Raw genomic sequence first — 72,089 nt, 5'->3', positions numbered from 1 at the left:
AGTTACCTACAATGTCTTGCCCCAAATGAGCACGTATGCAGGACTCGGTCAAGGCCACCCATGCAAATTCCAGCTCCAAATCTCTACACCACTCTTCGCTCAGTCGAATTCCAAAGCCGTTCTTACAAAAGTCAGGTTATCCTTTTCTCAATCAAACTCACAAGCCAAGCCTCACTCCAATAAACCACTAATCTACTTCAGCAGTGTGGCAAACACAAACTTATAATCTTATTACATTTTAAATTTTACTCTGCATTGAGGAGTTCCTAACTTTACTCTGCATTGAGTCTTTATTACATTTTAAATCTTACTCTGCGTTGAGGAGTTCCCAACTTTACTCTGCATTGAGTCTTTATTACATTTTAAATTTCACTCTGCATTGAGGAGTTCCTAACTTTACTCTGCATTGAGTTTTCATTACAACTTCAATTTCACTCTACACTGAGGAGTTCTTAAATTTAGTTCTTATTACAAGTTTAACTTCACTTTACACTTCACAATGAGTCATACACCCGCTTCACCCACGCCTCATTCATTTCAGATACACAAGCAAAAACAATCAAATGCCAAACACAACTGAAATTTTATTTATTCACAACTGTGTACATAAGTTTATTACAGCAATTCAAAAAAAAAAAAAAAACAACAACAACAACAAAAACAACCACACAATGTCTGTGCAACGTCTTCTTCTTCTTCTTCTTCAATCACTCCTCTTCGCTGGACATAAGGTCTTCTTCTTCAATACCCTCATCCAGGGGGGTCTGGGCCACATCATCTTCACCAATTGTTACACTACTGAGGTCTAAGTCTGGGAACAGTTCTTCAACCCTGCGTTTGAACATCTTCCAGCCACTGTCCCAGAACTCAGCCATTTCATGTTTATAGAAATCCGACTACTGGACGCTCTTCATAACTTCTGCTTCGGTTCTGCCTCCCGCAGTCTTTCTTGATGGGCCCGCCCGTCCAGATTCTTGCCTAGCCAAGCTACTGGCGACCGCGGCATCAACTGCCATCTGAAATTCAGCAGACCCTTTGAATTGCTCCACCGCTGCGACGCACAGGTCGGGGTAGGCCGCCCTCTCAGAGGCTGCCTTCGCCCTCTCTTCGTCCAGCTCCTTCTGCAGGGTTGCCCTTTCAGACGCAGCCTTAGCCCTCTCCTTCTCTAACTCCTTTTTCAGGCTCTCCCTTTCCGCCGTCGCCTTGGCTCTCTCTGCTTCCAACTCCTTTTGAAGGCTCCTCATCTCCTCCACTGCCTTAGCCCACTCGCCCTCCAACTCTTTCTGTAGATCGCCAATCCTCACATCTGCCTCATCTTTCTGCCTAACCAGCTCTTCATTACTGCTCATTGCCTCTTCATGGCGTTCGACCGCGACTGCACAAGCTTTTTGGGCCTCATCCAACTTCTTCTGCTCGCCAGCCAGTTGGAACTCGAGCGACACAACCTGGTGGCGTGTGTTCTCCAGCTCCACCCTAACCGCTTGCAGATCAGTGTGGGCACTCTCCCAACTTGCACTCTTCTTCTTCAACTTGGCAGGCTGAGCCTTGGCCTCATCTGCCTTGAGTTTGGCAGCCCCCGCCTTCATCAGCAGAGCCCCTGCTAAAGTGGTTACCTCCATTTGAGTGGAGCATAACCCCCTTAGCAGTTCAGCCTCGTTGAATCTGGATGTCGAGTGCAAGGCGGCCTCTTCTACAATCCCTACCAGGCGGTCTGCCCCTGCCCTGGCTTGGCCTTCTTCTCCCTCCAGCCGCCCCGCCACCGCACGCGCATGATAGATCGCTGTGGTTAGACTGACTCCCCCTCCTTGAGGCGCAGGCCCCCCCTGGGGTTGTTCTTCCCTCCTTGGCCCAGGGCCAGTTGCCCTATCTTCTACTTGCCCTTTAAAGGCGGCCCTTGCGACCCCTGCGGCGATCGCCGCCACCACTGGTACCACCTCCATGCCTTCTGAGGCGATGTCCACCACTTCTGAGGCAATCACTCTCCCTGGGGTCCCCCCCACTTCCCCCCATCAGCCTCCTTGGCCACACTGGTCTCCTTTACCCTCGTCTCCCTCTTCCTCTTCTGGGCAGGCTCCTCTTCACTCCGCCTCACCCTCTTTTTCTTCTTCACCACGCCCAACGCCTCCATCTCCTTCAAAGATCTCTCTTTCAAAGGGTCTATTGGGGGTGGTCGTGGCACAAATTCGCCTAAGTATTTCTCTTCCAAGGGTTTGGTGCGAGGTCGAATCTGCTCCCTTGTAACCGGTTTTGCTGGTCGGTCGGCCTGGGACTCTTTGAATTTTTTGGCTTTCGCAAGGATGGTCTGATCCTCCGCTTCTTGAGCCCTCCTCCTCGCTTCCAACTCCGCTCAGTCGAGGTCCCCACCGCTCGGCTATGGACCCAACCCTACCTCAAACAATGCAGATGGCTGAACGAGCTCGTCCCATTTGGCCCCTTCTTTCTCTCTCCAGTCCTTTACCCTCTTTACCCTCTCCTCTACTGCTGCCCCCAACTTTGGCTCCATCGACTTGGTGGGCACCTTCCAAATGGTACGCACTCCAACTCCTCCACTGGCAGACACATAGAACCACCGTGGTCTCCACCCCTTGATCAACGACGGCAACCCTGTCACCAGCCATTTCCCTACTGCTGCCTGTAGAGTGACCCAAGTCTCTTGCTGTCCTGAGGCCTTGTAGCACGCAAAGAATTCGTCCACTGTCATGGCCACCCCTTCGTTCGCCTTCGGCCAGGCACTTGCACAGGACAGCAAGATCTTCCACGCGTTGGGCATTAGTTGGCCCGACGCCACCTCCAAACGATTTAGGACATCTACTACCACTTGCGGCAGGGGCAGCCTCAGTCCTCCTTTCAATGCCTCCGCATAAAGGGCAAATTGCCCTAGCCTGGCATCGGATGGCCTCTCTGTCGACGTCGGCAACGACAACTCTATTTCGGCAGGCACCTGGTATTTTTCATGAATAGCCTCCAAATCCACTGCAGTGACCGTTGATTTATCTGCCTTTGTGTGCCAGTGATTAGGTTCTGCCTGGTTGATTGGCTTTGGAGCTGCTATCATAGTGGAACCGTGGGATCGTACAATCGACTCCCCCACCCTCTCCATCCTGTATTGCTGCGCTAACTCCACTGCATCATCATCTCTAAGTGGGTCCACCATGACAATCGCAGTTCCTTCTTGGGCCATTTCTATGGTATGTCAGCGAATCGCTTCGGAGGCAGGAACAAGGAAATCGAAAAAGTGTTGCAGAGGTGTATCGTGAACAACAAAGGAATTCACACTTGGAATATTTTGATTTTTCCTAAAGAAGTAGGTGAATCGAATAATGCCAAAAGCCCACGGTTTGCCCGTATTCCAAGGATCCCAATTAATTTTCACCAGTTTGAAAACTTTTTCCCAATTAATTTTCGCCAGTTAGAAAACTTTTCAAAATCATCCGCCAAAACTGTCTCTTCAACACCTATAATGACCTAACGTTTCATTTCTGATCCAACGCCTAATCTTCCCCCCTACGGGATGTTGCCACGTGTACGACCACGATCCACTATCTCCTCCCCTTACCCTATCTTTTCCACTTCAAATCACTACGTGACACGCCGCCTCTTGAGCCCCATGCCCCTCCACCTCACCCTTCGCAGTCGGCCCTCCCGCCCGGCCAACATTCGCGGTCGGCCCTCTTCGCGATTGCCCTCTTCACGGTCGGCCCTCCCGCTCGACCAACCTACATGGTCGCCCCCCTCGTGGTTGACCTTCCCACGCGGCCAACCTTCACGGTCGACCACCTTCGCGGTCGGCCCTCCCACTCGGTCGCCTTGCACGGTCGGACCACCTCCCGGCCGGTTCACCCGCTCGGTCACCCCCCGCCGGTCGATCTCCATACTACCACTCCCTAACACCCTCACCTTCTTCATTACTATTCCCTTCGCTGGACTAAAGCTGCACTCGGGAATGGGGGACTACTGACGTGTACAAGTCTACAAAGGCCATGAATCATTATAAACAACCCAAGCCCATCACTTTGAGCCCAATGCATAACCCAGCTGGTGAGGTCCAGGACAGTTGGAGTCCAACATGGCATAAAGAGCCAATGACATTCAGATACACGGCAAGAGAAGGACGAGCCACATCAGCAGACAAAGATCTGCAAAGTTATTGCCACTGCACATCACCATTAATGCAGCCCATCACAGCATTTATTACGACAACACCTCTCCGTCGGAACAGGACCCCCTTACCTAAGGTACAGCATAGGCTTTCGGCGAGGAGGGCAGGTCGGAAGGGACAGCGAAATGATTACCAAAGGATATAAGCAAACGCTGAAGACAAGAAGGAGGTTAAGCTTTCTATCTCTAATCTCTCCCTCTATACTCTACTTCTCTTCCTAACTTGCTCGTCGGAGGGTTCCCTGGGGGACTACCCCGTTCCCCGTGGAACTTGTTTGCAGGTTATCCTGTGGGCTTGATCATTTGGACTTGGGCTTGAGGGGCTTGGATCAGTTCGCTCCACTCACTTGGATAAACTGTATCATCAGTTGGCGCCGTCTATGCAACCATATTCATGTTTCTATTTTGACATGAATATAGTACATGCGCACAAGTTCATTTACATCACAAATAAACTAGTTGCCTTAAGGCATTACACAAATTAATGACAGCATTCCCTCCATCAAATAAGTTGCTCGAAATATTTACTATTTAATTACATTAATGGACCTAGGCTTTTTCACGCAAAATGTGACGACCTTGTTCTGTGTTATACTGTTAATCTTTAATTATATCTGTGATTATGTGCTTAATGTGATTTTGGATGCTAATCATGTGATTATATGTGTTTTTTAATTCATATCTGCATATGTTCTGTATTCCATTATAATGCGAAATTGAGGGTCGTAAAGGCGACAGAAACCGAAATTGACTGTTCCATTGTGATTAGCATAATTTTTAGAGCATACGATGAAATTTAATTAAAAATTGATTCAAATCAAACTAATTAGATTAAATTGATTAAGCTTAAGTGGGATTAATTAACTCAATCCTACGTTAAGTCCTTAAGCTAATCAACTTGTATATATATATGCTAATTAGTGTAATTAGCCCATCCTTGAGCTCAATTGTTGGAAAATACCATTTGGAGAGAGAGGAGAGTAATTCTAGAGAGAGGGAGATTCAATTTGGAAGATTTGCTCAAGAAATTGAAAGATTGTGAAGATTAACACAAGTTTTTGCTAGAATTGGGAGAATTGAAGGCTCTAGGTGAGTTTTAGAACCATGATTTATGAGTTTAAGTCATTATAATTGTGAATTCAAGAAGATAATGAAATGAGTTGCATGAATTGAACTTAGAATGAAGAATTTGATGTTAAATCATACATGCATGCATGATTTTGTTGAGTTTCATGACTTTGAGCATCAATCATGTCATTTAAGATGAAGCTAGAAGCTATATTACACATGCATGCATAAATTACACAGTTTTGAAGCTCAATTGCATGAGTTTGAACTCATGGAAAGGAATTTGAATTAAATTGAGACATGCATGGTGAATTCATGATGTTTTGAGCTTCAATTTTATGAATTGGCTATTGAGCTCGTGTTTATGGTTGTATAGCTGAAATCTAATGCTTAATATGCAAGCCTACACCCTTTGAATATGTGTTTTGAAACTCAAATAGCATTCTGGAAATTCCAAAATTCGACCGCATTGCTTGAGCGGTGAAGTTACCGTTCAAGCGCACTTAGCGAGCATACAGTATTTTTGTAGTCTGTAAGCATTAGCTCGAGTGGCAATAGGTGGCTCAAGCGAAGGCCCGCTCGAGTGATGGAGTGCTGGCTCGAACGTAGAATTGAACCATCTAATACTTTTGTAGACCAAGGGGTTCGCTCGAGCGACCAATGTTGTACTCGAGCAAAGTGCCCTGTTTCAGAAAATGATGAAAAACTATATTTTGTTCTAATTTCCATTCTCTTTCATTTCTGAGCATTCTTAGGCATACATTGAGCATTCTAAATGAAGTGAAGAGTTAAAATGAAGCCTAAGAGAATTGAATAAATTAGAGAACGTTATGAACAGATTAAGTAAACAATGTGATCCAATTTGTGTACATTTGTGAATTGTGTAGGATCATCTACAAGGACAAGTTAGCAACTTCAATCTTGTGAGTAATATTTTAGTAAAGATATTTTCATGTATATTATTTTCTAAATAATACCTATGTGGTAAGTTTTTTGAACTTATGAATTTATATTATGAATGAGTATTCTATCTGTTTAATTTGTAAAAGATTTGGAAAAGTGATTGATAAGCGCAGAACTATATGATTGGATCGAAGGTCGTTCTGAATGAATACAGAATGGGCCCAAGGTCGTTTAGTATATTTGACATGATGGACCCAAGGTCATTCTATATATGAATTGGACCTAAGGTCAATTTGTATATTTGTTAAATGGACCAGAGGTCATTTTGAATAAGAAATTGGTTAGATCAGTGGTAATTTTGAATACGAATACGAATATGAGCATGATCATGACTGTAAATATGTGCATGAATATGAATACGAAAATGTTAGGCCTGAGGTCATTTGGTACATATGTTACGAAGAACCAGTAGTCATTTGTGTATGGATTCATTAAACTTGAGGTCAGTTTATGAATGAATGTTTTGGACCCAAGGTCATTTTGCCCATTTTGATATGCCTTGAGCATGATGGCTTGGACCCAAGATCGTTTTGTTTGTTAATAATCTATATGTGTACATATGAGTATGATGTACTTATTGAAGGGTCTCATTGATATAACCTCTTTACTTTGGTAATATTCACTGGGCTTTAACTCACTCCGTATTTGTATGTATGTAGGTAAGCAGCGGGATGTCTAACCCCAGCCCTAGTGATCTTGTGAGAGAACCAAGTTTTGTGGAGTCAGCTCAGATCGCCTCATGCAAGAGGCTTTGCTTTTGATTTTCTTTATTTTCTTTTGTGGTCTTATATGACCAAGTCTGTATATATAATCTTGGTTTTTGACATAACAGTATATGATAGATCCTGGACAAGTGTTATTACTATTATGTATGTATGGTGTGAGTTATTACATACATGGGAAAAGTTTTTGTTATGCTATATATGCACAACTCATTGGACAAAAATTAAATTAATCTGCTTCCGCTGGCCCTCTATTATTAAATATTATCAGATTTCTATTTAAGGCCATAGGTAATCTTATGATTACTAGCCAGTTATGATCCTAACCTATAGGGTTAGGTTCGAGTCCTGACACAAAATCAGCAACAGGAGCATTATAGCTTCTCAAAATTTGCCAAGTTAACCACGTGGTGGCAACACACCATCTGAACCTGAAAAATTGTTATCCACGTGGGGTGAACCGAAGTCCAGTAGGAATCTCTATACTAAAGCAATATGAATAAACAAGGAACATGATCTTGATGTGAGTCATACATCTAATAGTTCGGTGAGGTTTAATATACTCAACATAATTTGATATATTTATAACTCATCCATATACACAACTCAATTTGCAACACTTATGCTCCATAAGTCAATAAGTTGTGTTTAATTTCATTACTTTTGTCATTGAGATCCTTTGGTTGGTGTATCTTTGTGTCGATTGAGTGAAATCCGATCTAGACTTTGATAGGAATGTTTGTTTGCTATTGGACTGGATATTCAAAATTCCAGGTTGTGATGATCTGCCTTATCCTAGCTGAAGTAAGGGTGGAGATCTTGTTGGGGGTACTGAAGCTCCTTTTGGATGGTTATATGCTTACGACTACCGAGCTTGTCCGAGAAATGATTTTATTTTGTTTGCAATCAAGGCCCTTAGGGCACTTTTGTTTATTCCCTTCTCATTATACGTTTTGTAAGTTGTAAGATTATTAAATTAATATGTTATAATCACATGAATGAGAAAAGTTTTATGTAATCTATGGAATTATTGTATTTGATTTATTTATTCTCACCTTATACTATGAAATTGATCAATAATTAAGGATTGGTAAATTATAAAATGGGTTATAATAGCGAGGTGTTACATAAAACTTTGTAATGGACGTTCTAAGCGCATTCTAGAGCTTAAACAACACTTTAGGGTCCTGAAGGAAGAATTGTCACTCAATCCATTCATTCTCCTATCCACGTTCATGACAAGTGGAAGGAAGTGCCTGTATTAAAGACAGTTAAAGTGACTCAAGCCTTTTTCAATTTCTTCATTGACGGACTCTTCTATCTAAACTAGTAACCAACTATTTGTCGTTTTGTTCTTTCCTTAATTATGTGATTTCTAGTTTCTCTGTAGGAGTTCGATGAATTTCAGGTTGTAGTCTTGGAGATTCTTTGTCTAGGCTTGGACTATAGTTTGCCTAGGATGAAGTACTTGGTGTTGTGCATTCTTTTGCCTTATTGGTCATTTTAGTCATTGCGTTCTTTCCCTTATTTGTTATGTTTTTGAATGTGGAAACTCTATGATTATTAATGCAATTTTATATTTTCGTGAGGAAAAAAAACACTTAACTTCTTTTTCATTAGAAAATTGTTAGTCATTTGGATCCAAAAAGATGTTGTCATCTCTTTCACATTGAATTAAATATTGGACATTATTTATCTTTCACATTGAATTAAATATTGGACATTATTTATCTTTATATGTGTACACTATTTGCATTAGTTGCAATCTCTCTAGACTTCTTAATAAAAAGATTAGTAAAATTATGTCAAAATTATAAGATTTGTTATATATTTTTTAAATCTCAAGAAATATTAATGTAATTCACCCTAAAATTTTTCACTAATTTGTAATTTTTATTAGAATTTCCAATTTGAAATTGCCCCCACTATCTATTCTATTATATATGTCGAGGGCCATGTTGGTTGTAACACCTCGGGTCTTCATCTAACCCAATTACCTGTATTCATTTGATGTTTAGGCACAAACCATTTGTTTCATTGAGTAGATGTATCTGTTTGTCATCACACGCAGTTGATGTTGTAATATCGTTTTTCACTCTTGTGATTAAGACTTGGGATTTGATTGTGGTTGTATTGAATTAGAGATTGGAAACTAGGATTGTCTAGGTGGGGCGATTGATCATCACACTTGTATTTTGTCTAGTGTAGTTTTTAAAACCTAGTGATCGATCGCTTAGAGATTGCTTTATTTATCATTTTTTGTTCAAAGTTTTAGTTAAACATCAATCGCTCTTTAGGTGCGATCAATCACTTGTTCGATCAGAGTTGTTTATTCAGCTCTCTCTCGCTCTCTATTTTCTTCAGTCAACTACTTTTCTACACAAATCCTTTAGATTAGGTGCCTTAGAGCTTGACTCAATCAAAAGCTCAAGTATTAACATCGTAGAGCAAGGCGAGGGCTTCACTTTCATTGAGCATCGAGCCGATCTTTGTTTTGCCAACTTTAGAGTTTTCTTCCTTCTCCTCTTCTCTCTTTGAAGTAGGTTTTTTTTTCTTCATCCACTTAATATGGGTTTATGTGGGTATGTGTGGCTATTTTGATAGACTACATTGAGGTATTGATAGAGATTTTGATAAATGAATGATAGAAGGTTAGGGTTTGGAATTAGTTAGATGTTTCTCTATAATTTTTTTTTATCAAACTTATTTCCGTTCTATACAATAACATAAGGGCGTAAAAATTTGAGAAAGCCTAAAATTTATTAAAACCCTAATTTATGGAAATTGCATAGAATTTGAAAATTGCTATCTCTAGCTTGAAATTGAGAGTAATAGCAAGTGTTTTACAGGAATTGAAATTGATTGAAATTGTATTGTTAGTCATTGGTGGAGAATAATATTGTTGTAGAATTTATTATCATAGGATGAACTAAAACTCATTTTGTTGCTTAAGTTGAAAAACCTATTGTTGAATGGAGGCGTTGTTGAACACGTTTTAGAAAAGAGTTGAGAAATTGCATGTGTTGCACTTCAATTTAATATCATGGTTTTAAATTGATTGGTTTTTTTTATCGGCGAAAGTTAGTTGTTAGTAATTAGATTAGCACTTATAGGAGTTAGCCTCCTCACTCTTGCAAAGTACGAAGTGCTTGCCTCCTAATTTAACTCTCCCTTAGGGATAGTTGAATCCATGACCTCTCCCTTGGGACTAAGCCCTTATAGGAGAGTCATGGTGGCCAATTAGGCTGGGCCTAATTGGTTTTAAATTGATTGGTTATAATGAATTCGGGCAATGCATAGATAAATGAGGTTGAGTCGGTAAGAGAGTCCACAATGAAAGACTACAAACCTATATGGGATAGGTACCCATTTGTCCTTTCGGTTAGTCCTGGCAAAGTGGAGGTTGGGTAGTTATTAGCGATGGCTACTAGCAAATACATGTACCTTGATAGTGTTGGGTATACCTCCTTATTGGAGTGTGGGGCCCAATTGGTTTGTTAAAGAGTTTCAATTTGACTTGGTTTAGGTATAATATATTTTTATATATTATATTTGTGGAGATCCAATTCAATTTGGATACAATTAGGGCTTGATTACAAAACCCTAGATTAACAATATATATATTGTGTAGTGTGTGCTGTGCCGTGTGATACAAAGAACAACATTGAAAACAAAATAAGGGTGAGTGGCGGCTCACTGTTATTTTTCGGTAACAGTGCCGAAGATTGGAATATTTGGTTTAATTTCGGTTTTTGTGAAGCTCAATTTTGGGGCATCTTCGGTTGGTGTTTGGTTCGTTATTTTGGGTCTTCTTCAACTCTGGTTCAGAAGATTTGGTTCATCTATTTGGTGAGGTCTTTCCTCTTGTTTATTTGTGATTATTTGGAATTCACCTAAGGGTGTTTTGTGAGACCATTAGTGTCTCGTTTGTAATCGTTTGAAACTTATTTGGTTGATAGTGAAATCGGATTTCGATCCCGTGGACGTACCTCACATTGAGGGAACCACGTAAAAATTCTTGTGTTACTTTTGATTTAATTTTTCCGCATTAGTTTTTATTCCCATTGATTGATTTACTTGTGGGGAATCACGGATTTTCCCTAACAACTGGTATCAGAGCTTACGGTTTATTTGGATTTATTTCTTTGTGCAAATCAATGGAGAGGAATGTGGGTCGTATGTCTAGCTTCAATGGAAGCAATTGGGTAACTTGGAAAACTAAAATGGAGGACCTATTATTTTGTAAAGATTTGTATGGACCCATTGAGGGTGATAGTGGCAAACCCGAGGGTATGAAAGATGATGAATGGAATAGGCTTAATCGAAAAGCCGTTGGTGTTATCCGTCAATGGATTGATGACAGTGTGTTTCATCATGTTGCTACTGAAACTTCAGCACATGATTTATGGAAAAAATTAGAGGGCCTTTATGATAGGAAATCAGCCACAAATAAAGCCTTTCTGTTTCGTAAGTTGGTTAATTTAAAATATAAAGAGGGCAGCCCTATTCCGGAACATCTGAATGAAATAAAGAGTATTGTTAACCAACTTGCTTCTATGAAAATTATTTTTGATGATGAGTTGCAGGCTTTGATGCTACTTAGTTCTTTGCCCGAAAGTTGGGAGACTTTGGTTGTGACAGTCAGTAATTCAGCGCCCGATGGAGTTGTCACAATGGGCCAAGTCACTAGTAGCCTGTTGAATGAAGAAACTAGAAGAAAATCAGCAGGTTCCTCTCATTCGGAAGCATTCGTTGTGAGAGGCCGAAGCAAAACAAGGGGGAGGAGTAAGACTCCTCATGGTCGTGATCAAAGCCGTGACAAATCAAAAGATGGTTCTGTTTCAAAGAAAGACATTGAGTGCTATTATTGCCATGAGAAAGGGCACATGAAGCGAGAATGCCGAAAACTCAAGAACAAAGAGAAAAGGCGTGATAAAAGTGTGGATAAGAAGCAAGAAGACACAACAGCAGTTACTACCAATGGTGATCTCATGGTCGTTTGTGAAGATGATTGTATCAATTTCGTGGGCCAAGAGAGCAATTGGGTGATTGATTCCGGTGCTTCTTGTCATGTGACTTCTCGAGTTGATTTCTTCACTACCTACACCGAAGGAGATTATAGTTTTGTTCGAATGGGTAATGAAGGTTTGTCCAAGATTATTGGCATGGGTGATGTTTGCTTGGAAACAAATCTGGGCTGCAAGTTGTTGCTTAAAGATGTAAGGCATGTTCCCGACATTCGCCTCAATTTGATCTCTACCGGGAAGCTAGATGATGAAGGCTACAACAACAAATTTGGTGATGGAATATGGAAGCTCACAAAGGGTTCCTTGGTGGTGGCTAAGTGTAAGATGACTCATACACTTTATTCGATGCAAGGAAAAATTTGTAAAGGTGTTGTCAATGCACTTGAAGAAGATACTTCTACTGAATTATGGCACAAGCGGCTTGGCCATATGAGTGAAAAGGGGCTGCAAGTATTGTTCAAGAAAGAGCTTCTACCCGGTTTGAAAGGTACACATCTTAAAACTTGTGTTCATTGTTTGGCCGGTAAACAACATAGAGTTTCTTTTCATAAAAATGTTGCTTCTAGAAAAGAAAATGTTTTGGAGTTGATTCATTCGGATGTTTGTGGTCCTTTAAAAGTTAGAACACATAGTGGTGCACTTTATTTTGTTACTTTCATTGATGATTATTCAAGGAAAGTTTGGGCTTTTCTACTAAAATCTAAAGATCAAGTTCTAGAAGTATTTAAGCATTTTCAGGCCATGGTTGAAAGAGAAACAGGGCAGAAATTGAAGTGCATCCGATCAGACAATGGTGGTGAATACATTGGGCCATTTGATGAGTATTGTCGTAGCCAAGGTATTCGGCATCAAAAGACAGTTAAGAAGACTCCTCAACAAAATGGAGTTGCCGAGAGGATGAACCGCACCATTGTGGAAAGAACAAGATGTTTGCTTTCACAAGCTAAATTGCCAAGATCCTTTTGGGGTGAGGCATTGAAGACAGCGGTTGACGTGATCAATTTGTCACCCTCCTATCCTTTGAATGGTGATGTTCCAAAAAGAGTTTGGACCGGTAAAGATGTATCTTATGAGCACTTGAGAGTGTTTGGTTGCCGAGCCTTTGTTCACATTCCAAAAGATGAAAGGTCCAAACTTGATAGTAAGTCAAGACAATGTATTTTTCTTGGCTATGGGCGTGATGAATTTGGGTATAGATTGTGGGATCCGGTCGACAAGAAAGTTATTCGAAGCCGTGATGTTGTGTTTCTTGAAGACCAAACAATTGAAGACTTTGGCAAAGGTGATCAACTGGAGCCAAAAACTAGTGATCTCATTGATATGGATCCATCTCCTTCATCTTCAGTTGATGATGAAAATGGGGGAGATATGCAGCCACCTATTGAAGATATAGAGGATGATGCTATTCAAAATGAAGTTGAGTCAGAAATTGAGGAAGAACATCCAACTCAAGAATCGCCACCACAACTTGAGTTAAGAAAATCTACAAGGGACCGACAACCTTCAAGAAAGTATCCTCCCAATGAATTTGTGTTGATTTCTGATCAAGGGGAGCCTGAGAGCTACCAAGAAGCAATTGAGCATGCAAAGAAAGGCGATTGGAAAAAGGCCATGGAAGAGGAGATGAATTCCTTAGTTGAAAATCACACTTATGATTTAGTGAAGTTGCCTAAGGGGAGGAAAATTCTGAAAAATAAGTGGGTCTTCAAATTGAAGAATGATGGCAAGAATCTGAGGTACAAAGCACGTCTTGTTGTGAAAGGCTTTGGGCAAAAGAAAGGTATTGATTTTGATGAGATTTTCTCGCCAGTTGTGAAGATGTCTTCTATTCGGGTTGTACTTGGCATGGCTGCAAGTATGAACCTTGAAGTTGAGCAACTTGATGTGAAGACCGCATTTCTTCATGGTGACCTTGAAGAAGAAATTTACATGGAGCAACCGGAAGGATTTGTGGAAAAAGGGAAAGAGAAATTTGTTTGCAAATTGAAGAAAAGTTTGTATGGCCTCAAGCAAGTCCCGCGGCAATGGTACAAAAAATTTGACTCTTTCATGATGAATAATGGTTTTTCTAAAACCACTTCGGACCATTGTGTATTTGTGAAAAATTTTCCAGATGGTAAATTTATTATTCTTTTGCTTTATGTTGATGACATGTTAATTGTGGGTCAAGATTCTACCATGATAAACAGGTTGAAATTGGAGTTGAGCAAGTCTTTTGCTATGAAAGATTTGGGACCGGCAAAGCAAATTCTTGGTATGAAAATTGTTCGTGATCGCAAAGAGGGGCTGATTTGGTTGTCTCAAGAAAGCTACATTGAGAAAGTTCTTGAGAGGTTCAACATGAATAAAGCAAAGCCGGTTGGTTGTCCACTTGCGGGTCATTTCAAGCTTAGTTCGAATCAATGTCCTACAAGTGAGAAAGACAAGGAAGAGATGCAGAAAGTTCCTTATGCTTCAGCAGTTGGTTCTTTGATGTACGCCATGGTTTGTACAAGGCCGGATATTGCTCACGCCGTTGGTGTGGTGAGTCGTTTTCTCTCTAATCCGGGTAAAGAACATTGGGCAGCGGTAAAATGGATTCTAAGATATCTTCGAGGGACTTCGAAGGTATGTTTGTGTTTTGGGGATGGTAAGCCGATGCTTGATGGGTTCACAGATTCTGACATGGCTGGTGATGTTGATTCTCGGAAATCTACTACGGGGTATTTGATGACTTTTGCAGGGGGAGCTGTGGCATGGCAATCTAAATTACAAAAATGTGTTGCTCTCTCAACTACCGAAGCTGAATTTATTGCTATTACAGAAGCTTGCAAAGAAGAGTTATGGTTGAAGAAATTTTTGCAAGAATTGGGTTTGAAGCAAGAAAAGTATGTGCTTTATTGTGATAGTCAAAGTGCTATTCACTTGAGTAAAAATTCTACCTTTCATTCGAGATCGAAACACATTGATGTGAGATACCATTGGATTCGTGATGTGTTAGATTCGAAATTGTTGCAACTCGAAAAGGTTCACACAGATGATAATATTTCAGATATATTGACAAAGACTTTGTCGAGGGACAAACATTTGAAGTGTCGAACTTTGGCGGGTATGGTTGATCTCTCCACCTAAGTCGGTAAGGGGAGAATTGTTGGGTATACCTCCTTATTGGAGTGTGGGACCCAATTGGTTTGTTAAAGAGTTTCAATTTGACTTGGTTTAGGTATAATATATTTTTATATATTATATTTGTGGAGATCCAATTCAATTTGGATACAATTAGGGCTTGATTACAAAACCCTAGATTAACAATATATATATATTGTGTAGTGTGTGCTGTGCCGTGTGATACAAAGAACAACATTGAAAACAAAATAAGGGTGAGTGGCGGCTCACTGTTATTTTTCGGTAACAGTGCCGAAGATTGGAATATTTGGTTTAATTTCGGTTTTTGTGAAGCTCAGTTTTGGGGCATCTTCGGTTGGTGTTTGGTTCGTTATTTTGGGTCTTCTTCAACTCTGGTTCAGAAGATTTGGTTCATCTATTTGGTGAGGTCTTTCCTCTTGTTTATTTGTGATTATTTGGAATTCACCTAAGGGTGTTTTGTGAGACCATTAGTGTCTCGTTTGTAATCGTTTGAAACTTATTTGGTTGATAGTGAAATCGGATTTCGATCCCGTGGACGTACCTCACATTGAGGGAACCACGTAAAAATTCTTGTGTTACTTTTGATTTAATTTTTCCGCATTAGTTTTTATTCCCATTGATTGATTTACTTGTGAGGAATCACGGATTTTCCCTAACAGATAGGATTCACCAGAATGAAATAACATGGTTTATGAAATGATGGTTTTTATTAAACTTCTGATAAGTTGATTTTGGGAATGACAAAACCTTGCATTAATTTGGAAAAAATTGCATATTACAATAAAGGAATATGTGAGTCTCCATGGATACGCAAAACCATATATGCCTGAGCAAATACTTATATGAAAAGTAGAAAAGAAGAAGAAAAAGAAACCTCACATTACAATAAAGAGACTTGCAAGTCTTCATGAATAATAAAAACCATATATCCATGCAAATAATTTATAAAAGATCTATATACTTTGTTTGTGTGGTGAGAGAATCGAATAACATGCTAAGAGTGTGAAGAGAGTCTGTTTGCGAGAAAAGTGTAGTTGTGTTTGTGTTTGCTTTGAGGATGTGTGGAGATAAATTAAGGCAATCATTATACAAAATGGGCCAATACATTTGTAATTTATTTTCTTAAATTAAAAAGTCAAGAAGATTGTATATGTGTTCCCTTACAAATAATTGATCCTTCTTTATTTGATTATACGGAATGATTTCAGGTAGGGGTGGGCAACGGTTTATCCGAACCGCTCAAACCGCCCAATCCGCCCAACCCGCATATAAATGGGCGGTTTCGTAAACATAATGCGGGCGGATGCGGTTTGAAATATGACAAATTTGCGGGTTGCGGGCGGGTCGCGGTTTAAACCCGCAACCCGCAAAAACCGCCCGCACTTTAATTATTATTATTATTATTTTTTTATATACCAACTTTGTAACTTTTACAAGAGCACCATTATATTCTCTATGACACTAGGATGCTTATTTTTAAGTATTTCTCAACTTTCTTAATGCCGTAGAATTATCAAGTCCTAAACTTGATTTCTTAAATGATTTTCATTAGTGATTTATCCGCTTTTTCCTAATAAAATTTTCCTTCTAATGGTCGATAGAACTTATAGTTTGTTTATTGATTACTGAACTGGCAATTCTAATTGAGTACAACCTTTAATGCATTGATATTCATTTTTTTCATGACAAAAATGCTAGTGTAGGGTCTCTTTATTTTGGGTACTTTCATTTAATGCATTGATATTCAATTTTTATTTGTAAACTCATCAAAAAATTGTTATCACAAATATATAAAATGAATCTGATGCCTAAATTCGCTGGGAAAAAAAAACTCGAAAATTAATTTTTAAAGAAAAAAGTGTAAACCGCAAACCGCCCGCAACCGCCCGCACATTTGCAAACCCTATCCGCACAAACCGCAAACCGCATTGCGGGCGGTTGCGGGTTGACTTTTTCCCAAACCGCATAGATGCGGGCGGGTCAAAACCGAACCGCAAACCGCACAAAACCGATCCGCGAACACCCCTAATTTCAGGAGATGGGCTAATAGATTTGTAAGTTTACTTTTTTAAATTAGAAAGTAAAGAAAATCGTAGATGTGTTGCATCACAAATAATTGATTTTTATTTATTTGATTGTAAGGAAGAAATGATTTGAGGGAATGAATTTAGGAGATGAGCTACTAGATTTGTAATTTGTAATTAATTATTTAAAATTGCACAATATAAATGTAAATTACTCAATTATAATATATGGAAATCTCTCTCTATATATATGTAGATAGAAATAACGTTTAATGTGTATGAAAGTGAAAACATTGGATATGTATATTGAGTAAAAAAAATATGTTACAAAATTTTAATTATATAAATCATTTTATGTTTTGTTGTGAAGAATTTAAAATATTTTACAGCAAAATATTTTTGAGTGTATAATCTATTAATTTTTTTAAAATTGGAAAACTCATAATTTGTTTGATTATAATGAAGGAATGAATTTGGAGAACGATTTTAGGAATGAAAAATGTCTTGTTCATTTAATTTGTTCAGTTGAAAAAAGAGCAAAATCATAAATGTGCTTGAGTGTATGATATATTAATTATTTTTTTAAATTGAAAAATTAAATAATTTAAGTTGAGCATCTAGAGTTCTGATAACTCTTATTAGAAACCCATTTGCTTTATAGATAGATTACCATTTAATTTGTATTATTGAAATATATAATTGTTAAATTACTAAAATTTTGATACATTTATTCTTTAATTTGTATTATGCCTTATCGTTTGTGTTGGGAGTGTTTAAGCACGAGTCATTCGGTAGTATATATGTAGGAAAACTTATGGTGTACATTCCATATATGCTCTATCATAAATTAACATAATTTTATCATAAATTGACATAACTTTACCCTAAAATTGTTTAATATTAATCACAAAATGAGTAATCTCACACAAATTGACGTAACAAAAAATATCGTAATAAAGTCATAAACTTTTGTAACATGAATCACAAAATTTTAGACATTTTCTTACGCTAATTTGTGACGATATTACACATTTTGTAATTAATGAGTATGAAATTTTATGATAAAATTACGCCAATTTGTAGTTGGTGCATACAGTGTAGGCTTTCTCATATGGGATAGGTTTATCTCATGTTCACATGAGAGAACTTGAGAGGCCCATAAAGCCTACCACATGTTCGATTTTGATGATCTGAACCGTTCATATTTTAGTACTCATTGAATAAAATATTTATACAAAAAATCAAAATGATTATATATCAATAATTATATGTTTAAATCAAATTTATATTATAAAAAATGAATAATTATTTTTAAAATTATATTTATTATCTATTTTTTTAAAATAAATATAATTCAAGCATATAACTATCAATAATTAATTATTTTAATTTTTTATTTATATAAATAAGTCACATTACTGGTGGAATTAGTCTCTCACGTTGAGATGACAAATTGCGAGAAGACGGACCTTCCTATATATCTATACTATATATATGTGTAAAACTTTATTTCTTTTCATGCCAAGTGTATAGTGATCTATCAAAAAAATAAAAAATAAAAAAATTAGAGAAGAAAATAGGCTAAGACTTAAAGGTGGTTTGGCATCCCCTAAATAATTCATATTTTTATTTTTTATCATCACATCACCTTTCTACTTTTCAATTCCGATTGGTAGCTCGATTTTTTTTGGCTCGAGTGGCCCGATTTCCTCTCTCTCCTTTCCCTTCTTTCTATGTTTCTTCTCTTCTTCTCCCTTGGTTCGTCTTTCTCTCCCTCTGTTCATCTCTGTCTCTCCCAAAAATCTATCTCTATGTTTCTATGTTCATTAATCTGTCTCATTTCATCCCAAAAATCCCTCTGTTCATCTCTCCGTCTCTTCCAAAAATCTGTCTCTGTTCATCTCTTTGTCTCTCCCAAAAATCTGTCTCTATGTTCATTAAGAATTCACAATCACCAAAACCATCAAACCCAAAATTTGGGAAAGATGGGTTTGAAACCCAAAAACCAAAACCAATCAAAAATCAAAACCTAGAAACCAAAAATCAAAACCAAACAAATCAAACCCAAAAATCAAAAATCAAAACCAAAAAACCAAAAACCAAAACCAGACAAATCAAAATCCAAAAACCAAAAATCAAAACCAATCATACAAATCAAACACAAATCGATCGATTTCAAACCCTAAAAGAAGAAGAAGAAGAAATCTGGTGGAGCTTTCTCTTCTCTCTCTTTCTTCTCTTTTCCTCTTTCTTTCTCTGTCTCTCTTCGTCCTCTCCTCTGTTTGTCCTCTGTCCAGATCTAATAGGAAGAAAGAAAGGAAAAAAAAAAACACTGCCCGGGCCATTCGAGCAGGAAGATTTCGAGATACGAGTCATTTTTATCTACTTTTCTATACATCTTTTCATAAAAAAATAAAAAATATACTTATTTAGATCATTCAAACAACCCCTTAAACTCAAGATCACAAATTTGATAAGGAATTACTTGAGACTACCACCAATATTATGGATTGTTTTGGAAAGTTGGTAAAAAGTTGACCTTTGACTTTTTACCAAGTTTTTTGGCTTTTTTGGAAGTGATTTGGAAAGTTGGTGTCAAATATATTAATGGTGTCAAATCAAATTAAAATGACCAAAATACTCTTACCCAATATAAGAGATTTATTTTTTTATTTTTTTTTCATGGGTCCTAATTTGTAATTTTAAGGCTGCGTTTTTTACACTTCCCAAAAGAATTTTGTTGCGTTTTTAACAGTCACATTTTTAGACATTTTATCCAAAAACGTGACTTTTTACTATGTTTCCAAAATGACACTATGATACATATTTTATTTATTTAACTTGCACGTGTGTGCCAACCCAATATACCGAGGCTTTTTCCAATATAAGCCTTTTTTACATTGTATTTCCAAAACAAGGCCAACTTCTGACGGAATTCCAAAACTAAGCTAAAGCGCCATTACTATTTGCGCTTTTACTGTTAGGAGCGCAAAAGTAGATGAACAGGAAAATCGCTATTACAAATAGCGACTTTGATTAAGAAGTCGCTGTTACGAATAGCGCTTCTAGCGTTAATTTTTTTCCAAGAAAAACGCTGTTAAGAACAGCGCTTTTTACACAAAATTTTTTTGCGAAAAAAACGCTATTGCTAATAGCGATTTTAACAAATATTTTTTGCCAGAAAAAACGCTATTTCTAATAGCGAGTTCACTTAAATGAAAACGCTTTTTCAATCAGCGTTTTTAACGTCCTCATATATACGAAGGCCCTCCCCCCCCTCATTTGCAGAATACGTTTTTCAGACTTAGGTTTTTCGGCCATCTCGCTCTCAGCTCACTCTCCATCTCTCAGCCTCTCCATCTCTCACCCTCCTCCATCTCAGCTCGCTCTCTGCTCTCTGCTCTCGGTCTCTGCTCTCACTCTCTGTCTCTGCTCTCTCTCTCTCTCCGTGGTATGAATTATTAAACCCTAATTTTATGTATTTAGTTTTTGTGTTTGTAAATATGTTGTATTTTTCTGTCAATGTTAGGGTTTTACATGTGAATTATTAAATGTGTTAGGGTTTTTATCATTGTGGTTATGAAATTAGGGTTTGGAATTTTTTGAAATCAGAAATCAGGGTTTGGAAATCAGAAATGCGAATGGTTTTGAATTTGTGGAATTTTTTTGCTTTTGAATTTTTGGATGTTGCTTGTGAATTGAATATGGTTATGAATGTTTATGCTTTGTCAGTGTGGTTGTGGTGATGAAATTAGGGTTCGATATCAGATTGTTCACATTATTAGGATTGTTCAAATTAGGATGTCATTTTAGGGTTCACATTATTAAGGGTTGTAATGCTTTTGAATTTTTATGCTTTTGAATCATAAATCGGGTTTGGAATTTTTTTAATTTTTTGAATTTTTTAAATAAATCATAAATATGAGAATTGAGAATTAAGAATTGAAATTTGGAATGATGAAATTCGTAAATCATCAATTCATATAATTGATAATTGTTAATGTCATATTATGAAATTCATATAATTGAGAATTGAGAATTGAGAATTGAGAATTGAGAATTGAAATGACGAAATGTTTATATTTTTAAATTTGAAATCAGGAATTAGAATTTTGAAATTATGCTTGTGAATCAAAATGTCTATATTTTGAATATTGAATAAACCAACGTACATTTGTTGAATTGGAAATTGTTTTTTTTTGCTTGTGAAGAGGAATTAAAAGGAAATTAGGGTTTTAAAAGTAATTTTTTTAAATTAAGAATTGCGATTAAAAAATCCGAAATTCATATAATTGATAATTGTTAATGTCATATTATGAAATTCATGTATTTGAGAATTGTTGATTTGAAATTATGAAATGTGTATATTTTGAAATTTGAAATTTGAAATCAGAAAATGGAATTTTGAAATGATGCTTGTGAGTTTTTTTTTTTTTTTTTGCTTGTTAACAGGAATTAAAAGGAAATTAGGGTTTCAAATTATGGTTTTAAAAGTAATTTTGTTTAATTAAGAATAAAAATAGTAAAAATTGTAATTCATATAATTCGTAATTGTTAATGTCATATTACGAAATTCATGTAATTGAGAATTGTTGAATTGGAATTATGAAATGTCTATATTTTGAAATTTGAAATCAGAAATTGGAATTTTGAAATTATGCTTGTGAATCAAAATGTCTACATTTTTTGAATCAAATTATGGTTCAGAAATTGTTAATGTCTAATTTCTACAAAATATAATTATTAAACAAAAAAATATTTAATTTTGAATGTATTTGATTAAAAAAATATTTAATTTTCTCTCCATGAAAAGATCATGTTCTCTCAAATAAAAGATCATGTTCTCTGAAATATTTAATTTTGACTCTATTTGATTAAAAAGAAATATTTTTATTGGTGTCTCAAAATATTTAATTTTGACTCTATTTTATTAAAAAGAAATATTTTTATTGGTTTATGAAAATATTTAATTTTGACTCTATTTTATTGAAAAGAAATATTTTTATTGGTTTCTCAAAATATTTAAATTTGACTCTATTTGATTTTAAAAAAAAAAATTTGGTTTAATTTCGTTTGGTTTATTTCACTATATTTGGGATCAGGCAGGCAAAATAAGATTAAAAAATTTAATGAGCTGAATTTGTAATACATATAATAGTATTCTAGTACAAATTAAAATTTTCTGAGAAAACTGAAGAAAATTTGAAAAAGTTTTTGAAATGGGTATTGAACGAACTGACTTATCGTCTTTTTCACTTTATGATTGTCCACTACCATTGAAAAGGAAAATCTAAACATTACGTTTTAATAATGTTTATTCATGTTTGTATAATTAGAAGTCATTATTAGAGTAGTTACAATATATGCATGAAAAGAGTAATAAATTATTTTAATTAATAGTCCATAGCAATTTCATACGTAAGAAGGGAAAAAAAAAATTTGGCACTTTGATGGGTAAGCATGTGTTTTGTAATACCAAATAATTGGTACGGATGACCCGATAGATTCACATGGATAACTATCCAAAATGTAGTCCATACATTTAACCACCAACTTCAATTTAATTATCTCTAATTTTTTGCCATTATAAATTATCTCTGTAATTATTTTTTTGTTTTTGTATGTGTAAGAAAAAAAAGGAGTAAATAAATTTAATTTTTTTCTTACTTTTCAGAATGATCCAAAATGATCCAAAATCAGTTTGTTGTTTTAATTTTATAAGAAAGCCTCTATGCCCTCTACAAAATGGACGAGGGTTACTAGTTCACATAGGAAATAACTTTGTCATTAAGGTCCGTAATGGCACAAGTTGGAGCAAATCAAATTAACTTATATTTTTCATAAATCTGAACAATTACATCACCAGGTTAAAAAAATCTCTCTCAATGTTTGCACCCTGTATTTTATATTGTCCAAATCAATCGCGTCACCCTCTACTAAATGTCTCTCAACCTATTTTATTTTTCGCCACTAATTCGAAAGAATTAAGACAACAAGTATACTTCTTGTTATGTGTTTTTTAGATTAAGACAATAGAGCAATGGCAACAAAGAACATTCACGTTGAAAAGATAAGAGTCTTCACATAGGAAGTAAATGAGACACAATCAATAACTCCACGTATAGATGAAATCTCAGCTGTTCTGTTATACGAATAAAAATAAGTGAAAAAAATGAGAAAATAAACAGTAATAATCAAGTTGAGACACAAATATATAGTTGACAAAATACAAATTGAATTAATGTTTCACCTCTACAGTTCCTTCAACCTTGGAAAATATAAATTGATAAAAAATTAGAGGGTTGCTTTTATTTGTGGCTTCTGCAAATTTTAATGTTTATTTTACAAGTATAATTCGATATATGTATATTGTTGATATTTTAATATTTATTGTTTCATTGAAGCAAGTATATGGCAACTGTTCCAATTATCTTTTACTGGGGGGAAATATAATTCGGGATCCCGATGAAGGTGTGTCATATGATGCTGAGCCGAAAGGGATATACATGGTGCAACTTGGCACCACACTTGCCAATTTGGAGGAAATGTTTATGTCCAAGGTCGCAAGTTACGGGGAAACAGTCCGATTGATCTTCAAATGTAGATATCCTTATCGCCAGTGGCAAGCAACCAGCAAATACAAAATATTACCGATAAATGACGATGAGGCGTTGAACACCGTTTTAAGTATCGGTGGAAATTTTGAACCACCAAATTGTTTGGAAGTGTACATTCAGAAAGAGGTTGTACAGAATCTTCCGAATATAACACAGATGGATTCGCATCCGTTCACTACATTGCTGGCACATGGGGTTGACACGACAGCATTTCAGTCTCCTATGTATGAATCAAATGAATGTTATGCAGCTGGCTACACACAACAGACATTTCATGGCCATGGTGGAGAATCAAGTTCACATGGTGGATACGAGACTGAATTTCACAATAACACCCAAGATGTGCCCACCTATAGCCATCATACGACTCCAGTTGAAGTTGCTGGTAATATGGCTGAAACGGTTAATTTTGTTCAGTTTGCTGACAGTGACATGTACGGTCCTGATGTCGCCCTAGACAATGATGAGAATGAAATGTGTGATGAAGAAAATTTATTGGGCGGATCAGATGATGATGATGATGATGAAGATGATGTCGACGCTTCCGTTGATATTCAGAATGCCCCCATTCCACCTAGACCTGAAATCCCTTTCTTTGAAAACATTCACATGGGTGGTGATTTTGACATTAGTAACCGCGATGTCGTTCCCCGTAACCGAATCTGGAATGCTGAAAATCCAGAGTTGGACAAAGGGATGGTTTTCGTTGATAAGAAGCAACTCGTAGATGCTGTGAAATTGTACCATGCAACCAATAATCGAGAGTATAAAGTCGTAACCTCCAAGCGAGACGTTTGGGTGTGTGCTTGCAAGCACGACTGTAGATGGTGGTTGCGTGCATCTCTTAGTAAGAGACATGGGCTTTTTGAAATAAAGCAGTATAGGGGTCCTCACCATTGTTTATACCCACGAACGAACAGGGACCACACAAATATTAGCTCCAGTTACATTGCTTCTCATCTTTTGGGACAAGTTGCGGTGAGTATACAAAATAAATGTTTACATTTATATACACATTGTTTATTTAAAGTGTTCACACCAAAATTGTGTCTTTAAAGTGTTCACACCAAAATAATCTGACTCATAGGTATTGTTGTATGCAGAACGAACCTGATATGCCCATTAAGAATGTCATCGAAGACATAAAAAAGTCCATGAACTATACTATACATTACAAGAAGGCGTGGCATGCAAGGGCAAAGGCAATTAGAATGGTATTCGGAGATTGGGATGAATCATATATGATGTTGCCTAAATTCATGTATGCATTACAAACATCTAATCCTGGCACCATCGTGCAATGGAAGCATAGATATACCGGAAATACAACCATTATGCCCGTCTTCCACTTTGTTTTTTGGTCTTTCAAACCCGTCATCGATGGATTCAGACATTGTAGGCCTGTTATAACCATAGATGGTACATTCTTATACGGGAAATACACTGGTGTGTTGCTTGTAGCAACGATTGTCACCGCCAATGGCAAAGTACTACCGCTTGCATTTGCTGTTGTCGACAAGGAGAGTTTGGAGTCTTGGTCGTTCTTCATTTCAAATATCAAGGAACATATTGTCATGGACCGACAAGGAGTGACTTTGATATCCGATCGAGCTGAGAGTATTTTAGCTGCTGTGAGGCGGCATTGGTTGAATCCCTCGCTTCAATTTGTTGGATATCATCGGCACTGCCTTCAACATGTTTGTAGTAACTTTAACACTGCGTTCAGAAATAAGGAGCTAAAACAACTTCTATGGAAAGCAGGAAGTGCTCATCAACGACGAAAGTGTAATGGTTACTTACAACAAATACAGGCTATTGACCAAGAAGCCATCACTTGGGTTTACAAGATGAATCCTGAGGAGTGGGCCCTTTCGTATGATGGTGGACATCGCTGGGGGGTATTGACTAGCAATGATGCAGAGTGCTTCAATAGCGTCTTGAAAGGTGCAAGGAACTTACCTATCTCAGCTATGGTTGAATTTACATTTCGGCGGCTTGTAAAATATTTTGACGAGATGGGAGCCCAAGCTGAACTAGATGTACGAAATGAGTTCCAATACCCTAGACAGATGCAAAAAACTATTGAGGATGGCATCGCAAGGGCAAATACTTTCAAGTTGATATCATATGACAGGTTAGTTTGTAATATAAATTAAATTATTGTTATTATGTTGTCAATTTAACTACACCTAAAAACATGAACTTCATTAGTTTCTATTACAATTTTTTTATAGGCCACGCCGCGTGTTTGAGGTGCAAACATCTTTTCGCCATGGACGAGGTCGCAATACACAAATTGTGCGGATGAATCAACCCACGTGCAGTTGTGGGAAATATGAGATACGACACTATCCATGTTCTCATATGCTCGCTGTAATGTCTGAATGCGGTGACAATCCATTCGAGTACGTTGATCTAGTATATAGGCTTCCTGTATACATGAGGGTTTGGGAAACTAAATTCAATCCAATACCGCATCAAGATTATTGGGCTGATCCGCAGTGGACTTTAATGTCTAATGTACTGCGTCTGCGACAAGTGAAACGGGGTCGTGCATCTATGTCTCGTATTCCGAATGAGATGGACATATCAGATAGGCGTTTGACCGCTCGTTGCAGTGAGTGCCAGCAGACAGGTCATGACAGGCGAACATGTCCGGCGCGACTTGGTCGATGAAGACTATGTAATACTTACATATTATAATAGATCTTTTTGTAATTCTTTATTTGTAATAGATCATTTTCTTTTCTTTTGTAATTCATTATTTGTAAACGGGGTCATACATTTAATAGAACATTTTTTATTTGTAATAGATCATTTCTGTTGTTTAATTCTTTATATATTGTAATTGTTTTATTTCCTTGACAAAATTTACAACTATCATAGTTTTTATTCTCTACTTCATTGAAAATGTTTATTACAGAATTTTATTTAAAATCACATAGTTCTTCTTTCATTTTAAGATTTTAATATTTCGACTGATTCAAGCATTTTGTACATTTAGAATTTATGAATTACATGTACGTAATTTACAAATTTTTTACTTTATTGCAAAACAAAAATTACAAAATCAATAATGAAGTTGTCGAATATGCCATAAATGTAACGAATTTTGTCAAATATGTCAAAATCAATAATGAGGTTATGTCAAATATGCCAAAATCAATAATGAAGTTTTGAAAAAAAAATGATCATTCCATTTTGTTTGTAAATATTGACATACAAAAACTATCCACATGTTATTGGTCATTATTAAGCTTATGTAACTGAGATCGTAAAATGACTTTGTAAAAGATTTTTATATTAGTCCGAAGCATAGATAACGATAGGTTATGTTGAATTGCTTATCATATTTAATGGCACATAATATGCAAAATTCTGATTTTAGTTAATTGCTTCCATGTTAATGGCACACAAATTTATACTTTTAAAATAATCGACCACATTTATTTTCCAAGTCGTCATGTACATAATAATTTGAGCTTAATTGATATAGTTAAATTACATGCTCACCAATACAGTTTTTCAAAATGTATTTGTTTTTCAACTGTACAGGTTTCATGGCACATCTACCTGATGAGGTCCCCCTTTTGAGTCATCCACATCGGGCTGACAGTATATGGGAGGACCCGGTATGCAATAACGTTTGTTGGACTTTACGCCTACAATGAAAATACACTGCATTTTGTTTTTGATTTCCTTGATAATGCTATAATTTAAAATACTCATTCTGTTATGCAGGACCAATCACGCACCGTGGTGGCATGCCGACGGGGAGATTCCGGCCTGTGGGATCGTCCATTGGACCATAGAGTCTTGCAGTGTCTACTACGCGCGGGATTCTATGGTGTATATCGTATAGGCCATATCAGACTGGACCACCCACTCATTACTGCTCTCGTCGAGAGATGGCGCACAGAGACTCATACATTTCATTTCCCAACCGGTGAGGCCACCATCACATTGCAGGACGTATCTGTCCTATACGGTCTACGGATTGATGGGCGAGCAGTTACTGGACTTGACCCATCATTAACGACGGAGCAGTGGATAGCGCTATGTGCTGAACTATTGGGAGTAGCACCTACACCTGCAGACTTACAGGCAGGTAGAGTGAGGGTGAGGTGGCTGTCGGAGCATTTTCAGGGCGATTTTCCAGATCATACTGCAGATGAGTTAGTACAGCAGCATGCGCGAGCATATATTCTGTGGCTTATTGGGGGGGTACTTCTCCCTGATAAGTCACAGAACCTGCTCAAGCTGATGTATTTGCCACTGTTGAGAGACATTGACGTCATCGGCCAGTACAGCTGGGGCGCCGCGGCTTTGGCATGCTTGTATAGGATGTTATGTCGAGCCACTCAGGTGGGTGTGACTCAGATCGGAGGACCCCTTGTCTTGCTACAGGTTAGTAAGAATTTTATTACATGTCAATTCATATTGTATGGCATATATCAGTATTGTAATTGCGTTCAAACTATTGCAGATTTGGGCGTGGGAGAGATTGATTCGCATTGCCCCGCCTAGGCGGCAACTAGTTGCTCCTGGTGAGGTTCCCATCGGGCAGGGAGACATGCAGATGCCGGCCGGACCTCGAGGTAGCCGGTGGAGGGTTGACATGAGCCATGAGGTCGTATCGACCCACGTAGTGGTCGTGTATAGAGACCAGCTTGACCGGATGATAGACGGCGAGGTATCAAATTTAAATACCTAAATTTTAATTGTCATATGGACTGTATATGTTTATGAGCGATTTTTAATAGACTTGTTGTTATTGTAGTTTATCTGGCAGCCTTATGCTGATGTCCTCCAGACGCTCCCAGACTACTGCCGCCTAGGTGAGGATATATGGATGGCGAGAGTACCACTCATTTGTTTTGACGTGGTTGAGTGGCATCTCCCTGATCATGTCCTCCGATAGTTTGGTCGGGTCCAGGCCGTGCCGGATCGGTGTGACACCGAGTGGCGATTGCATGCGACGGATAGACATGGCCGAGCCAGCACTGACTGGAGTTAGCATCATATGCGATACATACAGTTGTGGGATGCCCGTCGCGACACTATTGTACAGGCTGACTGGAGCGATGGGGTCCTCCCCTCTCCCGACCCTTACATGTTGTGGTATCGGCGACATACACACCTACTTGTCGGTAATCCGAGCCACCTGTCCGAGGCCAGATATCAGGGAGTTGGGCCTTCTCTCGAGGCATTGGTGAGTATCGTACTATATCTTCGATAATTGTTAATATCATAATTGATTATTTTCAGTCAACTATAGCCTAATATATCTGATTTTTTTTCCAGGTGGTTCGAGCTGGGAGGTCATATCACTTGGCTGAGGACGCCATTTTCAGACATGATGGACAGCTTGGTCTGCAGGCCCTTGTAGAGATCAGAGAGTTATTGTACGAGGGGATCCAGCATGCCCATCGGGTAGATCGTCTGCATTTTGGGGACTATGGTGTACACAGTGCAGCAGCTGCTCCAGACACATCAGTCCCGTCCACGTCAGTGCCTCCCAGTTCAGCGCCAGCCACAGCAGGTCCTTCGACTTCAGTCACCCCACCACATGATACCCCATACATTTCTTCATATTTCCCACATGTACATCTTACCCAGCATGCTGACCCTGACCCTGATTGGTCACCGCCCCGCTTCATGCATGATGTTATTACCCCACCCACCCAGTTACAGCCTACTTTTCTGGGGAGTACTTCGACCGCGCCCCGGTTCATGCATGATGTTGCTACCCCACCCACCCAGTTACCACCTGCTTTTATGGGGACTACTTCCACCGCGCCCAGGAGTACACATGATGCAGTTCTCACTGACATCTCCCACATTGATGATGAGGCCCATATTGAGCCCCCCCCCCAGAGCGCGAGGGAAAGGTTATGGTCGTGGGGGACGTCGCGGCCGAGGTCGGGGTGCGGGCAGAGGCAGAGGTCGGGGTCCAGCTGCAGATCGTGATACAGTTGCACCAGACGAGGGAGTGGGAGTTTCACAGCTCACAGCTGTATCTGATCTACAAGCACAGGCAGGATCAAGGGCATCAGATGCAGGAGAGGGGGGGTCACACTCACACTCACAGGCTCCACAGGCAGTCAGTGGAGGGCTGCATGCAGGGGAGAGAGTGCCAGATATTCAGAGAGTCTATCGTAGGAGACCGAGGAGGCAGATCCACGGTCGGGGTTGTGGGACTGGGGGCAGGTTAGGGCATTAGCGGTTGCGATATGGACTATATAGGTTTTTTTTTTCTTTTTTTTGTTTGTATGTGTCAAACTTGTACAGCTAATGTAAGTGTCATACTTATTTATTCGCAATTATAATTTCACAATTTTTTATTCTTATTTATATTGATGAATCACACAAATCTGTTTCACATCTCTACCCCTCTCTCATTATCCGTAATTTAGGAGAACATAAATTACAAACGCGTTTGGTTTGAACAAAACGTGTAAAGAAACTATAAAAAATATGTTTGTTCAAGGCTAAAAATAATTGAAATTTCTCGCTTCATTGATAAGTCATGGATAAGCATTACAAATTGCATGCATTACAGAAATGCCCTGGGCGTTCATCCAAACAATTTCATTCATTATCATCATCATCTGACATCTCAATATCAGATTCATACATAACATCCATGCTCCAGGCGTAGTACTGGTGTGCATCATCCATTAACCCATCTTCGGCACGCTCATTTGCGGTCTTCATTAGTCTGGACCTTTGCAAATGTTGGGTCATGCGATTAACCTCGTCGCGGATACGATGCAATGCCCTTTGCAACAACTGTGGAGTGTCAGTTGGCATACGCATGGCTAACCGGCGAGGAAATTTAAGATTAACTTCACGGCATAGCTCAACGAGAATGTTTGCTCGAGTTTTGCGAAATTCCCACTCAGCTCTCATGGTATTGACGGTGGCACGTGAGTAACGCAAATTTGGATTTAATGGGTATTGAAATTCATCTCCATTTGCAACCCAATAGCGACCCATTACTGAATATAGATCAACCACCGTATATGTCATGATGATATCGCTAGAAATAGCTGTAAAACTTTTGTTGTGGTATGCTACGATATTTATACCATATATACACATGGTAGCTGTATGTATGCAATTTCCTGTTCGATCACATGCATGCCACTGACCTTATCCAGTGCATTCGGCTGTCAAGACTCGACTTTGTGCAGTCATGAACGAATCAACGGCTTGTAGCATCGGCTATTGTGCCGCAGATGCAGTGATGCCTGTGACTTTGTGCATAATTCCAATGGGCACAGTAGGTAGGAGGTATGTGACTTTGTGCAGCGATGCAGGGATGCATCTGACTTTGTGCAGTGATACAGTGATGCGTGTGACTTTGTGCATCACTGCATGTGACTTTGTGCAGTGATGCAATGCTGCATGTCACTTTATGTAGTGATGCAGTAATGCATGTGACTTTCTGACTTTGCCATGCTTGTATACGTTGTGACTTTTTCTTGACATTACGTGATGCATGTGACTTCTGCAGTGCAACTTACATGCTTTGTTTTTTCCGCACATTTCAGAATTCATCTAAGTCACATTATTACGACTGTGAAAAGAAGCAGAAAATGCTATTATGTTGGTAAAAAAATATGATGGACGGTTGTGTAATGACAATAAAAATCGGATGACTGTGAAGTTCATTAACTGAAAATAAGATAAAATATAGGCACCAAAGTTCCAATCGTGTTTACCTAGCAGGTGACCATTTTATTATGTTGGTGAGAAAAACAATGATAGTTTATGAACAATATTACTTTAATAATTTCATTTTTAATGATAGTTTAATAATTTAATGATAGTTTTTCATTTATAATTTAAGTGAGTACTTATTGTATTACTTTAATAATTTAATGATAGTTTTTCGATTTCATTTATAATTTCTCGAAAACACCTATACGTACTGAAATCGTCAATTCCAAGTGAGTACTTATTGTATTACAAAAGTAAGCATGACAAAATAATTTCATGTGCCGATGTGACAACTCACTGCATTTTGTTTTATTTGACAACGCACTGCTCGAATATGAAGGGATTGCATTGTGATTCTATGGCCTACAATTATTATTTTATCTTACAACCACGTCCGTGACTACATCACAGGTACACAAAGTCACGGGTAGTCAAAATTACATGAAATGAATAACATCAAATAATATCACGTGTATCACTTATTCCATAGTGCCCTAGCACCACTATGATGTCTATAAATACCCCAGTATGATGTTTGTTGAAGTCATAACAATAGTAATATATATGCAATTACTATTATTATTATTTTTTTTAATTTTATTAACAATGTCTTCAAGAGGTGCAGGAAGTTCACGCCGTCAAAGAAATCCGAAAGTGTGGCTGCTACCTCCATTTATGTATGACTACAAGAGCGAAAAGTACTCGAGTCCGAAGGATTATTATGCTGGTATCCGAGCAGAATGGGCGTTCAGGGTAACGGAGCAAAAAGGATTGTATAATGATCTACGTAACTTTGGGGCACTGGTACCTCATCGTTGTTCATTGACCATGGCTAGACGAAATGTGAGTGACTATGAAAAAGCAGTTAGCAGAATTAAGAAGGAGAACAACAGGATGTTGATGCGGAGATGTCGACATTTCATGCTTCAGCTAGCCACTGAAATGGCAGAAGCAAGCAACAAAGATTTGACAATGGTTGAGCGAAATAATGTCTTAAACAATGAAAAATATCTCTCTGACTACTACATGTCAGATGAGGAATAAGAAATCAAACACCGTTATCTTTCATATGTTCGTTCCTGGAGTGTAAGACAATGTTGTTGTTGGTGTAACGTACGGATGTATTTCAAATATCTCTCTGACTACTACATGTCAGATGAGGAATAAGAAATCAAACACCATTATCTTTCATATGTTCGTTCCTGGAGTGTAAGACAATGTTGTTGTTGGTGTAACGTACGGATGTATTTCAAGTATTTTTGTTATGAACCTGAAGTTTATGAAATAACTACATTTATAAGTACACATTTATGAGTTCATGACTTTCTTTATTGAATTGCAATTTGTTAATGAATGTTCTGGATTAATGAATGGATTAATGTATGTTCAATTATGTGAATACTTAAAACACATAAAATAGATCAGGCAACTCGGAGAAAAGGTTCCCTTAACTGGGGCTACTGAAATAGATCAGGCAACTTGGAGAAAAGGTTCCCTTAACAGTGACAACTCATCTCGTATTGATATATGTGGGATTCTCAATTCAGAAAGTCACATGGCAACAGTGAATCTACTGATTTACCTTACAGTCAGCATGCATTTACCTTACAGTCAGCATGCATATATGTGGGATTCTCATTTATCCGTTCATAATCAACTATATAAACGAGTAAAGGTGAAGACACAACCTTACAACTCATTTCGCCCTACGAAATTATCATTCATTTGTTTTAAAAAATTAGCATGGCTACATGGTTCATAGGAGGGAGTGGGGGCCGCAGAGGTGGTAGGAACTTGCAAACGGGTGAAAGTTCACGATGAGGAGGGGGAAGGGGAAGTGGCGATACTGAAGATGAAACACCATTTCCTTTCTTGGATGCCTCTTGTGCTTATCATGATAGGTTTGGGAAGCGACATTTTGTCATGCCCAAGTACTATCGAGATCCATGTGGTTTGGTGGAGGATCCATCAGAAAATCAAACAGGATATGGTTATGCAAAGGCTAGACTTCTTAAGTGGCCCGCACTATTTATAGAGCGAGTGCAAAACGAAAGATTATGTCGGGAAAGATGACTGAAGGTGCCAAAAGCACGTTCTGTTGAGATCCAAAAGGAAGATCCTGATAATGTTGATCGACTATGTCAAACACTACAACGTGAGATTTCTCAAATGGGTCGTAGATTGGCCCGCGATATGCAGCTACTCATACTTAAGAAGGATGCCCAGAAGAACAAAACAGAACCAAATGTTGCGGCTATCAAGGCTATCATGGAGGATCCTGAACTTGTCTCTGACACTGAGCTTTCGGATTGTTCAGACTCTGAGCCACCTGCCGATTTAAGCGCGAATTAGGTGTTAATGTCTACACTTCGGCAATATAACAACTTGCATTAATATGTAATGTCTGTGTTAGAGTAAGTATAACTGTTATGTTATGTTATGTTTATGTTTAAGTTTATGTTTATGTATTGTGTCTGTCAAATGTTACGGCTATTAATATGCAATATTAGGTCATGAATTAGGTGTTTGTCTATCTAACTGTTATGTTTATGTATTGTGTGTTCAGTTAAGAGTGTCCAGGATGTATGTAATGTGTGTTCAGTTCATGGTGTCCATAATGTATTTTTGTGGGAGAATTATGTCTGTACTACCTACGTAACTGAAAACTATTACATTTGCAACTTCAATTATGTTGTTTTCATGCCCGTATGAGTATTTTGTAAAGTACTGACTTCGTATATTATGTATTAAGTATTATTACAAAAATGTTGAGAAAATTTATTTTAGGAGCTCTCGCTGTGGCCTTTGTCTTCTTGGCCTACTCCGCGGTGGTCTTCGCGTCTCACCCTTCGTCGTTGCTCGTCGAGTTGCACAGTGTGTGGGTGTGCTTCGAACTGTACAGCATGCATATCACATTCTAACCCATAACAAAGACGATACAAAAAAATAAATTTTATAAATGAAAACGGGTACAAAACGGTTTTACTAAACTGATTTTCTAAATTACATTCTCACCTTCTAACCCAAAACAAAAGAATAAATATATATGTATGTTTAAATGAAAACGGCTTTCGTAAAGCCAAAATAATTTTCTAAATAACACCTTCCAACCCAAAACAAAGACAAAAGAAAAAAAAAAATTACATGAAAACGACTTTAGTAAAGCGAAAAAAAAAATTATTAATTACACAAAACAATAAGCAAAAAAAATATTTACATGAAAACAACTTTAGTGAAGACGAAAAAAAAATTTTAATTACATTTTCTAAATCAAAACAAAGACAAAAGAAAAAATGAAAAATGTAACATGACAACGGCTTCAGTAAAGCCAAATAAATGAACATGATTGGCTTAATAATATCTACATGAATATGATTTTGAAATTATATATATGAAAAATAGTATGTAAAATTAATATATGAAAATAGGTTTTTTTTCATATTATGTAAAATTTATGAATTACACATTCTAAACAAAAACAAAAACAAAAACAAAAGAAAAAAAAAACATATTTTAACATGATAATGGCTTTAGTAAAGCCAAGTACTAAAATATACAGTGTAAATATATTTTTTAAAATATGTTTTATGTTTTTTTCTTTTGTTTTATCTTGAAAATAGCGTTTTATTCCAACAAAATTTATGTTAAAAACGCTGAGCGAAAAAAAAAAATTTCTGTTAAAATCGCTATTTGTAATAGCGTTTATTCATGTTAAAATCGCTATTCGTAATAGCGTTTTTATGACAAAAAAATTTTGTGTAAAATCGCTATTAGAAATAGCGTTTTCTGGCAAAACGATTTTGTGTAAAAAGCGCTGTTCTTAATAGCGTTTTTTTTGGAAAAAAATTAACGCTAGAAGCGCTATTCGTAACAGCGACTTCTTAATCAAAGTCGCTATTTGTAATAGCGATTTTCCTGTTCATCTACTTTTGCACTCCTAACAGTAAAAGCGCGAATAGTAATGGCGCTTTAGCTTAGTTTTAGAATTCCGTCAGAAGTTGGCCTAGTTTTAAAAATGCAATGTAAAAAAGGGTTATATTGGGAAAAGACTCCAATATACCAGACTCGATTAGATGCCAGTTACATTCGTCAGAAACCCTAGAACGCAAAACCCTAGATAGAAATATGACGCAGAAAGATAAAATGTTCAAAGGCCAACAGAAGAAGAAATCGATTCCTCCTAGTCGTCATGGGAAAATCCCTCACACTCGTAAAGGTTACACATTTAATCCAAACCCAATACCCAATACCCAATACCCAATACCCAATACATTCTCTTCCTGTAAACATGTATTTGTATATGTTTTTGATTTATATAAATATATACCCATTTAATGAAGTCCTAGTTGTTGAATTGGAATTGCAGGTAAGAGGTTCGTGAAGCCTTTGAAGGTCACAAAGGAGATGGATGCTGATCGTGTAAGTTCTCCCTCTTTCTGTAATTCTTACTTTTTATTCTGTGTTAATATCACTGGTTTCAGTGCATTTCAAGATTGTTTCTTGATTGAAATTCATGTTTCGTGATGTTCTGTAGTAGCTCAAATGTCTGAAGTTCTTTTCTCTGAATAGGGAAATTCATTGATTTTAATACTGTTGTCAGTTGTTTCTTTTATGCCCTTGTTTTGGATTTGTTGCTTGGTTTCAACATGTTTGATCTTGTTTGTCTTGAAGAATTGTTCTGAATCAAAACCGAAACAGTGTTTTGTGGTGACGTGTTTTGCAAAATCATTCATAATCTTATTATAGATACTTGTGAGCGTTGTCATGGATGTGCAACGTGTTTTCATTAGACTTGCACTCAGATAGAAGACAGATGTATGGTTATGTTTAGCCTTGTATTCTTATATATATACATATATATTAAAACCTTACATTCCTATTTTCTCTGTATCTCTTTTGGGTATGAAGTAATAGAACCACATAAGCCTTTTGTAAGCTATTGTTGACAAGATGAATTTGGTTATTACTATGTCATCATCGCAATTTGGTTTTCCTTATTTTCTAGATATGCGTCTTTGAATCCATGACTGACTTTAGTAGCTTGGAGAATGGCACATTGAAGTCATGAAGATAGATATATCAGATAAAACGGTGGAGAGGAATCACAGTGATAAGTTATCATGTTTGATGGCCATAATTTTTTTTTGAAAGATAATGGTGTTGTATGTACAAAAGGGAGCACACCCTTTGTACAAAAAAGCTCAATGCAAAAATTGTGAGAAGAAAGGGGGCACACCCTTTGTACAAAAAAAGCTCAATACAAAAATCGAGCTCAACTAAGAAATCTATAAGAAAAGAGAATAAGAAAAGTGATTAAAAAAAAAAAATCCTTTAAACAAAAAATGACTAGGATGCACAAGACTCACCTTATGCCTTTTGAATCCCTGTCTTTGAATTTTCATGTGTGTCTATTTCTTTCCCTTCAAAAGCACCACATAACACGTAATGGAGCGTTCATTCAAGCTTTCTTCTTACTCTTCCACCTACAACCATAACCCCAACATTCCATCAAATCTTGTGCATTACCCAAAGTTGGAAAGTAATAATCTTGTAATTCCTTAGCCATAGAACAATAATTCCTTAGCAATAGACGATCCTTTGTCTCTTCTGCCTTGCAGCAAATGCAACATCTACTAGACATCCTGAGCATTTTTTTTTTTTAATCAAATTATCATCGGTGATAATGGAGTCCAAAGTTGCTGTCCATACAAAGAATACCAACATAGTTGGTACACCCAACTTCCAATTAATCTTCCTAGGAAAGTGGTCCCTTAGTCCTCCAATAATCAAGGAACCATAGGATGATCGAAAAGGACCTTCCACGACTCTAATGGATAGAAATGTTATGGTGGTGGTGGTGGTGGTGGATTATCTTCGACTCAAGGATAATTAGGTGTTTTGGGACGTAACATGTAGGAGAGCTTTGCAAGATTGAGGTAGGGAATTTGAAGAGTTATTTAATTTTATGGTTTGATTGCTATGGGGTTTGGAGAGGATGAAAGGAGATGGAATTTTTCTAGATTAGAAAAATTTGAAATTCTAGGTTGCAGAATCCCCTTCTAAGGTTTCATTTTTTTTTTTGGGATAGTGATAGATGACAAATTGCAACTTTGGATAACTTGTCTTGATGTTAATATATTGTAGTTAATCAGTGTTGCATGCAAAAATAAGATTCAGAGTTGGTTGAACACCTTCCCGTTTATTACAAGGTAGCTATGGAATTATGGGTGTTGATTTTGTGTTTATTTGGAGTACAATGGGTCTTCCTAAGGAGCGTGGTGGAGATTTTGTATAGTTGGAGTAAAGAGAATGTGGGAAAAAGAGGGGGAAAGTTGTGGTGGACAACTTCTTTACATTTGATTTGGCGTATTTTGATAGAGTGGAATAGACATTTCTTTTGATGGTGTGGAACATTATCTTTTTATGTTCAAGAGTACTTTTTTACTGAGTCTTTTGTAGAACTGGGTTGTTGGAGAGGTGTTCATGATTGTCAAGTAGTTTTCAGACTTCATAGAGAGTTTAGATGCTTAAACGATTCAGTCTTTTTGTTTTGATTAGGCATGATGTAGAACACGTGGTAGAAGAGTTTTTTTGGAGCAATTGGATTGACAGAAGTGCAAGAAGAGGTTGAATTGATACCAATTAGCAATATATACTATTGTGGAGTATCCACGGAGTACCCACAGTGCACCCACCCTGCACTCATTGGGTATGCACCATGTACTCATGGCATACCCAACCATATACGGCATACCCACCGCGTACTCATGGTGTACCCATCCATATACGGCGAACCCGGTATGCGTGCAGCCGTACCGGTACCCGCACCCGCACCCGCACCCGCACCCGGTAAGTACCCACTATTTGTAAGGCAATATTTTTGAAGTACCCGTGCTTCATATCTAGAAAGAAGTTAGCCACATATATATATATATATATGTATATATATATTTTTTCATTTTTCTTGAAATTTTATGGGCCACAAATTTTTTTCTTCTCTATTTCTGTCACTAGAGCAAAACTCATCAAACGAATTCTCTCTCTCTCTTTCTCTCTCTCTCTCTCTCTCTCTCTCACATGGTGACGAACACCGAATGATGAACTCGACATATTTTGTATGTAGGTTGGAAATCTTCGCATGGATCAAAAGTCAAAATCGTGAAAAACATGCAACAAATTTTTGATAAAATCGTTAAAACCATTCAAATATGTAGGGATTTCTCGGTGGCTCTTCAGGGTATTGATGCTCACCGACTGTTCGAGGTAGTGGTGCCAAACTTCGCTGTCGGAGTGGCCGAACCAGGCTTAGATCTGGGTCTTTGGTGGCTCTTTTATGGGAGAATATGATTCAGATTAAAAGCCAAATCTGGGCTGCAACAAATTGAGGCTGGAAAATTCAGTACAGAGTTAGATTCTTACCCCGAGTGAAGTTAAGATAAATCATATTTTTCTCATTGTTTTTCTTTTTTGAATATTCAATGTTCATTTTCATGGATTTATTGTTGATGCGTGAACTTATTTCTCAAATATTTTCAACTGTTTGATGTTTGATAATTTTGGGATTTTTTTGAATTTTTGTTGACGGGGATGAATGGGAAGATGAATGCTTTTGTGCTGGCAAGTTTAGTTATAGCTAAATTTTGTACCAGCTCTTTTGGTAGAATATAACTATTGGTAAAATATAGAGGTCCTTTGCCTAACCATTGTAGATCAAAAACTTGGTCTTCATGCTAAAAAATAGTTATAGTTAGCAGCCTTTTTACCTATCCACTGTAGAAGCTCTTACCTTGTAGGTCATCACTCCTACACATTTTCCTTAGCACATAGGATTCCCTTTTTTTCTTTAGTAAAATTCTGCTTTCCTTTCATCTGATAATGCAACATACAATTCTTTCTTCCTCTCTCTTGTTCCTTTTTTCTCTTCCGACAACTTCATGTATTTTTCTTCATTCTCTTTTGCTTTTTTATTTGTTCCCTTTTCTTTTATTGATAATGCTGCGTGTTTTTTTCTCTCCTGCTTTGTTTTTTTTTTTTATATTTATTTTAGTTTTGAGTTTTCTCTCGACTTTCTTTGTTGCCTACAGACTGTTTCCGATTTTAACTCAAGTTCGTCAACCTCACATTGATATATTTTCTCTTGGAGAAGGTAGATATAGGAAATGGTCTCTTAGCTGTGGGTATATATTATAAAATAGGGTAAATTACACTTACCTCCCCTGAGGGTTTTGGAAAATACATGGACCTACCCTGTAGTTTTAATAATTACAAAAACCTCTCATACTTTTGCTGATAATATCAAGATTTCTCCAATTTGTGGCTGTAGTTACCAAAAGTAACAGAAGCTGCTAATGTCATCAAATATAAATCCTGAAATGCCAACAATGCCCTTAGGTGTCTTCTGCTCATCTATATATATCAAAACCAATTCAACTCCATCTCCAACAAAGTTTATCTCCAGAAAAGTGTAATAAAGTAAAAATAGAAATAAAAATTCAACCATTAATGAAGGTTCATTTAATAAAAATAATTTAAATGATATAAATAAAGATGGAGAAATAGATTTTAGGTGTCATACATAACAAATTAATTGATTATTTTATTATTCTCAAATAATTCTTCATTTAAATAAAGTTTAATTGTTTGAATTTTTTATTATTCTTAAATGATTTTTTGATTGTTCATTTCCTATCAACTAATTTCAATTTATTGTGACAGGATTTGATTCTTCATTCCCTTTTTTCTTCTTTTTCTAATTTTGTATTCATTTTCTTTTTGTTGGTTTCTTTTCATTTTCCATACTCAATTTTGTGGCTCTAGTGAACATTCTAGGGCAAGCATCCTTCATTAACCTTGGTGTGGGATTTCCGCCACCTAATCTTTTTGGGAAAATTAGGAAATCCATGACTCATGCTAAAGGTCACTGTCTGTCACAACCAAAGTGTCTCTGCTTGAGAACTTAGGTATGAGGGGAAAAAGTAATGAATTGAGCACCTTCTCCACTCACCCGGTCAAAGATCGGCCTATACTAATTCTAGATATGAGATTCATTAGTAATATATGCCCATATTCTGATTATTAATGCTAAAATTACTATGTGAACAAACAAATATAGACTAAATTACTTACTTCGGAATGCTTTGATCTCATGCGTTTTGAAAAAGAGTTTGAAAATGTGCAACTCAAAGAAAAGATGAGTTCACATGCATAGAAATTAAAACCATCCCAACTTAAGCAAAATAACCTTCATCCGCTAGCATCCAAAGAGATATATCAAATAAGCAAATAGCCACATGGTAGAATGCTAGACGTGGTAAGTAAAACATGCACAAACAGGATGCAAAGATGAAAGACGCTCACCTAGTACTCATCCGTCCCAAGCCAAGGGAAAAGGGTTAGAAAACTATGCATGATCCTAGATGAAAAAAAACTAATGCAATATACACACTAGAATGTAACTAAAGACTTGGTTACTAGCATGTGAAATATGAACCATCTCAAAACACGGGGTAGCGCACATATTCACATAAAAGATAAAGAAATGATACATTATAGAGCCAAGCCCTATGTATGAAAAATTGATGCAAAGCATGGAAAAATGATGGATAATGAAAATATGAAGCCAAAACATGGAAAGCTCCAAATAAAAGGGATAGAGAGAGAGAGAGGGATGAACATACAAGCATCTATACTAAAAGGAAGCAAAATGACAAGAATAATAGAAGCTAACTTTATTAACCAAGGCTACCTAATGACAATGGAGAAGCTAAGAAAAAGGAATAAGAAAATAGCCAAGGTGTTTCTTTAACATTGAAATGCAAGGGAGAAGCACTAATCCTCTTAGAAATGCCATTAGAAGCTAGACATGATGAATTTATCCTCAATCATCATGAATAATGAGAGAATTGAACCCATCTAAGCCCCATGGAAGCTTCATAATGAACATGATAAAGAATCTCAATCTCAATCACCAACGGATGAGAGAAAGAGTAGCAAATGATGAAGAAAATAAAATCTACTCTTCCTATCATGAAGATAATCAAGGAAGAGGTAGATTAGCTTCAAAAGTCTTCAAGCAATACAAAACACTACATGATAATTATAGAAGCAATCAAGTAATGAAGAATAAAAGAATCAAAACAAGCTAAACCCCATCATCTCATTATGGAATAGATGAGATGGTAGTTTTCTATAATCATCAAAAATATGGAAGATCCATGATTGATCATAGAAGAAAATCAAATGAAATGGAAATTAAACAAGAAAGCAAATCAAAGAAATGAGTAAGAATCGACATCTCCTCTCATGGAAAAGAGTAAATAAATACCCAAATCCGTGTTAAGAGTGGATGGAGAGAGTAGATTACAAATCATTTCTAGGCGGAAGCCATGTTTGGCTTCCAAGAAAGTGGAGAGAAAATTAGAGAAAGTGGGAGAAATGAAAGAAAACTAAAATAGAAAGCTCTCTAATCTCCCAATTGAACCCATGGATCATCCAATTAACCTCACAAAACAATCACAATAGTTCATTAATGTGTGAACAAGGATTGAATTATGAAAGTTAAACTTGTTTGGATGGTGAGAAAGTTAGAGAAAACAAAAGAAAATGAAAGCAGACAAGAGAATTATGAAATAAAACGTAGGGTGGGACTAGAACCCTCTATACAAGTCCATATCTAATCTAAATAAGTAAGAAAAACTCAAAAAATAGAGTGTTTGGGAGGTGAGAAAATGAGAGAGAAAATGAAAGAACAACTAGAATTCAAGCAATTCAACAATTCCTATGATGGGGTGGCTAATCCCCTCCACTATCCACAAAGCCCAATCACATTATAATCAAATAAAATTCAGAATTATAAGTGTGTTTGGCAAGAGAGAAAAGAAAGTGATGAGAAAGTTTCAAGAGATTACCTCTAAAGGAGGAAGGGCTCTTTGGTTTGCAATTCTTTTTCTAATCACCCTCAAGCTTTTGAAATTGAACTTGAATCTCTAGCAAAAATCTCCATTGATGATAGCTTCAATGGTGTATGTATATGTTTTTAAGTATAGAGAGAAAAATTGAATAGTTTTTTTGGGTTTCTTCAATAATTCAATCTTCCAAGGGTTCAAGGGTCAAGGGTCCTCTAATTCAATGATCTCAGGGGGGTTTTTATAGGCTAAGAGGTTGGGGGAGGTGCTACCTTGGGGCACAATTTTTCGTAAATTGCGGAAGAGGTTGCATGGGGGACCATCTTCTAGAAACTGCTATGTTTGTCGCAAAAATTGTCTGGCCGTACACAAATTGTCTGGCTAAACAAAAAAAGAAGTGTGGGCCAAATAAGAAAGTTGTCTGGAAAAACAATTTTTGTACGAAAAGCCCAAATGGTGCAAACATGGTATTTCCAAAGGATTCTCCTCCTTTCCACTCATTTCTGCTGTGCCTTTGCTCGGTTACCGAAAAGTATATTGTTGTGATTGAAAAGTGAGCTTGGACATCATAGAATGATTGGATTTTTCAAGTCTAAAAACATTTTGAAAATGGTTTTAAAGGTCTAAAAATAGTTTTGACCAAAATGGGTGTAAGGTTTGAATCCGCTTTCATTTCAATCATGGATTTTGCTGGAGATATCCAAGTCATGCGTTCCGGTTTCATCATCAGGTGACTAAAAAAAAGTGCCAAAGTCTTAGGGCCGGTCAAAATGGGATGTCTACACTTGGCTTTCTTTGTTTGAGCACCAGTCACATGATTTGCATGATAATCTTTGAATTGGGATTTTATATCATCGATTGTATGAATTGAAGTTGTGTTTTTTTTTTTTTTTCTTGGCCTCAAAGTCTGCCACATGTTGGTGGTTTTTATTTTAATTATAGCTTCAATTTTGTGAATTGAAGTTTGTTTTATCTCTTAGGTTGAAACAGTCCCATCACCACCTTCTCACGGTGGTGTTCAAATATCGATCCGGTTGTACACTTATTCAGCTTTTTTCGTTAGCAAACTGATTATATATATATATATATAGCCGATGGCTGTTAGATGTGTCCTTCCAAATTTTTTACATCTTGTGTTGGTTTGGAAATAATTCAATGATGAACACTACAATTTGTTTGAAGGCATTGTTGTATTATGCTTTGGGTAAATACTATACAAACAGAATTTTTGTTCTAAAATACCTTACAAAATGATGTGACCTTTTGTAGTCCATTCATTTCAAGAGAAAATGTCACTCCATATCATTATGGATGGGTTTTATGTATTAAAATTATGTCTGAATCATTTTATTTATGCTTTATAGTTCAAGAAGGCAAATTCATCTCAACAGAGCTTTTAGATTTTCGTCATCTATGGTGCTGATGTTTTTTGTTTTTCTTATGATCAGGAGCTGAGCAAGTTCATAAACCATTGCAATGAAGTAAAAGCTGCGACTGTTGCTAATAAGGAAGGTGGACAGTTAAGTATTGTTAAAGCACAGCCAGAGTCCACTGATGGTGGAAAGTAATAGTCGAGGACAGACTGCAGTGGCATGCATGAATAGGTGATAGTTTCAGAAAATGCAAACTAAACTAGATGTTTGTAGCAAACAGTTGTTGATGTAGAGATGTGCTCTTTCCTTTTTATTTTTCTCTCCATCTTGGTAGGTTTTGTGGTGGTTCTTTGTTTGATTGTTTAACTTCTTCATGTTTTCGGAAGACAAACAACTATATTTGAAAATGGATTGGTTATTCATATAAAGAAAGCTTTCTTGCAGTTCTGCTACTTGCTCTAAATATTTTGGAAAATGATTTTTGTGTTTGAAATTTGGACATTTTAGTAAACACATCTGGATTGAGATATGATATTTGGATGGTTGCTTGTGTTTGGAATTTCCACTGCAGTAACTCCTGGTTACTTTTGCCTTGACGATTTATAGTCGCCAATAATATCTCAATCATTTGAGAGTTAAAATAACAATGTACTTGGTTGCTCCAATATCTGTCCTGAAGTTCCCAACCCCTGAAATCTCTGTCAAATTGAATTGTACCTTTTTTTTTTTTTTTTCCTTCGAACGTGAGAAATTTGAAATTGAATTGTATCCTTTAATCTTTAGACCTAAATTTTGCCCTTCCACATTGCTCTGCTCAATGGATCTAATGTTGGTTATATGTTGAGAGAAGAACAGCTGCATGCTACTTTAGGAACTTCAATGTTGGGATTCCAACCAAACTGATTATTGCAGCCTAAAATGAACTAGTTGTGATGTTTTGGGGGGATCATGACAATTGAGGTAGTACATAAGAAACTGTTCAGAAATCAAATCAGTAACTGTAAATTTCTACTAGATCTTCACATTAGGAATTTATTGATATTTATAAATTGGTCAAAAGTTTTCACTTTTCCCAGAAATCATTGAAGATCTATTAATTTTGTGACTGCATTGAGTTTAGGAGTATGAATCTCAATGTCATATTATGACATACTTTGACAAATTGTTTGATTGGATGAACGGTGACTTACATCATGCCATTGGTGCTCATTCTCTCGTCTGCTTTTCATCTTTGTTTGAATGGAAGTAGCAACAAAGGTAAGAATTGAATTGATTTTGTGGACGGAAAGATGTTTTTGTCCATGTTTTTAATCAATTTGTAAATAAATTCCCAATATGAAGAATAAAGAAGAAATTTTCACTTAATGAACTTATCTACAAGTAATTTCCCCGTATTATTTTTACCTATTTGGAGTTCTCTATGTATCCATGAAGAAGTAATTATTGGGTGCTCCTCCATTGTGGTGGTGATCCAATGCATATGTGATTAGTGCAAATAGTGAAGCCCTAGAGTTCGAGTCATGGGTTATGAGATATAGTTATTAGAAATGTTAGGTGAACAGAATTAGAACTATGGTTTAGATTTATTTTAAATGTGGTTCACACCACATCTAGGATGAATTTGATCACAAAATACATTTTCTATGCATTTTTTTATATTCTAATTTTATGTTTATCTCGTATTTATGTATTATTATTGTGGGCTATCAAAATTTTTCTTATATAAAGTTTGGTACAGTGAAATTGTACCCCAAACAAAATGCAAAACTACCCAACTAATCTCATACGGAAAGACCTGCTTGCATCGCAACTAATAGAAAAAAAAAAAAAAGAAGAAAAGAAAAAAAACAAACAAAAAACTAATAAAGTCCCTGGTCATTGCAAAATTTTGAAAAATATAGTTATGTATAAAAGATGCTGTCCAGCATTGACTCTGATTTTATTCACACTCTGAGTGTGCGAGTAATACATCATTTTAGATGAGATCATTACACTTTTTAAATATAAAGTTCACATATTTAAATCAATCATATTTTGTATATTATTGACACATTATTTATTTTCTCCAATATTACATAGAACTCATGTAATTAACCTCTCCAAACTTCATGTAAATACATGTTATTCACTCCAAAAATAAATAAATAAATAAGAAAAAAGCTTGGGCTTCATGTCCTGAACTGTGTTGGGTTGAGATGTTCTTTTTTCACTTTTTTAGGGTTTCTTTGTGAATTGTGCTGGTGGCCCACATGAGAGAATGCTTTTTAATTATGGTGCACTAAACAAAATAATTCAATTATTCAAGCTGCCTTCTTAGAATGCAATCATATGAGCTTGTATATGCATGATTTTATATATACTAGTAAATTATGTCTGCGCAAGGCATGGGTTATTTACACATAACATTTGAATTTTAAGTAAATTCAAAAATATATTTTATGAGATTTATTTAAAATATAATTAGTTTTTTGTAATTATAAAAATTATATCTCACCCCTTTAAGTTTTTAATTACATAATAGAAGATTCATTTGGTTAATAAATTATTAAGTTAATTAACAATTTTTAATAATATCATAAATATGTTTTAAATTAAAAATTCAAGTAATTTTATCGTTGTATAGGAGAGTCATTAGGATTTATTTATTTATTTATTTTTTGTTAATTATGTTAAAAAAAATTTATGACAAAAAAATATTTGTAATTTTCAAAATTATAAGGGATAATCCATATGAAGGTGAAATGTTATTGAATTAGATAAAATTAAATGGAATTATTATTTTTTAACCTCTACAAAATAACCATTCCATTAATTTTTTTCATTAAAAAAAAATTACCTTAAAAATCAAAATTATAATTTCAAAAAAATCAAGGGTAAATTACAAATACATAAGATTTACTTAAAGGGTCTTGTTAATATATCTCCAAAGACACATGATAAGGAATCTTAAAAATATTGTACATTTTTATTACAATCGCTTTCATATATAACATACAAACAGACAAAATATGTTAACATTGCAAAATTAATACTGATACATTAATAGTTATATTAGTACTAATGGTAATGGTAGGGGAGGTGATGCTAAAAAAATAAAAAAAAAAATCTAATGATCATGATCGTCACTATTGAAGTGACAAATTTGACATTAACAAATTTTAATTTGAAGATTTGGCAGAAAATTGGAGTTTTTATTTTTATTTTATTTTATTATACATTTTATGAGGGTATAATTAAAATTGTCTTTGGATCAAAGATTTGGGACATCATTAGAGATATTCTAACATCATTTCTCTTACAATTTAAATAAATTTATAAACTTTCATATGTCAAGAAGTAAAACTGAGATGAAAATATTCATGTTATTTGTACAAAAATTTTTATGGATTGTTATAATGGTTATTATTTTTACTTCAAAACTATTTATTTTTTAATATCTTTTATAAGTCCTCACTATTAAAATAATGCAAATTAAAATATTTGACATCTGTTTTTTTTGCTATGCCAAATTTTAGTATTAAGATATTAATTGGCAACACAGTTTTGCACGTTCGAAAGGATCACAACAATATCACATTTTAGTTTTAAAAGTGCCACCTCAAAATTCATAATTTGAGTAGAGATGCTCTAAATCAAGATTAAAATAAATTATTTTTTTAGTCTAACGTTTATTTAACATGGTACAAAATTTATATAATTTTAATATTCAACTAAAAGGTTAAATAGAGAAAGTAAAGGATTTGACTTCTTTCATATTCAAATCTCAATAAAAAAAAAAAAAAATTCTCAACTTGAGAGAATTTGAGAGGCATCAAGCCTACCATGAGTCCGTTTTGATGATTTGAACTATTTATTTTATAAGGACCTCTGTGTATATTTTCCACGAAAAAAAATTAGGTTTATTTGATAACCATAATATTTTTCTTTTATCGCGTGTATCTTTAAAAAAATGAATGATCATTTAAAAAATAGACCATTCAATTTTTGAAGAAAAATACAACAAAATTAAAAATGTTACGGATCGACTTAATTTTTATTTTTATGGATGATATACATAGAGTATCCTACAGAATGAATGATTTAAATTATTAAAACGAGATCCATAATAGGCCCCATAAATCCATAAGCCCAACCCTTAAGTAAATATCATAAAAATTATGCATTAGTGAAATTAACTTTCTTGGACAAAATAATAATTGTAGTAGTCCACGAGGTTGTGCCTTTGTCCTACAATTGTGCATATGGTAAAATAAAAGGACCAGGGAGGGGAAAATGGGAATGAAAGACAAGCCATCCTTAGCAAAGCAATTCTTATATATATATAAATATATATAAGCTTGTATAATGCTTGTTTTCGTTCTTTTTTTTTTGTTTTGGGGGGGGGGGGGTTTGTTTTCGTTCATATTTGATTTACATTCACATTATGTTTTTAATAATCATATTAGGGTGCTGTTATGGTGTGCAACCCCTTAAGGTTACACACCATATGCAACCAACACAAAAGGTGTAAGTGGAAGGTATAAACATAAAACAGGACAGCAAATAGAAAGACGTAAATGTAAGGTGTAAGTTGCACACTTAAGAAAAGTTCATATTATTCCACTCTCTAAATGGATTTGCATTTGATTTGTCTTTTATTATAAGAAGAACCCATTCAACTTCTTGCAAACCATATTGGGTTAATGGCTTATGAATCATGCTAACAACTGCTCACATTTGTCTTCTCAATGCAGTTTTCACATATCTATAAATATTTTAATGTATTTTAAATATTTTTCAGATATATAATTGTATATTGTGACTAATAACCATTATTAAGTAGCATGAGAGTCTTTTGCCAACATTTTGGCTGCGTGGGTTCCAACTATAACCTCCAGGGGTACTTTTTGATGATGTAGCTACTTACCATTTTTTTTCCCTACCTCCTATGTTATGTTTGGAATTTAAAATTTTTAGAGAAAATTAAAAAAAAAGAAAAAGAAAAAAAATGAAAATGAAAATAAAGTGGAGGAAATTAGATTTATTTATTTATTATTTTTGTTGGGTTAAATATTAGAGAAGAAAATGAAGAGTTTTTGTTTGGCTACCTATTAATTTTATTTGCCAATCATTTTCCTTGCTCTTAAAAAAAATAAAGATAAAAGTTATCCTTAGAACACTATAAGAAATTGCACTTTTGGCTACTACTTTTGGCGACGACGTCAATTTTTCATAGCCAAAACTATATTTTTGGCGACATAATGATCAATTTCGTTGGTAAAAGTAGACCGTCGCTAAAAAAAATAATATTTACTAGGCGCCAAAATTTCAAAAATTTTAGCTACGAAACTTATTTTTTAGCAACACAATAAGCGTCGCTATTAGTGTACTTACTTTTGGCGACGACAAGTTGGCATGGGCAAAAAGTTAAACATTTAGGGACAATAACACTATTCATCGGTAAAAGTTTTGCTGAAATGAAATGATTTAGTGATTTGTGTTTTTATTATAACTTTTCAAAGAGTTTTAAAAATTCTGGTTATTGGATTGTAAAATTAAAGTGATCGTCGAATTAGATCACAAAATAAACCCATCAAGTCCAAACACACCCTTAAGTTGAGATGGCTAATTTGAGATAATCTAAACTTTTCCAAAGAAAATGCTAAAAACATTATTTTTTGGAAAAAATACAAAAAAAAAAAAAACAAAAAAACAAAAAATCTCAAGATTTGACCATTGTTAAAAAATAAATTATGAATTTTTAATTTTGTCATTTTAAACCTCAATATTTTGATTTTTTTCAATCTAAATTATTTGTCTAATTTTGTTAGGTAAAATTGATGAAAAAATAATATTTTAATCATTAAACTCAATGTAGGTATACATCAAATGCTTAAAATACATTTTTTAGTTGAATTTAAGAATAAAGCAACACCATAACGAGAGTGAAACTGAATCACAATCAAAAGCGTGAATCATGGTAACTGTCAAAACGGAAAGATAGTAAAAAAGGAATCACGTATATGCTTTTTATATGTAATATATATCAACAATAAATATAAGGGTATAATAATTCAACAAATAATATAAATTAGGAAAAAAAAGGATCTCATGGAATGAAAGTATAAACACTGATTCACTAGGTTATAAATTTCGTTCATCGACTAATTGGGTTAGAACACTCCTAAATGAGATTTATCAATAAAAATCTCATTTTTCCATTTTTCTATCAATTTTACTTAACGAAAACAAACAAATGTTTTAGATTGAAAACAAATTAAAAGATTATGGTTCAAAGATAAAATTAAAAATTCGAAATTTATTTTGTTATAAGAATTAATTTCTTGATATATATATATATATTTGGTGCGGGTATTTTGCCCTAATTTTTCTTCAGGTGAATTTTGCCATGGTATTAGTCATTTTGTTTTGAGGTGAGAGCTACTAATCAAGTTTTTTTAAACAGCCAAATTGCAACTCACAAGACGTTAGAAAATGTTGAATAAACGATGCGCAAACCAGGACCAGGAGCTGAGAACATGATGTAAACTCCAGGCATGTCAAAGGAGTTGTTATTGTCAAGCTTTGATAAGATTTTAAGAAAAGAAAAAAGAAAAAAAAGTCTAATGGTATGCTAACGAAATTGTTATAATTTGGCAATGTTAAATTTTGTTTAATAATTGTCAAATTTATCAACTCACTTTTTAGTTTTTTATTATTTTTATTTTTATTTTTATCTCTCATTTTTACTATAATTATTGAAAATTTTTGTTAAGGAGCAAATAATGCTAAAAGAAGTTAAATTACTAATATTTTTTATATTTCTATACATTTTTTTGTATATATATTTTACATATTTTTTTTTAATACATATACTAATATTGATCACCACCCAATGAGTAAACATTTTCTGTTTTTGAAACAAATAAGTGTTGTTTGGTAATGTTTGCAGTTTATAAATTTTTTTTTTGATGACTGGGTGTCCAGGTCAATTCATACGCACTTCAATTAATTTTGGGACTCACGCAAAGTGCTCCTGCCATGTGGATCTCAAGTAAAACTCGTAAGCGTGGCCTCAAGGAGTTGATATCACTTAGTAGGAGTTGAACTTAAAACCTTGAAGGAAAAGATGAAACATGTTTATGTTTATTTTAGTAAAAATGAACACAAAAATCATATTTGGTACACATATTTCAAAAATTATTTTGAAAACAAGTGAAAGAGGTGGATGGTGAGAAGTGGTAATCAAAGCTGGTTGTCAATGACTGAATATAGTAGTTGTCGGTAGTTGTCGATGGCTAAAGATAACTGCTTATCACAAGAGGTGATGTCTAGCCACCAAAGGTGGTTTCTGGCAAAAGGATGTTGCACCGATGGGAGTTGGTCGTCGAAGATGGGTGTTAGAAGAGGTTAGAGGTCATCAGTAATAGTAGTCGGAGTTGAGGCAGGTTGGATATGGTGACTGGTGGTCATGATGATTGGTGTGTGGTAGCTAGCATGGTAAGAAAGGAGGAAGGAATGAATTTTATTTTTTATTTTTTATTTTTTTAAACAAGCGAATTATTTTTTTATAGCTATAAAATTTTAATAAATTTTGTAAAAACTATTTACAAGTTTTTAAATAAAAAATAGATACAAACAAGTTTTTGTTTATATTTTTAAAGCTTTTATAAATATAAATAAAAAAATTATAAACATAAATATCATAAAATAAACTCATAGTATTTTAATATTTCTTTCAATTTTTTGAACAAATAAGAAATACAATTAAAAGAAACAGCGAATAAATATGGAAAATTTACAGCCAAGTCCTATTTTGACAAAATATGGTAGATTAGGTCCTATTCAAAAAACTTTAACCCATACGTCCTATAATGAGTTTATATGACCAAAGTACCCTTACAAATTAAAGAACACAAAACAACCCGCAATTTCCGTTCTCTATAGTTTTCATTTGTTCGTTCATTAATCTCTCCTTAGATTCTAGAGCAACAAAAAAAATCATCAAACATCGATTCAGTTGGAACATTCTCATATTCAAAGAACTCAAATAGTGAAAATGAGTAAGATTCAAATATCTTCAATTCTAGTTTTTTGCAAAAACTTTTTAGTTTCGAAACTCTTGTTTTTTATTTCGATTTCAATTTGAATGTTGATTTTGGTATCATTGTTGCAAATGTTATCAGGTTTCGAGTTGATTTGAGTGAAAAACCATAGTTAATCATATTCTCTTGCTCTTGATTTCGGGTTGAATGTTGATTTTCATATCATTGCTGCTAATGTTCTCAGTTTTCGAGTTGATTTAAGTGAAAACCCTAGTTAATCATGTTTTCTTACTCTTGATTTTGATTTGAATGTTTATTTTGGTATCGTTGCTGTGAATGTTCTCAGATTTTGAGTTGATTTGAGTGGAAAACCCTAGTTAATCATGTTCTTTTGCTTTTGATTTCGGTTTGAATGTTGATTTTGGTATTATTGCTGTGAATGTTCTCAGATATGGAGTTGATTTGAGTGAAAAACCCTAGTTAGTCATGTTCTCTTGCTTTTGATTTCGGTTTGAATGTTGATTTTGGTATCATTGCTGTAAATGTTCTTAGATTTTGAGTTAATTTGATTGAAAAACCCTAATTAATCATGTTCTCTTACTTTTAATTTCAATTTGAATGTTGATTGTGCTATCATTGCTTATCAGACTTCGAGTTCATTTGAGTGGAAAACCCTAGTTAGTCATGTTCTCTTGCTTTTGATTTCAATTTTAATGTTGATTATGCTATCATTGTTGCGAATCTTCTCTGATTTAGTATTCATGAGAATGACATTGGAGTAATTTGTTAGGAACATTCTCAATATTAATTTGTCTTCTATATTGATTTTTCTTTCATCCATAATTATCTAGTTTATATCCTTATTTATATTCTCAGTTTTGTCTCTATATTATCCCATTTGCAGAATAAAACTTAAGACATTCTCAATTTTATTAGTTTTAAGCTCTTTTCATTTCTGTACAGGAAACTAACTTAACAAAACACCACCAAGACTAAATAGCAATGCTAAGAAAACAATGAAAATAATTGCAAACCGGAAGTCTTCAAAGTTTGGATCTCCTTCCATGGTCAAAGAAGCAACTTCTAAGAAGAGAAAGTTGAAGGGAAAGCATAAAGAATGGAAACTAAACTACTAATCAAACATGGGAGCACTTGTTAAGTTGATGGACAGTATCAAACTAAGAAAGGAACACATTCAAGGATTGAACAAAACACCATTTTGGTCATTATTTGATTCACTATTGAAAAAGAAGTTGAATTATAAATAATGCAGAAACTACTGATCAATCATGGGAGCAATTATTAAGCTGATGGACAATGTAATGCCCCCAATAAATAAATAACAATAATCCAATCTATAACATTCCTCATAAAAGATCAAACGACATCGTCTCCTCTATTCCATTCATTTCTTGGATCAATACAAAAGATGACATATGCAATATATATTCATAAATCCTAATTTCTGAATCTATAGCATATGACTTAGATACATGGTTTTAAAATAAAACTAAACCAAATAATTAAATGCACTAATGGCTACAACTTTTCAAGTCGATACTTGGGTAAAATAAAATGAGTTTAACTCAATACAGGCTAAGGCTTAAACAAAAATAATTATATCAATAACAAAAATGAAGCCTTTAGCTCCAAGTCCTCCCAAGCTACGTCCTTGGTGAAGGCATATCATCAGCACTTGAAAGTTGTTTTCCATATAGGGTGAACCAATGCCCAGCAGAGATGCTCTAACACAGTTTATGAATCTTAGCAAAATTATAACGTGAATGCACATGCATGCCATTTGTCAAACATTTCTTGTTTTTCATCTCAAAACAATGCAATACCAGATTATAAAACAATTCATGAAAATAATCCTTTTATAACAGAAAACAGGGCAGTGTATATAAAACACTGGGAATTTCTAGGTACGTGTCTACTAGTAGGCTATACAAGCACTACCCAAACCATTTTACCGGTATTAACCGGAAGGATCGGCACTTAACCACACGGGTTTTTGGACTTTCATTAAGGACACACATACAAACATCATAACCACAACCACACCCCCTAACTAGATTCACTAAGGTATTCACCATTTTTTCTCAAAATCAATACATTTACAATGTTCAATATGAAATGATGCTCAATGCACAATGTATGAGAAATTAGTTTCAATTCAACCTAATTCTCATGCAATGTCTACAACAATCAAGACTATCCTCCACTGATAGCCCAAAACATATATTTTTATACCAAGATAGTTTCCAATAAAATATATAATTCCATTCTTTTACAATGGGAGTGATATTGCATATCTAACTCCACCATTATCATCAACATAATGCTTGTTCCAATCTCATAAAACCCAATATCTTTTTCCATTTGTTTCACAAATCCAAATATTCAAAATTTAGGGGAAAACCCCTTTTCTTACAAGGTAAATTTTAAAAAGGAATAACCCCCATTTTAACATATCTCGCCCATAAACACATCCCCACAACCATTTTCAAGAACCCATTTGGAAAACCTCTCTTTTCATTTCAAACTCAAACTGTAGGTTTTTCCAAAAATTCCCAAATCAATAACCCTTTTCAAAGAACAAATAACTAAGCTAAAAATCATATAAAAGAGTAAAAGAAATCTTGACCTCAAAGTAGAAGACAAGGGGAAACAAAGGGTAGAACTTGACAGAGTCGAAAACACTAACTTCTTCGATTAGAACGAAGCCCTCGACATGCTCAACGTTTTTCTCCAAAGGACTAGTGTCACAACCCAAACTCGTCCCAATAGGTTTAGCATTGTAACTGGCCAGTAATCCTAAGATTACTGAAGGCCTCTGAAACAGATGCAACTATCAAAATAAAATGTTTATAGAGCTGTGTAGACTTATATGGAAAAGAAAATTTAAACTTATATTTACATATATTACGTCGTCATACTTGAGACATCCCAAGTACAGATAAGGACAAAAGGGATTTAGCCCTATTACATAATATACAAAAGTTGTTCAAACCAAAACAAAAGAAAATAAAAGCTTAAGACTGGTTCACAAACTTGACCACAATCATATATCGGGAACCTCCTTGTGAGGCACAGTGGTTGGCTGACAGAACTGATCCAGACTGGAAGTCTCAAGCTTAGTCATGTGCCTAGTCACTTACATACATAATATAAATAATGAGTTAGAGCCCAATGAATAACAACAGAGTAAGGTTTTATGAATGATGTTCGTAACAGATTCAGAAATTAGAATTCAGATCAGAAACAGATTCATATACATATTCAGATTTGTAAACAGTTATATGTGGTCTATCCATTAGTGCTAACAGATCAGATTGGTCATAAGGACCCATGTACAGAGCAGATGGTCATTAAGACCCATATTCATATTAGATAGATGATCGTGCACAATCGTAACAGATAACCATATAGGTTTCACAGATAGTTCCATGATTGGAACCTACAGTGATCCCTGATACCAGGTAACAGATAACAGATATTAGATATCAGATAAAAAATGCTAAGGATGCCACGATTACATTTTAGAAAGTTGGACAATCATTCATTCTAATTAGAAAATAACTTTTCAAAAATAGAGTATATCATATAATCAGAAAATTACAGAGTTGTTACTCATAGATAGTTTCAAAAGCAGAACAGTCGGATTAAACAGACAGTACTGTGGATAGGCGCTTAACATATTGCATTTCTTTCCTTAGTGTGTTACTACTTCATATCCTCTTTATTGTGACTTAAACCATGACTTAAGAATGCCTAAGATGAAATGTGGATGCAATTATACATTTTGAAACACTTAGTAAAATTTCAGAAAACAGGGCAGTTCGCTCGAGCGAAGCTTTGATCGCTTGAGTGGTCTGCAAAGTTTGCAAAAGTACTGGGAGCTTACAAAGTACGCTTGAGCGAATAGTTCATCGCTAGCAAACCCTGCAAATTCTAAAATTTTCAAATTTTCTCTCCAAGTTCAAAACACAAGCTCAACGCATCAAAACCAATTCTTTTGGGCCAAAACTTTAGAAAACACTTGAAAACTTGTATAACATCATGAATTGAAGATCATTTCACAAAATCAAAGCCCAAAAGAAAGTCAATTCGTCAAAACTATGCTCTTTTTTTACATGTTATGAACATGCATGTGATAATCTAAGTTTTTTACTTTGAGAACATGATCAAGTAAGACAAAAGGACATAGAACATGATGAATTTCTAAAACCAAGTTGAAATAATGACATGTATGAGAGAATTCTTGGAAACCAACTTCAAAACATGGTGAATTATGCATGCATACATGAATCATGCTCAATTCTACTTTCTAACATGCAATTCTAGCTTCTTTTTCTCAATTTCATGCAAATTAGACTTTAACTTAGATAATCTCAAATCCTACATAATTTATGATCAAGAATTGGTTGAATTCTTACCTAAAGCTTGAGTTTACAAGTGTAGAAGCTTAATTCTCCCAAGCCCTCTTCAATTTCCTCCAAATTCTCTCCAATTTTCTTATTTCTTCTTTGATCTCAACCTTCTTCTATATTTTTTTCTTCTCTCTCACGTTTTTAGCCTCAAGAATGTAAATGTTGAAGTGTCTAGAATGTTATTGAGTCAACATTAGCCTTATATAGGCTTATTGAGCTTAGACCAATTAATTTCCATTAACTCTAATTAATTTATTCTAATTATTTTATTCCGAATCAAATTCTAATTAAACTTATCATAAAATTCTAAAAATTCTAAATAACACATTGGCCTAGTCAATTTCATGTTCAGATGTTGATAAGGCCTTCAATTAACAGAGCAAAGCAGAATTCTGAACAGATATTCCTACGGCTAATAGATAGGAATACAAAACACATACAAAATGTACAATTAACACATAATCTCATTCCTAAAACTTAATTAGCATTCTTAATTACGGATTAACAACTAATTATGGATCGGGGTGTTACAACTAGAGTGAGGAAACCAATGGATTTAGAGTATTTGAAGCTCCAGTAGAAGAACTAGAGAGAGAAGGTAAAGATTTTAGGGTTTTGAAATGTTTAGAGAGAGAGAGAGAGAGAGAGAGAGAGATGAAAAAGTGATTCAAAAAGTATTTTTCTTGGACTGAAATATGCATAGACTGCTCGAGTGACCAAAACCCCACCCGAGTGAACAGACACAAAAAGTTGATACCGCTCGAGCGACCAAAACTACTGCTCGAGCGCATAATGACTCCCTCCTAGTAGTTTTGCAGACTGTAAAAGACTGCTCAAGCACAAGAAGTCTCGCTTAAGCGCATATATTACACTTTCAGTAGTTTTGCAGATTGTAAATAACTGCTCGAGCGCAAGAATTCTCGCTCAAGTGAACAAGCAAAAATCTGGGCAACACCTTATTGAAAACTGACTTCCCAACCTGTTTCAAACGCAATCAAAACTCCCAATAGCCAAACTTAACAAGCAATAACATGGAAATGAGATGAATAATAGTTAAGTTCATGGATTCTCAGATTTAAAATCAAGAAAATGGGTCGGGTCTAAACCATAATCGTTTTAATCTTTTAGATAATTAACCCTATAACGATTAATGTAAATTAGAAGTTAAAATTATTGTGTATGGCTTGTCTACCCCACGCTCTCCAATCCAAGGAGACCAAACAGTTTTGTCAAACATGGATATGCTCCAATCTTACAAAAGTAAAATAGAGGTAAATACTTTATCTTAGTATACATCATTAGTGTCGTTCAGATATCAACTTTTGAACAAAAACAAAATGTTCGAATATCAACTTTTGAACAAAAATATATTGTTCGAACAAAAAATCCTATTCGATAGTTAATATCCAAATATTTGTATTTTGTTTGGAAGTAGATATCCGAACAAAATCTCATTTTGATCTCTAAATAGAAGCTCCCATAAAATAGATAATTTATTTTTGGGTAAATTACACTTTTCGCCCTTGCACTTTGCACCAAATCTCATTTTGGTCTTTACACATGAAATCGTGATAGTCAACCTCCTACATTTATAGTCAAATCTCGTTTTAGTTCATACACATGAAATCGTGATAGTTAACCCCAAACGCTTCTAGACAAATCCCACTTTGATCCTTACACAAATGTCAATGTCCTATTTCTTTTACTCTTTTGTTTAAATTTTTAACAAAATCCAGTCATGTGACTACGAAATGTGGGTAAATGAGAAAAATTATCACCATTTCTCACCAGTACACACTTTGTCTAATGTGATAAGCACATGAGAGTTATATAATACAATATATATGTGTGCGTGTGTGTTCATATGCTGAAAATTGGGATGAAGATGCAAGAAAACAAAGCTTTTGGAATTAAAAAAGGTAGTAGAGAAATCGAAGAGAAAAGAAAATGAATAGATAGAAGATTGTGTTACTATGAAAATAGAACTTTATGATTCCAATTTCTCCAAAACCTTAGTCTATCTTCTTAATTGCTCACATTCAACGTTTTGTTTTAGCCTAGTATAGACATAATTTGATATAAATTTTAGAACGAAATGCGTATAGGTCGAAAATGGGGGTGATTTTCTCTTTTATTCTCATTTCATAGTCATATGCTTGTCACATTACTGACTTCTGTTAAAGACTTATACGGTGGAGTGACAAAATGAGGACATTAACACTTGATCTGAAGTATAAGGGATGGATTGTCACGATTCCATGTGTAGGGCTAAAGTGAGATTTGGTGCAAAATACAGAAGTGTGAAGTGTAATTTACTCTTTATTTCTCATACCTAATTCATTGGGTTTTATTAATTAAGTTATTTGTTCATGTTTTGGTAATTAATTTATGGGGGATTTACATATAGGTCCTAATAAGTGGACTTATTGTCAATAGGTCTTATGATAATTAATGACAGTTTTTATCAAACACTATTAAAAAAGTCATTAATTATTAATTTGTAGCGATAGTTTGAAAATTTTGTGACAAAAAATGTCACTAATTATAGTTTTAGCGACAGTTTAAAAAAATCATCACAAAAAATGTCACTAATTTTCAACTTTCAGCGATTATTTGAAAAATTTATCATAGAAAAATGTCATTAATTGTAAATTTTAGTGATAATTTAAAAAAATCGTGATAAAAAAAAGTTACTAATTGTTAATTTTTAGTGACGTGTAAAAAATTGTCATAAAAAATTATTTTTAGCGACGATTTTATTAAGACTTATTTTCAATAGGACTTGATGGAAATTTAAGATAAATTTTCAACTATCAAAACGTATTGGTAGTTTATCAATTTAAATAGAAATTAAGTTCATCTATCAGAACCTATTGGTACTTTATCAATTTAAATGAAAATTAAGAGAGGCAATGGTCAAAGTACTCATAGGCCTTCTTTTAGAGGTGATTTGTAAATTGGCTATTTCAATTAATTTTTTTAACTTTTTACAAAAAGACAGGTAACAAAAAATAATAAAAGAATGTGACTTTTTGGTTTTAGGCTAGCCTACCCCCAAACTGGGTCTTAAATGGTCCTTCCAATCAGTGAGGGTTCTAGAAACATTGATGAGGATATTTATTTAAAAACGGGTAATTACAGTAAATTTCTCTTAAACTATGACACATTTATATTTTGATTTTCTGAATTTCAAAATTCAACAGTCAACTACCTCAAAGTATTATCTTGTTACAGTTAACTTTTTATGTTAGGATTCTATTAGAGATTTACGCAAAATCAAATCATATGTAAAACACATAACACATTTATTAAAATTTTAAAACAATAATACTCTTATCTCGTGTTCTCGTTTGCCCTTTGCCACTTGAGAGGGTAATTTGTGTAGCTAAATTGGGCCGAGCTAGGTTGGAGTGGCAGTCAAAGATATTTATAGGACCTATCTACGAGACCGAGCTACAAGACCTAGCTACGGGACCAAGTTATTGGACCTAGCTATGCGGCCTAGCTATGGGACCTAGCCACGGGACCTAGCTACGGGACTTAGCTACTTCCTAGTGGCGGTCAACACTATGGCCGAGCTACCAAGCAAGGTAGTCAAAACGGAGAGAAGAGTCGAAGTAACTTGGTTGACCGCAATGTTAGCCGAGGTAAAGATATCAGCTGAGGTAAAGGGTCAGCCGAGGTAAAGGTGTTAGCCGAGGTAAAGATATCAGCCGAGGTAAAAGGTCAGCCGAGGTAAAGGTGTCAGCCGAGGTAAAGGTGTTAGCCGCGGTAAAAAGAGCTTAGCAAGTGGATCGCAAGTGTTAGCTTGGTCCAAGTGTAATGACCGTCACCACGGTCGGAGTAGAGATAGTTAGCTCGGTCCAAGTGTAATAACGGTCACCGTGGTCTTAGCGCGCCATAGTTAGTTCGGTCCAAGTATGAAAAGGATTGGCAAGTGTTACCACTGTCCAAGTGTGATTAAAGTCACCAGGCGGTGTAAAGGAAGTTATCTCAGTCATGGTATTTAGAACCAAGGTATTTGGGCTTCTTGCGGTGGACCTAGCTATCGTTAGCTTGGTCGAGGGTTTATTATGGTTAGCACGATAGTAAGTAAACACCACAGTTGGAGTATGTCAAACCGAGGTACACGCAGTGAAAGGAAGAACCGAGCTAGCTGGAGCTCGGTCTAGTCTGCGGCTTTAGCATGGTCATGTTAGCTTGGTTGTATGGTAGTCCGGCCATGGTAAAACCATCTCACTTGGTTTAAGCAGTGAGGGGGGCGTTGAAGGATAAGCATTATCCTTCAGGAGTATGAATCCTAGGAGGACTCTACATGGAGAAGTAAAAGTCCTACTTGGATTATGCCACATGAAACCTATAAAAGCTCACAAATATCACCTTTGGAGAGGTAACACACAACTTTGATACACAGAGCTTTTTGTCTACTTGTCTATTTTGCTGACTTAGGCATCGGAGGGGTTTCTGGCACACACCCGCCGGCTAGCTCACGTTTGTGTTTTCAGGGAGTAAAGTGACAACGTTTGGAGGAGCGCAGACTTGATCAACAGGATTATACAAGAAGAATTATTTCGTGCTCATACAATTGGCGCCGTCTGTGGGAAAAAGACACAGAACAAAACCTTTTGATCAAGCTTTTCCTCTTTAGAAGCAATGGCGCACAACGAAGATTTGCCGCAGTCTACCATCGACGGACAAACACCAGAGGGAGGTGCAAGACGCGAAGGCCTACCTTCTATCCCTCCAATGGCGGACTTAGAAGCACAGTGACAAAATCCCAAGAGGGATACAAGGGGGAGGAGGCGGACTAACAGCCCCCGTCACTCTCGTTCACGAAGTCCTGACAGACAAAGGCGGAGGATTGATCCTCAAGTTCTGGAGGACCGCGTGAAGGAGCAAGATGAATTAATAAGGAAGATGGCGGCGGACATGAAGGCCATGAAGCGCCAGATGAAGGGAAAAGGAATGGCGACAGGAGAGGGGCGCAAAAGCAAGACGCCTCCTCGCCGCTCAGATGACCGTGGAAGGCATTCCACACCATCTCAAGCAGAGAGTAGAAGCCTCAGGACAAGCGAGACTCAATCCAGAACTCGTTACTCCAGGTCTGAGAGAACGAGATCATTAAGGTCTTACACTGAGGGAAGTACCTATCGACCCTCGCGCTTGCACCAAACATCATCCAAGCAGACGGAGTTACCAAGATTGTCCGATTTGCGGAACATGTTGGAAGAAAAGGCACGATGGAAGGAGGATATTAAGGCGCGCAACCCTCGCAGGGTGTCTGCCCTTCAACGGTTGGCTCCTCGGACGCATGGAAGCGTCGAGGTCGGAATGCCGTTGCCACGCCCTGCCTACGAACCAACAGACAAAGCATTAGCAAGGCTGCAGATCTCGCCGTTCGTTCCGGCAATTGAAAACGCGCCCCTTCCTTCAGGTTTCCTTCAACCCAAATTCACCACGTATGAGGGGAAGACGGACCCCTACATACACCTAAGCCACTTCCGCCAGTTATGGCGGGTATATTGGTGAAACGAGGCTTTGATGTGCATACTCTTCCCATCAAGCCTTGGTGATCTAGGCTTGACTTGGTTCGAAAAATTTCCAGAAGGTAGCATAGCCTCCTGGGCGCAATTGGCGGAGGCGTTCGTCACAAGGTTCAGAACGAACACCAAAACCCCGGTAGAGATTGACCAGTTACTCTCCATCGACATGGGCGAAAAGGAGACGATAAGATCCTACAACAGTCGCTACTGGGAGACTTTCAACCAGATTGGGGATTGCCCTACCAATCTAGCTATCGCACAATACAAAAGAGGTCTTCCAGTCGGAAACAGGTTGAGGGACTCAATCACCATGACGCCACCCCATACGATGGAAGCCTTGATGGAGAGAGTACACTAACATATTCGTGTGGAGGAAGATGGCAACCGTGCTAAAGCAAAATCTGGCACAACCGCAATACCAGATAAAAAGACTACGGTAAAAGTCAACGCGGTGGAACGTCCAAGCAGAAACGGGCAAGGCAGGCGGGACAACGGAGAGGACCAAGATAAAAGAAGGTTGAGAGTCCGCACTGCCATTACCACGATGTTCAAAAAACCGATATATCGGATTCTCAGCGAGATTCGCAATGAACCTTTCGTCCGATGGCCTGCTAAACTGGGAGAAGCGCAAAGAGACTATGACGAGAGGTCGTGGTGCACCTTCCATGATGAAAAGGGACACCACACTGAAAATTGCACACCATTAAGGCAGCACTTGGAGGAGTTAGTGGCAGCTGGGCACCTGGACCAATACATAGAAGGAGGGATACAACCAGCCCCCCAGAACTACAACAACCCAAACGGGATGCCGTTCGACGCTCCCCCTCAAGGCGTAGTAAATGTAATACATAGAGTATTCGAACCTGAGCGAGTATGTGAGCTCAGGGGGATGATCAAAAAGGCTGAGCACTTAAGGGAGGTACTAAGTGCACAACCTACCATCAAAAATGGGAGAACAGAACCCACAAATGTCATATCTTTTTCGGACAAAGACTTAGCAAGGATATACTGCCCTTACAATGATGCACTGGTCGTAACTCTACGCGTCAAGAATTTCGACATCAAACGGATTTTGATCGACCAAGAAAGCTCATGTGAGATAATGTATTACGAAACCTTCAAACAATTGAAACTAGAGGACAAAGACTTGGCACCTGCAACATCTCCCTTGATCGGATTCAACTCAATGCCAGAGTGGCCAGTGGGCAAGATAATCCTCCCAGTCAAGGCAGGAACCATGACAAAACAAGTGGAATTCTGGGTATTGAAAGCCTCTTCCTCTTACAACATAATATTGGGAAGGACATGGCTGCACGCCATGCGATCGGTAGCTTCAACATACCATCAAGTATTGCGGTTCCCCAACGAAGCCGGGGTAATTGAAGAGGTCTTTGAAGATCAAATTATGTCCAAACAATGCTTCGTCACAGCAAATGGCAGCCGCGCTGCCAAAGGATATGTACAGCTGGTGAAAGAACTCGAGAACAATGAGCTGTTCACAGATGTTGGCAAGGCAGCTGAATAAAAGACAATTTAAGATTGGAGATTGGGTGCTGCACAAAGTAATGGGAAACACTTCGGCACCCAGAGATGGCAAGACTAGGGCCCAAATTGGAAGGACCATACGAAGTGGTCGATTAGCAGAAAAATGGGCATACCACTTGGAAGATGGAGACAGCAAAGCAATTCCTAGACCATGGAACACTGCCAATCTCAAACTATTTTATTTTTGACTTTCTTATAGAGTACTTGTAATTTTTCTTTTCCTCAATAAAACAAGTAGTTTCCTTTTCAGCATAGATTGTTTTCTTTTGTAAAAGTTATTTTAGCGAGCTAGGGGCATTAAAAATAGAGTTGGCTGGAAAAACCAACACTTACCTCTCCTAAGCCGAGATAAGGATATCTAGGCTGCAGGAAGTTGGTAGGTTTGACCAACAAGTCTTTGCCCGACTTGGGGGGCAATCAAGAAGTTTGGCAGGAATAACCAAACGCTTTAGCTCTATGTTGGTCGGAATAACTAACATTTAGCTCTCCTAAGCCAAGATAAGAATATCTAGGCTGCAGGAAGTTGACAGGTTTGACCAACAAGTCTTTGCCCGACTTGGGGGGCAATCAAGAAGTTTGGCAGGAATAACCAAACGCTTAGCTCTATGTTGGCCGGAATAACCAACATTTAGCTCTCCTAAGCCGAGATAAGGATATCTAGGTTGCAGGAAGTTGACAGGTTTGACCAACAAGTCTTTGCCCGACTTGGGGGGCAATCAAGAAGGTTGGCAGGAATAACCAAACGCTTAGCTCTATGTTGGCCGGAATAACCAACATTTAGCTCTCCTAAGCCGAGATAAGGATATCTAGGCTGCAGGAAGTTGGCAGGTTTGACCAACAAGTCTTTGCCCGACTTGGGGGGCAATCAACAAGTTTGGCAGGAATAACCAAACACTTTACTCTGGGTTGGCTGGATTGAACCAAATTTTGGTAATCTTCAGCCGAAGTAAGGATATCGGCTGAAGAGTGGTTGGCTAGATTAAACTAACTTTTAGTACTCTTCATCCGAGGTAAGGATCTCGGTTGAAGGGTGATTGGCTGGACTAAACCAACTCTTGGTACTCTTCAGCCGAAGTAAGGATATCGGCTGAAGAGTGGTTGGCTGGACTAAACCAACTTTTAGTACCCTTCAGCCGAAGTAAATGATATCGGCTAAAGAGTGGTTGGCTGGATTGAACCAACTCTTGGTAATCTTCAGCCGAAGTAAGGATATCGGCTAAAGAGTGGTTGGCTGGATTGAACCAACTCTTGGTAATCTTCAGCCGAAGTAAGGATCTCGGCTGAAGAGTGGTTGGCTAGACTAAACCAACTCTTGGTACTCTTCAACCGAAGTAAGGATATCGGCTGAAGAATGGTTGGCTGGGCTAAACCAACTTTTAGTACCCTTCAGCCGAGGTAAGGATCTCGGCTAAAGAGTGATTGACAGCTATAATTATATTGCAAGGGTAAGACCGAGATAGTTATTTCAGCAAGAAAATGTTAATCTCTGTTCAAAATAAATGCAGATATGGTACAGACCGAACAGAAACATGAAAGGTTTTTTCATTCAAAAGCAAGAAAAAGGTCCAATAGTTAGGGACTCAGCCCGGTTACAAAAGCTTCCAAAGTTAGCATCCAAAGAAAAGAAAGTACATGGTCATGCAAAGAGGTTATCTAAATCGGCGTCCAATTCAACCCTGGCTTCACCCAAAGGTAGCTCGGTTATGGCAAGCACAGTTTGGTTGAGCTCGGTCGAAGGCACCGTACCAGACATAACAGGCAAAGATGGAATGGAGACCACTGGAGTTGGAGAGATGGACTGGCGACCGAGCTGGGCGTTGTTATCAGGCTCTTGGGATGCATCGTCTTCCTCCTCAGCTTGAAGAAATTTTTGCTGAATGGCATTTGCATAATCCACCATGGAGCTCAGTATAAAATATGGAGGAGGGTTTAGGAAGACCTCGGTCTCTTAGCTATGACCGAGTTGCGCCACAGCTACTTTCCACCCACACTTGAAGAAGAGGTCTTTGGCAACCTCACATTGCAAGATATAGTATCACAGTTGAGCGTGCAAAGGTGTGCCTGGCCAACCTATTCAGTGTGCAAAGTGAAAAGGAAAAATATTAAGCACGGATCGTTGGATCGTGCTAAAAGAAACAAAGGTGAAATACATGGAGTCCTCGCTCGGCTAAATGGAACGTGGGATTCGTAGCCCGGTTGAAGCTTATGGTGAGGCATTCTTGGTTCGGTTTTGACTAAGTCAGGGAGTTGGTTTCGCCCCAAGTTATTGCTCGGTTGAAGGGCTGAAGTTTTTTAGCTCGGCTGTTAACAGGTAATCCCAAATCATGCTACGCAGATGGAATTAAGGGGCAATTGAGAGGGTAATTTGTGTAGCCAAATTGGGCCGAGCTAGGTTGGAGTGGCAGTCAAAGATATTTATAGGACCTATCTACGAGACCGAGCTACAAGACCTAGCTACGGGACCAAGTTATTGGACCTAGCTACGCGGCCTAGCTATGGGACCTAGCCACGGGACCTAGCTACGAGACTTAGCTACTTCCTAGTGGCGGTCAACGCTATGGCCGAGCTACCAAGCAAGGTAGTCAAAACGGAGAGAAGAGCCGAAGGTGTTAGCCGAGGTAAATGTGTCATGTGCTTCACTTATAATTTGATTCTGTTTAAATCCCGAGATAAAATTCTAATGGAACATGTTAAGTGTAATAACCTAATAGTTTGAGGTAGTTAACTATTGTGTTTTGATGTTCAAGGAATTAAAGTGCAAATAAATTATAATTTAAAAAGGTTTACTATAATTTACCCTTTAAAAACTTGGTTACAATTTGTCTTTAAAAAAAAAAAATCACACTTGTAAATATTTATTATTCACTTTTAATAAATCTTCTACTTTAAATTTCTTCAATAACCAAGAATTTTAATGGTATTATTTCAATAAAATAAAATAAATGAATACATAAAGTTCTACAATTGCCTTCAACAAGTAATATGATTTGAGTTTGAACTCAGGTTTTTTTTTTTTTTTTTGAAATTTTTTTTCCTAAATCATCGTAAGCTATATTTTTGGAGAGAACTTGAATATTTTTTGACGTAAGAATATTTTTTTGATTACTCAAAAAAGGAAAAAAAAAAAAAATACAAAACAAAAGTGTATGGGCTAAATACACTTTGAGTATTACTCACGCCACATCAATTTTAAATAAAGAATAAATTATAAATATAATCTCTAAAATTTACTTAAAATATAAATTATCACTTGTAATTTTGGAAATTAAAAATATTCTCTTATCAAAATTTATCATTTAACAGAGTGAACGAAAAAATAAAATTCTTATCTACCCTTTCATAAAATAATAAAATTACCATAATTGTTAATTAAAATATATTTTTGAAATTATTAAAAATTATTAATTAACTTAATAGTGGATTAATGAAAGAAATAATTTACTATGCGTCTACAAATCTAAAGAGATGGGATATAATATTCATTTATTTGTTATTATTATTATTATTATTATTTTACGTAGAGTTTCTGACAATAGGATTATATTTAAAAGGCAGCCATCTGGTGAATTTGTGAATGAGTTGTAGGATGATTGGGCAAAATTTGGAGTGAATGAGTTGGGTATTCAAAAATTTGCAAGATTAGTATTCAAAATATGTTAATTTAGGTATTCAAATTATATAGAGTGAATTGATTAACGTTTTACACCCTTAAAAGAGTGCGTATTATGATTAAATTATTTTGGATAAATTACCAACACCCCCTCGAGATCTGATTAAAATATAGATTTCCCCTGAAGTTTGAGAAATTACATTCCACCCCTTGAGGTTTATATTTACATAACAAATTATTCTTAAGGTTTATATTTACATAACAAATTACCTTCTCAATTGTTATGCAAATATAATCCTTAGGGGGCAATTTGTAATTTTCCAAACCTCAAGAGGAAATCTGTATTTTAGTCAAACCTCGAAGGAGGTGTTGGTAATTTGCCCAATTATTTTCAGTTATGTTTATAAATAAAAAAAAAATCATAACCAAACACTATATGAGTTACAAATATTTTTTTAAAAAAAATTATAATCAAAATAATAATCATAATAGGTTACCACCAATATCATAATGACTGATAACTAACATTATAATAAGTTATAATAAAGTCACAGCTACTATCATAATAGATCATAAATATTATAATTGAAACATGTGATACATACAGTTGAATGGGAGTGTATTATAAGATTTAGGGAAATTTATTAAAAAATCATTTTTTAAGTATTTGTATCCCAATTAATTCATAAGATATTCTTATATTCTAATAAGTTCTATTATTTATACATTTGATCTATCAAATCCTAATTCTCATATTTAAGATATTTTATGGACATTTCTACCCGTACAAATATTTTTTGAACGGTTAGTAATTTGGTGATGTGAATATTCATATTTTACAATGTAAATATTTACATTGATGGTGTGAACATTCACATCACGGAATATTCACATTGTAACTGTAAATATTATTAGGAGTATTTTGGCAACTATGTCACCTATAGAACTTATTGGAATATAAAAACATAATGTAAACTAAATGAAATATAAGTAGGTGAAAAGGGATTTATAAGAAAGTGCCCCTAAGATTTATGGTGCCATTGCTCTCCATTCCGTTCACTTGTTTTGAAATGTAAATTAACGTAAATTTTATAAATATATGACATTAATCTGTACGAAAATGTTATGGTATACATTTGTAAAAGAGTGTGTATTATATGTAAGTTATGTTATTTATAAGTTTGATTATTACAAATGGCATAATTCAATATTATGAGAGTCATAACTAATAAAAAAAAAGTTAAGTTATAACTAAACATTACATGAGATATAACTAAACAATTCTTAGATCAATAATTAAAACAATGGCATAACAAATATTACAATGTATCATAACTAATAACGCAGTAGAGCATAACCAAAAGCGTAAAAATTATAATAAAAGTGCATATGATACATAACTCAAAATTTCCCTAATTTGTAAGATATTGTACTTTGTATATAAATTTTTTTTTTGGGGATAAATAACACTCATCTCTCTTGAAATTTAATATATATATATATATATATAACTCCATACTACTTTTAACATAATTATACTAGTTTCCTGTGAAATTTAATTCACATAACAATTAAAACTTTTTTTTGTCAGTAATTCATTAGTTGCATGAATAAAAAAAATAATATTGTCATTTAATTTTTACTAAACTGTATATTTATCTTTATTTGTTCCAATGTCTACCCATCATTTATATTAATTTTAGTCACTTTAACCTAGGGATAGACAAACCTTGGGGCAAGCTTGGTTTCGAGACAGGCTTGCACTACATAGTAAGAAAACATATATCATCCCAAGCATAGCTCGACTCGACATTAGGCCTAATCTAGCAATCACAAGTCCAGTTCTAACAAAATTTTAAATCCCAAACATGCCCACTTAATCCAATAGATATGAGTTATTAATTTTTTATTTTTTATTTTTGTCTTGAGTAGATATTAAATTATTTAGATCATTTTATTTATTATTTGAATTTATAGTGTTAAACAAAATTCAATGGTAAAATGAATATGATTTTTAACAAATATTTTAATTTAAACCCAATAAAGAAGTGTATTTATATTTTTTTGTCTTTTGTATTTTTTGTCTTTTATTTTTTATAATTAAAATAATATAAAATTATAATTAATATTTTATAAATGGACGGGCTGGCTATTGGGGTTAGAAATCTTTATCCCAAACTTATTCTAAATATTAAATAAGCACAAAATCTCCGCCCAGCTAAGCTTTATGAATAGAACAATTTTCTTTAACCCTGAAAATATCAGACTGGACTAGGCAAGTTGGGTAAACCGTGAGGCCGATAGCCACCCTTACTTTAGCTTCACTAAAAGAGATATTAATATAATTATATTAAACGTATAAATTTAATTATATTTTTCTTAAACCTCAAGAGAGAAAGTAGTATAATTTATCCATTTATTTTTTAATCTCACTCACACCAAAGTCTCCTCTAAAATGTGTCTTTCCAATGTTCTATTTCTATAAAAGATAAAATAAATGAAACTTCATTTCTTTTTAAATTTTTTTTTACATATTTAAAATTTTAACTATATGTAATGGTAATATTTAAAATAAATTTAATTTAAATATTTTAAATTAAAAAAAAATTGTAATATGTAACAGTGGTCCAAAAACACTTGATTTCCTTCAATAATGAGGATGCAGACTGGATATCCTCACCCTACCATACTAGTGGTGTCTTTTGAAAATGAGATAGGTAGGATGACGACCACACAAAAGACACGATGAGGTGGATCCTACTAGTCATTCAAATCTGATACGATTACTATTATTTATTATTCCTTACCTACCCCACTCGAGTCACGTTTATCTCACATCTTTAAAAATGCCCACAGGGTTTGTATAATTGGGACCATCCCAAAAATATAGAATTTATGCTAAAAAATTACAAACAAATGGAATTATTGTCTTTTAAATTATTTATACTAGTTAGGTCACGTGATATGATCTTAGGCCAAGGTGCCACATGGTAGGATAGAATAATGTTTGAGGGCCCGAATCAATGGCTCGAATTTGGCTCAAAACCCAAAACGACGTCGTTTTGGGTTTTGATTTTTTTTTTTTTTTTTTCTTCTTCTTCCTTCCTGTTCTTTCTGTTCTGCTTCTTCTTCTTCGTTTGAACCTGAGAAGCAGAGGCGAGAGAGAGGGAGGAGAGAAAGAGAGGGAGAGGGAGAGGGAGAGGGAGAGGCCGTCGCCGTCGTCGTCGTCGATAGCCGATCGCCGCGCCTCCGCCTTCGCCGCCTCGCTGCTCTGCTCTGATCGTCGCCGGCTCTGCCCCGATCGTCGCCTCCGCCCCTCGTCGGCTCTGCCCCGCTCGTCGCCTCCTCCTCCGCCGCCTCCTCCTCCATTTTTTAGGCCCCCTCCATTCCTTCCTCCCCCTCCCCCTCCCCCTCCCCCTCCCCCTCCCCCTCCTTCGTCTTCCTCCTTTCTCCGGCTGAAAAGAAAAAAAAAAAAAAAAAAATAGGAAAATGTTTTTTGAGCCATTCGAGCCGTTGCCCATTCGGGCTCTGTAGCATAGTTGGGTAGGATATGATTGGCTAAGATATAAGTGTGAGTTATACATGGGTAGAAATAATCGGCAAGAATGATGACTCATTGTAGATGAATGACTACTAAGCTTGGTGTAGTTAGGACTCTTTTGAGAGATTTATTGAGTTTTACTTTTTTCAAGTTATTATCTTAATTTGAGTTAGTATTTGAGTTTAGTATGATAATTTTGAAATTGATTTTGGTAATTTGCATGGTTCATTTTTTTAGATTTGAGTAGAATATCCGAATAAAAAATAAGATAATTGGATATTGGTAGTCATATGTTCGAATTATATTTGTTTAAAAAAAAATGGACGAAAAATATAATTTCACGAATAACTATCTATTTTCTGTAATACAAAATGATTCAAACATATAAGTTGCTGATATCCAATTATTTTTATTTTTTTGCATGAATATTCTACTCAACAAATCTTAAAAAACGAACGGCTTGGATCATCAAAACATGACATGTGGTGGGCTCCATGAACCTGTTAAGTTCTCTCATATTAAGATGTGAATATGAGATAACCTAATCCTTATTGTAACCCAAATAAGAGAGTAGTTTATGATGCCAACAAAAATATCCTAGATAACTGTGGGATGTTTCCCCAAGGATATCGGGGCCAAACAAATCGCCCTTCCATATTGTTCACAAACGGGAGCAACTTGCCTCCAGTTTGAGATCGGATTGGACGGTGCTGTTTGGCCTATGGGACACTACGGGTCCCGTTTTGATAATTCAAACCATTCAATGTATAGAACTCGTCGAATACTATATGCTTGTAAAAACTCACGTTGATCGGATATCGATAGCTATGTGATCAAATCAGTTTTGTATAAAAAAATGAACAGTGAACAAATTAACAGTTGACAAAAAACTGATTTGATTATATAGCTATCGATATCCGATCAATGTGATTTTTTATAGACATATAGTACTCGACAAGTTCTACACATTGAACAATTCAGATTATCAAAACGGAACCTGTGATGGGCCCTCACGGACTGAACATTACCGTCCAATTTGATCTTGGATGGGCCCTCACGGACTGAACATTACCGTCCAATTTGATCTTGGACTGGAGGCAAGTTGACCCCTTCAGAAAAATATCTAATGTGAATCGAATAAATGTCTAGACTCGACAATATTGTGAAAATTCACTTATCTGACGAATAAAGACTATCACCAGATATGGAGTCACCATATGTAAACCAGGAAAATTTTGAACTTTTAATTAATGTAACTGAACCGCAATTATGTTTAATTAATTATAATTAAGACCGCAAGTTTCTGTATTCATTAGTTTGAACTTTCGTTAATTTTCTGCGCATCTAATGAATAGGTTGTTCTTAGAAAATAAGTCATGCTTTCATAATCATGTCATTAACCTTAAAAGTAAAACTCTAACATGAAAATATGAGAAGGCCCTACCTTGAAATCTGGATTTAATACTAAAAAATGAAGATGAGAGATGGTAAGAGATTGAGGCTTCAAGAACACCAAGTTGCTCTTCTGAAAGTTCTTAAATCCAATGCTTGAAACCATTCCAAACACTCTAATAAACTCACCAAAGTGTTTTAGACATTTATCTCCATTAACTACTAATCTATTTTCTAATCCAAAGGTCAAAATATCATTTTGAAACACCAGAAGCAATCCAAGCCATACAATTC

General features: G+C 35.8%; 3 protein-coding genes across 3 annotated transcripts; all 3 read left to right on the top strand.

Annotated features, from left to right (window-relative positions):
- The first annotated feature begins 25,472 nt into the window (after positions 1–25,472).
- On the top strand, positions 25,473–26,522 carry LOC145819696 (uncharacterized). The gene is made up of 2 exons (XM_082913602.1): positions 25,473–25,839; positions 25,940–26,522. Exons 1-2 carry the CDS (start codon positions 25,553–25,555, stop codon positions 26,379–26,381), a joined length of 729 nt encoding a protein of 242 aa, XP_082769728.1. The 5' UTR covers positions 25,473–25,552; the 3' UTR covers positions 26,382–26,522.
- A 743-nt stretch (positions 26,523–27,265) lies between these two features.
- LOC145819126 (serine/threonine-protein phosphatase 7 long form homolog) lies at positions 27,266–28,626 on the top strand. Its single transcript, XM_082913084.1, has 4 exons — positions 27,266–27,286; positions 27,447–28,112; positions 28,192–28,398; positions 28,486–28,626. The coding sequence occupies exons 1-4, from the start codon at positions 27,266–27,268 to the stop codon at positions 28,624–28,626; spliced, it is 1,035 nt and encodes a 344-aa protein (XP_082769210.1).
- Positions 28,627–35,476: 6,850 nt separating this feature from the next.
- LOC114260303 (2,3-bisphosphoglycerate-dependent phosphoglycerate mutase) lies at positions 35,477–44,150 on the top strand. Its single transcript, XM_028200384.2, has 3 exons — positions 35,477–35,646; positions 35,797–35,849; positions 43,783–44,150. The coding sequence occupies exons 1-3, from the start codon at positions 35,556–35,558 to the stop codon at positions 43,900–43,902; spliced, it is 264 nt and encodes an 87-aa protein (XP_028056185.1). The 5' UTR covers positions 35,477–35,555; the 3' UTR covers positions 43,903–44,150.
- The last annotated feature ends 27,939 nt before the right edge of the window (positions 44,151–72,089 follow it).

This window comes from Camellia sinensis, chromosome 2, assembly GCF_055761805.1.
Source record: "Camellia sinensis isolate YWXY chromosome 2, ASM5576180v1, whole genome shotgun sequence".
Classification (NCBI taxonomy): Eukaryota; Viridiplantae; Streptophyta; class Magnoliopsida; order Ericales; family Theaceae; genus Camellia; species Camellia sinensis.
Note: the sequence above shows the minus strand (reverse complement) of the source record. Positions and strands in the feature narration are given on the sequence as shown.

Excerpts from the sequence above, each read along its gene's own strand:
- LOC145819126 (XM_082913084.1), top strand. The coding sequence starts at position 27,266 with ATGGCACATCTACCTGATGAG. Across the intron at positions 27,287-27,446 it reads TGGCACATCTACCTGATGAG|GACCAATCACGCACCGTGGT; the intron begins GTCCCCCTTTTG and ends TCTGTTATGCAG. Across the intron at positions 28,113-28,191 it reads GACCCCTTGTCTTGCTACAG|ATTTGGGCGTGGGAGAGATT; the intron begins GTTAGTAAGAAT and ends AAACTATTGCAG.
- LOC145819696 (XM_082913602.1), top strand. The coding sequence starts at position 25,553 with ATGAATCCTGAGGAGTGGGCCCTTTCGTATGATGGTGGACATCGCTGG. Across the intron at positions 25,840-25,939 it reads AAGTTGATATCATATGACAG|GCCACGCCGCGTGTTTGAGG; the intron begins GTTAGTTTGTAA and ends ATTTTTTTATAG.
- LOC114260303 (XM_028200384.2), top strand. The coding sequence starts at position 35,556 with ATGACGCAGAAAGATAAAATGTTCAAAGGCCAACAGAAGAAGAAATCG. Across the intron at positions 35,647-35,796 it reads AATCCCTCACACTCGTAAAG|GTAAGAGGTTCGTGAAGCCT; the intron begins GTTACACATTTA and ends TTGGAATTGCAG. Across the intron at positions 35,850-43,782 it reads AGGAGATGGATGCTGATCGT|GAGCTGAGCAAGTTCATAAA; the intron begins GTAAGTTCTCCC and ends TCTTATGATCAG.